This window comes from Ictidomys tridecemlineatus, chromosome 12 (assembly GCF_052094955.1).
Source record: "Ictidomys tridecemlineatus isolate mIctTri1 chromosome 12, mIctTri1.hap1, whole genome shotgun sequence".
Classification (NCBI taxonomy): Eukaryota; Metazoa; Chordata; class Mammalia; order Rodentia; family Sciuridae; genus Ictidomys; species Ictidomys tridecemlineatus.
Genome location: NC_135488.1, coordinates 91,143,963 through 91,216,051, shown reverse-complemented (window position 1 = coordinate 91,216,051; position 72,089 = coordinate 91,143,963). Strand labels below are relative to the sequence as shown.

Below are 72,089 nucleotides of genomic sequence, written 5' to 3'. Positions count from 1 at the left end.
TGTGCTGCCTCTGGAGATGGAGGAAGCTTTTTGATAGTTTGTAAGGATTTTCTTTTTTTCTTTTATAGTGTTAGGAAGACACTCAACATTGATGGGCAAAGACCAGGAAGAAAAATTTTCCCTTGTTTTTCATGACTTTTGAGTATCCCATCAGATATTTATATAAGTAAAGAACCTAATGATCTGATCCTAGAACCTATTTTGTATATACAAACAAAATATTTCTGGATTTTTTTGTTGCTTGAAAGATTGAACCCAAGACCTCATGCATGCTAGACGTGCTGTGCCACAGCTGTACTCACAGTCCTTTTGTATGATTTTAACATGTAGTACATCGAATTTTCTAGCAATACAACTACTGTTTAAATCAAGGAAAAAGGATTGTTTAGTTTGGAACATGTTTCAAAGTTCACCATTTTGGAAAACTTTCATTGAAGTGGTATTGGAGTTGCTATTACAATAAACAGGGTCAATTTTCACTTGAAAATGAAAATTCTTGCATCTCTTTGTCTTCTATTGTAGCCATGCAAGTTTATTTCTCCCTGATATTATCAACTAAGGTATTTGTTTTTCTTCAAATTTATGTTTGTAGTTAAATTCTGTAGGAATATTATTTGAGCATAAAAATATCAGATTGGGCTGGGAACCATTGCCTTAAACAGGATAATCTGTGTGTTGAACTGGTAACCTAGGTTGATCAAATAGTGATCCTAGGACATTTGTTGAAGAGTGGTTGGGGTGGGTCTAGGGGTGTGTCCATGATGAATGCAGGTTGCCCTGGGTTCCTTCCTCCACACCACACAAACAAAATGATAAGCCTAGGATGAGAAGATGCTCTCCCTAAGGTAGAGATATGTAAGGTGAGGCCTGAGATTGCTATAGCCATTTTGCTCTCTTGAGGAACTGCTCTTACAGTGAAGAATATACAGGGGGTAGAACTAAAGGGACCCTGAATTAGGATTTAGCATGTAGAAACCACCTTAAGCATAAACTAGTTTGATCATCAGTATATTTAAATTCTAGTTGCCTAAGTCTCACTTTGTTTTTGTACTTGTTTAGTACACATTGAGTGTACTAAATGCTGTTGGATTGTATGCTTTAAAATGGTAATTTTATGTGAATTTTTCTACAATAATAATTTTTAAAGTAACAACCTAAACCAAGAATCCATTAATTTAAATGGACCCATGCAGTGCTTCAAAGCTTTAATGTAGTTGATGAGTAACATTGAGGAAGGTGTACAGGGTAAATCTGTATTAGTTCACTTCCGTACCTACAGATGTGATTCTAAGTCTGGTTTATGGTTGTATTGCTGTGGTGACTGACTACTACTACTTTCTGTCACCCCAGACTCTGAAACAAAAGAATTGTAGCCAGGGAAGAGGGCCAACCAGGGTCTTATGCACAATGAACAGTTAGGAAAGAAATTAGAGGGTGAGGGAATGATTTGTGAGTAGAAAATAGAGTTTCTCTGTATTCCTAAACCACAACAAATCTCTGACTGCTCAGTTTAGGTTCTGCTGGGACTCCTCTGACTACTTCAGAGCTACTGTCAGGCATTGGGCCTCGGCCTGTAGGAGACCATATTCATGAACAAGATATTTCTTGAAAAATACAGGGACTGTTTTATCCAGACTACCCAGTTCATGTAGACTTTGAGCCATATTCCAATATACATGCATGCATTAAAAATCTTAAGAATTCAATAAGAGACTGGTTTATATGGATAACAGTGCATTTTAAAAAGTGTGTAATGCATTACAAATTCTTCAGAAGCCTTTAGGAGTATTTTTAAAATCTAAAATGAGATGGCTAGTGCATTTTTGTTTTTATGTGCCTGTATAATATATACAATAAAGCCTGAGGTGGTTTCTGCCTACTAGAAGATATTTGAGAGAATTGATAACCAATATCTATGGCCTCAAACTAGCAGAACTTTTCTTGCTAGACTATTATAAGAATATCATTTACAGAACTTTTATCAAAACATCCAAACTTGTGTTTACAAAGGCCTAATGTGATCATTGATTTGGGCCAAAATTTCTACCAATTGACCAAAAAAACTAAAGTAATTCCATACCTGTAGTATCTCCTGTATAATAACTACTTTTGGTCCTCTATAGTTTCTGAGGAAGAATTACTGCTTTGGAGAATTACTACCATTATATGTGAATGAATACCATGTGGTTTATAAATTGTAGAGCCAGACACTGAAAGTGCATAGGGAAAACATCTTGGAGTTCCATCTTCAAACTTGTCACCAGTTTTGACACATTGGATGGAGCTTTAACCCAGAGGTGTGTGATGGGTCACAATGCTTCCCCGTTGAAGATGTGACTATGTAGGGGAAAGGGCAGAGACTGTGAGGGACAATACTTGGATTGTGTCATCTCTGTCATCAATTCCATTTGGTCACGGGCAGCTCAGTTCCTAGGTCTAGTTCCCCATCTGTATGATGTAGAGTTTAGCTTAGATGGAATGATTGGTTCTAGAATTCAATTCTGTTTGATATTATTTATCTGGTTCAGCAGTTATTATATGGAAAGGGGCTATTGAAATTATTTAGATAAAATAGGTAAAAACTCCAGAGTAAACTTTTTATTCTTAATGAATTAGATAGGTTTCTTAAATTGATCAATTTAATAATTATTTAGTCAGTTTCTTTTTGTAGTAACACTAAATAAAGGATCAGGCTGCCTGCCAGTAACTTGCATCATGAAAAGTGCTCATGTGGGGATCCCCAAAGCTAGTATAAATCTAGAGGGGAACTTCGACCAGCATATGGGAAGCATGCTGAGGTTTGTTAAGCAGCAGTGGTTTTCCCCATAGAATTCCTAAATGACACCAACCTTCTTATTCAGGTTGTGGGTAAGGTGGATGGGGACAGGATTATAGGTTGGGTTGCTACAAAGGGGGAAACATCCATAGTGCTGGAACACTGGGGTGTTGAGTTTGGATTTTCTAAACTGTGCTCTTTAAGGACTAGCCATTCAGAGCTTGAAGAAATGTCAGAGGTATTCCATATTCTAACTCAAGACTTGGAAAAAAGAACCACAATAGTTAGAACTTTGATTCTCTCTTCAACCCCCAGTCATGTGACTTTGAGATAAAGCTCAATTGAGTCATTAGTGGTCACAAGAAAATTTCATCGACATTGGCCATTAGGTGATGATAAGTGACATAGGCATTTAAAAAATGACTCCATTAAATAGTAGATAGCTTACTATCTATAATGAAATAATACTATAGCAACCCAAATTCCTATTTTGGTCATATGCATATCTTGCCAGCTTCCAAAGATTCTCACCTCTGTGCTGGTTAGGTGACTATATCACAGAATGGTCTTTTTCAGTTGACACACTCTTGTCCCAATGTCCTAGTATAATGATATTAATTGATATACTAATATAAACTATATTATAATTTCTAGCCTATTTTAATGCACCTGTGCCATTTCATTCAAATACAGAATTGAAAACTTGGGACTTAATGGGTTAGAGCACAGTTACCTGTATCCCAAGATAATGTGCAGAAAGGACAGAATTATATTCAGTTTGTTTGGAATGAGTAAAAATTAATTCCCAGTAACTTGGATAGTAGAACATTGTGTAATTAGGACTTGTAAGACCTGGCTTGCTGTACTATGAATGAACTGTGCTAGCCCAGTATGCCAGCACTATGATTGCCTTCCCCTTTGCAAGCAACCCAATCTACATCCTACCCCCATCTACCTTAACTTAAAAGTTAAGGTAAGTTTGAAGCCTTAGATTCCTTTTGATGAAATAAGAACTATAATAATACTTAAATGTATCTCATAGTGAAACTATATAGAAAAGTACTTTTGGTGATGCTCAATACAAATTTCCAGAAGGGTTAAGGGAGCTTCCATTCCAGAGACCCTCCATATTACCTTGGGGTTGACATTTTGAAAGAAATGTCAGGTGCCAGAACCCATTCATTGCCATTGAAAACCCATGGTCAAATGAGATTTTCTTTTCAGCAATACACATGGATTTTATAGATTAAAAACTAATATAGCTTAGGGACTAAAAAACAAATTGAAGATTCAAATTATTAACAACCTACCTGGACTATTTTTTGTTTCTTTTAAGCCTTTAAACCTCATTCATATAATCACTAAAAGTCCTCCTAAATTCTTTTTCTTTTTTCTCTTAAATTTTAAAGGCAGGTAAAGTTAATACTCATTTTAACTAGTAGGTTTAAGGGAAATTTATTATAGAACTTTTATTAAAATTGTATACATAGTTTGTAACATGTCAGGAGCTGTGACTGACATGGTTCTTGAACTGTCCTGTAACAAGTGATGCCTCTCCTGGAAACTCTTGGTGCAAAGGCACAGGTGGAAACCGCCCAGTTGCTATGGTGACACCCAACAGGAGGTTCTGTGCTAGGCACAGAGTTATTTAGTTCTTGACCTTGAGGTTTGGACACCAACTGCTGGGGATGACTGTAGAAAGTTATGGGCACAAGCTGATCATCATAATCGCGTTGCTCACCTATGACCTTGATTCCGCTTGGCTTTGAAGAAACTTTCTCATGATAACATTTTTAATGATAAAACTTATAATAAATGTCCTGAGCTGGCTTATGTTCATTACACTCCACCAAAGTGCAAAAGCCCAAGCTTTTTCTCTCCTTGTGTATCTGTCTTTTCTAATGCCCCATCACCCTTCTTCCAGTTTCCTGAGTTAACTGCCATGAAGATCATGGCAGTAGTAAATGGAGATCCCTTATAAAACCAGGATATATTATATAGATATTTTTTAATGAATATAGAGTTTTTCAGTCACAATGTTGGATTTTAATATTATGTAGGCCACATCTATGGCTTATTTGACATGATAACCCCTTGGTCATAACCCTTTCGAAGACTACATATGGTAAAACAATTTAATTCCTAATGAATCAATTTATTATTTTTTTCTCCTAGGAACTCACTGCCTACCTGGATATTTTTGGCCAGCACTACTTTGTGGAAGTAGAATTTGATCAATGTGTTTTCTATTCTATGAAGAAGTCTTTTGATAGAAGTTTAAAAAGTTATAATCCCTGTTAATCTTAGTTCTGTCTGTCAGTCTGGGTTTATTAGATTTTTTTTTCCTCAACTATAATATTTCTGGGCTGAAGAGTCCCAATTTCCTTTTCTCTCCTCCCCTCCATCTCTTCCTCCTCCTTCCCACTATACACTTCATTCTCACCTCTACCCCCTTCTCCTCCTCTTTCTCTTACTCCTCCTCCTCCTCTTCCTTGTTTATTATAATTAAATTGATCCTCTTTCATCAAAGCCCCAGAATGTCTTCCACCATTTAATCACCTACCCTCTGGTGCTTTTTAGGGTCTGAGATGTGGTGAGCAGAACTGTTTGTCAGTGCAGACCCCACTCCAGTTTTAGAATATGCATAGGAAGCTGTTTTCCATATTGGTTTTCATATCCTTAAAAGAAAGAGTACTGAGGAGGAAGAAGCATATGACTTAGACTCAGAAATCCTAGATTTGTGTCCTTACTCTGTTCTTGTTAGAAATATGAACCTGAGCAAGTCCTTTAAAATGGTCTGAACATCAGTTGTTTGTTCATTCATAAAATAGGGATGTTAATATCTCCCTTATTAATCTAATTTATCCATTTGAACCCAAAATGAGTGGGGATTTGATCCCCAGAGTAGGGGATCATCACAGTGACCCTATTTTTTTTTCTCATGTGTGAAATAGGTATTAGCCTAAAAGCTCAATGGGAACAGGAAATTTCATATTTTTTTTTCTTTTTATTCTCAGCACCTCATCCATATAAGTCAGAATCTCTTCCATGAAGTTGGCTTCACAGATGGAAGCTGTTTCCAGTGATATTGAAATCACAGCTTAACTTTGCCTAACTTTATCACTGAGATGAAAGAGCAAGCATGTTTATCAGGAGAAAGATACCACAAATCTAAAGGAAGTTATAATACTGAAGATCACAGAATCAAGATTAAACACTATCTTAACAGACTGCAGCCCTGGATTGCAAATAGCAATATGAAATCTGAGATAAGAAAAGTTTCGGGGGGGGGGGTGCTGGGGTTATGGCTCAGCGGTACAGCGCTTGCCTCGCACATGCAAGGTCCTGGGTTTGATCTTCAGCACCATAAATAAATAAATAAATAAATAAATAAAAGTTATTGTGTAAAACTACAAAAAAGTAAATATTAAAAAAAGGTTTCCTCATTTAAGTTTAATTACATGTTAGGTATCCTGCTAAATGTGCTTGTTATATAATTATGATAGTTGGATGATGCTATAGTTTGCATTGTGTGTGTTGGGGTCAGGGTGCTGGGGATTGAAACCAGGGCCTTACACATGCTAGGCAAGCACTGTACCACTGAGTTACATCCCCAGCCCTAGTTTGGATCTTGAATGTCCTTCAAAGGATTGAAGGACATTGAAGGCTTAGTCCCTAGTCTGTGGTGCTATTAGGAGGTCTGGGAGGTCATGGAATCTTTAGGAGGTAGGGCCCCATGGAAAGAAGCTTAGTCATTGAGGGTGTGCCTTTGAAGGGATATTGGGACCTTGGGTCCTTCCTGTATTTTTCTCTTTGCTTCCTGGCTGCTGTGAGGGGAGTGGCTTCGTTTCACCACAGGCCCAAAGGTGGTAGAGGCAACTGACCGTGGACTGAAACCTCTAAAATCATGAGTCAAAATAAACCTTTCCTCCTTGTGAGTTGATTATCTCAGGTATTTTGTCATAGCAATGGGAAGCTAACACAGATGAGGTCGAGGTCATTATTATAAATATTAGGAAATTAAACCTGTTTAATAAGTGATAGAACCAGAATTCTGAACCCTGAGGTTTGGTTTCAAAGCACTTATTCTACTACTAACCCCTAGAATAATGTGCCCTCCAATCAAATATATTCACATTCTAATACTTGGAACCTATAATTATTTTATTTTCCATAGCAAAAAGGATTTTGTAGATGTGTGTAAGGTTTCAGACCATTAGATGGAAAGAGTGTCCTGGGTTATCCAGGTGGACCCAATCTAATCATATGAGTCCTTAAAAGTGAGAACCTTTATAATCTTTGGTGAGAGAAGAGAGCAAACAAAAGAAGGAGAGATTCGAAGTGTGAGGAGAATTTGTCCTGGAGTTCTTGGCTTTGAAGATGGAGGAAGGGGGCCATAAACCAGAAAATAGAGCGACTTCTAGAAACTGGTATCAGCCCTCAGCTGACAGACAACAAGGAAATGGGAATCTCAGTTCCAAACTGCAAGGAACTGAATTCTGCCAATAATCAGAATGAGCAAAGAAATAGACTCTTCCTTAGAGCTTTCGGGAAGGACCAGACACCTTGATTTTAGCCAAGATACAAATTCAGACTTCTGATAACTATAAGGCAATGATTTGTGTTAAGCCATTGTGTTTAAATAATACCGTTGCTTCATTTTCTAGCAGAAGCCTCACTGGACAACTGAAGGCTTTTATTGACCACAGTTTAAATATGAAAGCACATTGTCATGGCACTAAAACAAAAGTAAAATATAAAGATAGGGAAACTCTAGATTTTGTATCATATCTTACTGCTCTGTAGATTGGTCCAATATTTTCTGGAATGTTGGGCCAATTCTGAATGACTTATTTTGAGAATCACCCACAATCTAAAGTGCATCAATAATTATATCCATGTAGTGACAACTTTAAGACTGACAAATTTTGATACTCCAGAAATTTTGATGCATTTTATATACCTTGCTGTGCCTATGCTAGTATCTGCTGAGAGTGTTTTCATATACTGCATCAGGGTAAATGATATATTTTTTGTTTGCCTTTTTTATTAGTCAGCTTTCCATTACCATAAGAAATACATGAAATAATCAACTTGTATAGAGAAAAGTTTTGTTTTGGCCTGCTATTTTGGAGGTTCAGTCTACAGCCTATTGCTTTTGGATCTATGGCAAGGTGGCATATACTTACTGGTGGAGAGAGTATCTGGCAAAACAAAGTTGCTCATCTCATGGGCCCAAAGTGAAAGAGAGGAAGAAGGGGCTAGGATCCCTTCCAGAGCATGCCCCACAATGACCTGAAGACTTCTCACTACACCCTACCACTTAAAGTTTTCTCCACCTCCCAACTGTACCACTCTGGGGACCAGGCTTTTAACACACAGGACTTAGGTGGTCATTACAGACACAAATTACAGCACTTGTTTTTGTTAGCCTGTTTTTTATTTCAAAAGTAATCAAACAAAATTTTAAAACCTCCAAAATCCAAACAGATGATGAAAGTCTACTATAATCCCAACTCCCATATGCGCCTATCTAGATATATGTGTATATGAGTATTTTAAAAACAGATCATAAGAATTATAGATTATAACTCTTGATTGGAAAGGCAAAACTTATTCCAAGGTTCTATGAATATTTCCCTATATTTAATAGTTTCTTTTTTTAAATATCAGATTTTTTGATCATTTTGGGAATTTATTTTTATGTACTGTGTAACATTGAAATCTAAGTTAAAATTTTTATGTATGCACACTAATTGTCTTAACCAGTGTCCTGAATAACCCTGCTCTGTTTGGGTCTGGGTTTATATTCTCTAGCCTATTTTATTGATTATCTTTACAGTTATTTTGATATCTGACAGAGTAAGCTACTCTCATCTTATTTTTCACATTTGTCTTGTCTATTCTTGAGTACTTATTCTTTTAAATAATTTAAGGATCAACTTGACAAACGTATATAACAAGAAGCCCTATTAGAACTTTCATTACAATTGTATTAGGTTTAATATTAGATAAATTTATCTTTTATAGTTTTAATTATTCTATGTGGGAGAGTCAAGTCTTTCAGCATAGTTTTCAGCATAGTTTTTCAGCATAGTTTTGTAGTTTTCTTTTTTTTTTTTTTGTAGTTTTCTTTTTGTAGAGTTTATGTTTCTTGTGAAATTTATTATTCTTGGAATACATGTATAAGATGTATATTTGGAACTTTGTTTTTTATTATATTTTCTTAACTAGTTATTGCTAGTATTATATAAGACTATTGAATTCAGAATTTTTTTATTCCTTTATTCTACTGAATTTTCTTATTAGTCTCTGTGTGTGTGTATAGTGCATATTTCTTATTAGTCCTGGTATATACTAGATATTGAACCTAGGGACATTTTACCACTGAGCTATATTCCCAGTCCTTTTTATTTTTTGAAACAGAGACTTCGAAGTCACTGGAATTATAGGCCTATGCCACCATGCCTAGCCCAAGTCCTGGTAATTTTTCAGAAACTCTTAAAGTTTCTTAGGTAGGCAATTCTATCATCTGCAAATAGTTCTATGGTATCTCTTCCTTTCCAATTTTAAACCTGCCTTTTTTTAGTCTTTTTCCTTTGACTATTGACATTTAAATCAGTTGTTTTGACATCAGAGACATTTTGACACAGTCTAAACAGAAATCACTAAATAATTTTTGTGTTTCCAAAATGAAATAATAATAGCTAATACGTATCAATTAGCTGTTGTGTGCCAGGTAGACTCTAAGCATTATTTATGAAGGCACTAGGAATTGAACCTAAGGGTACTGAGCTACAATCCCAGCTCTTTTTGCTTTTTATTTTGAGACACGGTCTCTCTAAGTTGCTGAGAGCCTTGCTAAATTGCTGGTCTTGAACTTTTGATCCTCCTGCATCAGTTTTCCTTAAGCATGTGCCATCATGCTCAGCTAAGCATTTTATTTATATAGATTTATTTAATCGTTCCAGCAGCCTTATGAGATAGGTATTGTTATTAAATTCTTTTTAATGATGAGGAACCTGAGGAACAGAGGCTTCAAGCTACTTTCTGAAGATTGAACAAGGTATGGTACTGGGATTTGAACCCAGCCAATTGGGTTCCCAAAGTCATATTGTTTACTACTATTCTAAATTTCATCTAAATGAGTAAAATGAAAATGGCTTCCTTGATTTTTCTGATTATAAAAGACATGCTTATTACAAAAGACACAGTCAAAAAGGAAAATTACCTCCTTTTTTACTACTGTTTTTCATTACAGTACAGCATCATTATGAGAAGGAGTGGTAGTTTATTTAATTCATCCCATGCTGATGGGTTTTTGTATATAGTTTCTCAATATCCATTATATGCTCGTGATACTCCCTGAACTGGAAATTGTCAGTTACAACATATTCACATTTTAAATTATGACAGAATTGCCAGGTAAAGTTTATTTCTTATCTAATGTGAGTCTTAGAAGATAAGATTTGCTTGGCATAGCATAATTATTACTACCCAATCAGGAAAGATAACTTCCTTCTAAAGATTCCTGCTGTTTTCTTAGCAGATAGACTCTTCTGTGCTCTGAAACTGCTGGGTGCTGTTATCATCCTTCCTGAGTTTGTTCTTTCCATTCTGAGATAGAAAGCAAAACATCCAGAGGGACAGAGGGAACAGCTCCATTGTTATTTATACTTATATTTGGGGCTTGATTTTATTTATTTTGCTTTGCTTGTTTTTTTTTCCTTTTTTATGCATTTCCAGTCTTTTAACATAATTATCTAATTTTTTGAACAGACAAAATGCATCAAGGTTAGGTTTGTGGCTCAGTGGTAGAGCGCTGACATAGCATGTGGGAGGCACTGGGTTTGATCCTCAGTACCACATAAAAATAAATAAATAAAATAGAGGTATTGTGTCCATCTACACAGCTATAATTTATTATATATATATGTGTGTGTGTGTGCATATGTGTGTGTATTTATATATACACACACATATGTATAATATTTTTAAAAATATGTATCATTTAATACATGATAAAATATCCAAATAGAGACTGTCCTGAATTTCTGGGACTTCTAATTGCTGTAGACCTCATGGAGGGGTCTTAGCAGCTCTGTCCATCTACATGAAAGGGATGAGAAAGAGTGCGCCAAGTGTGTTCTACTGTAGTCTATATAAGGCCCAGGGGCAATTTGACTCTAAAACTAAAGAAAATTCAGCTTCAGACCTCCTCAGCTTTCAGGGCCTGGCCCTTCTTAAGACACAGAGAGGGGGACAATGCAACATGTTTGTATATTTCTGTATAAATGGAAAAAAAAGATATTATTTCCCATTAAAGATGGTCTCAAAAAAATTTATAGGTTTTAGGCCCTACAAATCTGGGCCAACTTCTGACAAAAGGTTTCCTCTCTGGCTGAGCCTGATGGATATATAACCTTCATATAACCAGCAGCCTCAACTTCAAGCCAGGGTACACTGGAATACCAAGAATGGAGTGGGAGTACAAGGAAAGAGGAGAATTCATGTCTCAATTAGCTGCTGGATGCACAGTAAATGGCATTCTGGGGCAAGAGCACACCTTGGGCAGAAAGCAGGTTGTAGACTTGGGGTCTGGCAGAGTTTCTTCTTTAGACTGGTGAGTAGCAAGTGACACTAATAAGTTATCCATCAAAAACTGAAAAGAAATTAAACTCTTCTCAAATAAAAATATCATTTCCAAGTTGGGCATGGTGGCACATGCCTGTAATCCCAGTGACTTGGGAGGCTGAGGCAGGAGGATCAAAAGTTCAAAGCCAGCCTCAGCAAAAGCAAGGTGCTAAGCAACTCAGCGAGACCTTGTCTCTCAAAATAAAATAAAAAATAGGGCTGGTGATATTGCTCTGTGGTTGAGTGCCCCTGAGTTCAATCCCTGGTACTAAAAAAAAAAAAAAAACCATTACCATTGCTAATGTGCTGTGCCCCAGTCATTCCCACTCCCTGGAGGAACTGTGCCAAGTAGTAGCTCTCGTCCTACCTCCTGCTCCCCTGTTCAGTAGCCATGTGACTTTGGCCAAGTTATTAATTCCTCCAGACCTCACTTTGTCATCTTTAAACTGACGGTGTGGATTAGGCAGCCTTGCTCTGAAACTAATTCGAAAATTATTTTAAGTTGCAAATAGAATTTAAATGATTGTTGTAGTAATACAATTGTGGTAATACAATAAGGGTATTGTTGTGGGAGAACATGATGCATGGATTGGGAGGGAGATTGAGTACAAGGAGAAAATTGGACTATATGGGATTAGGAAATTTTTAAAAATTATCTCCTTCTGTTCAATAAATGTGACAAAAAGGAGCCTCTCATCCTACGAACTGTCTTCCTTTTAGCAAATCAGAAAACATGATGATTTTTCCAAAATTAAAAGAATTTTTATGTCATATCAAATGCATGACATGAATAGGCAGTGATGTATTAGGTTTTAGGGGGAAATTAGTATTTAAGACATGGTCTTTGTTATTAGGAGATTATACCAAAAACAAGAGTGGCCCAGATTAAACAATTAGCAAAACAAAGCCCATAAGATAAAACCATAACTCATGATTAATGATGGATTGATTTCATAAAATACTTCTATTCTATGGAATATTTTTGCAGCCATAAAATAGAACACATTTATATGCATTAACTTGGAAAGGTATTGAAAATATATTGTCAAATGAAAATAAGCCATAATATCAAGAGTATGGTTATGTTTTTGTCATATACTCTTGTTAAATATATTTTCACAGAACATCAACACCAGACAGAACCACTCCATGACATCCTGAATTAAGACAGAAACAAGGCCACTCTACGATCATGTAGGACCATGATCAAAACAAAGAAGTTATCCTAACCACAAAAATGACCCCCCAAATTTCCTATCCTGGGTAATAGAAGTGACTACTACTTTTCCATATAATTGGAAAAGCAGTGAGCTTCCTTCCTTCCTCCTGCCTTCTAGATAAGAATTAAGGTACTCATCAGAATCATACCTGCTTTTTGACAATATCCAATCCAGAGCAAAGTCCTGTTTCCTTAAACCTTCCCCAGAGTTAGCTAACACAAGCTAACAAGTGTGGAGAACCCTTTTTAACACACTTTTCCTGAATGCCTGCATCTCTGTCATTGCAAAAGGTCATTAATAAACCAAACTTTGTCAGACTACAGGTGTGTTCCTGGTGGGTTCTGGCTGAAGGGTACTGACAAGAGGCAGGAACTGAGGTGGATGGGTGGAGTGGGGTTGAAGGCAAGAGACTTCACCTGCTGTTTACTTCCCACTTGCTGTAAAAAAGTCATTTACATATTTGTACCTTTGAACTTGATGGTAAATATGGATTTCTTCATTGCCCAAGGGAGCAAGGTATACAAGAACCTTACAGGAATGATCTGACTGTGGTAGAGCATTTCTTTGGAAAGTGTTTGAGGGCCAGAGGACGTTGAGGAGGTGATGATAAATAAGGAAATGCTTGAATTCCAGGATGATTTACCAACCTGTATTCCATCCTATTCACACTTGGTGGGAGGAAAAATGTGGACTTCAGGATCTATCTTCACTCTTTTGCTTAGGAGTATGACTTGAAACAAGTTTCTTAACCTCTCTGAACTACAGAATCTGCATTTGAGCAATGGAGATAATATCACTTAGCTCACAGGCTTGACTACAGTGTAAAATCACCCAGCACCCGGGTACATAGGACAGTTGATACTTTCTTTTCCAGTAAGCAATAGACAACTATAGTAGGTTCCTGAGAGAGAAATGGCCCAAGGAGAATGGGCATTTTAGGAAGATAGCCCTATGGCAGGGCAAGAGAACCTAAGAAATTAGGCAGACCTGGGAGGTGCTGGGACTCCACAGCTCCTGTGGTTCTTGCTGACTGTCACAGAAATTGTTCTACTACACCTTCATAAGCAACACAATTGTTCTGGCTGGACACAGGCAATGCTACAGGTTTGCTACTGCAGCATGTCCTATGCAATGAATCTTAACGCAACAAGGAATAAAAAAGAAATACTAAAGTTCTAGACATTTCTAGATATGCAGTTTGGGCTGGTTTGGACAGAAGAGAAACAGACCTTCCTTAGACTGCAGCAGTCAGCAAAGGGATACCCATTTCTAACCCATGAATCCAGGCGTCCTAACATCTCAACTTGTGGATTGTTGCCAGTGCTTTGCAGTCACAAGAGGAGGTTGGCTTCAAATGGGAAGAATGATGCTGAGCTCTCTTCTCCATGTTACTTGTAGGCTACTAGGCTGCACAGGGCATTCCTTGTCAGTTGGTGGGCAAATGACTTCAAGGAGGAGATGATGGTGACATTGCTGTCAAGAGCTGTTTTACAACCACTCTTTTTCACCAGTTCTACCTAAGATAGTTCCTAAATTCTATATTTAATAGTACCCATTGTGTCTTCAGAGTCTCACTTAGAAAAAAGCCTTTGTACCTGGAGCATTTATATGGAAAAAAAACCCCAAAAAAACAGGCAAATGAAACCTCAGGTAGTTTGTAAATAAGGCAAAAAACCCCAAACATGTTGGTTAACTGCAGATGTTGTAGAAGAGAGCAAGACTGTGGCAATAATATCAGAATCTTAACCCAGTCAGGCATGGTGGGGTCACCCTTAATCCTATTTAATTAGGAGGCTGAGGCAGGTTGTTAGGACAGCGTGTTTGAGGCCAGCCTGGGAAATTTAGCGAGACCCTGACTCAAAGTAAAAATTTAAAAAAAAAATGGGCTGGGGCTATAGTTGAGTGGCAGAGCACTTGCCTAGCAAGTGCAAGTCCTGGGTTTGATCAGGAGGTCACTAGTGTCACAAGCATAATTGTGCTTGATAACTCTTAAGCTGCTAAGAGAGAATGGAAGAAATGCAGAATCAAGTAATAGACCTAGACTGTCTCTCTGCTTGATATCACATTGTCAGGTTTTTTCCCTGTTTTGAGAATAAGAGGAAGACAGATGCCTAGTTATAAATATAATAAGAAAACAGCACCAAGGTTCATCTACCAGTAAGAGAATACAGTCTATTAAAAACTACAAATTAGATACTTTGTGTACCACCAGAGATATGAAAAATGTGCCCTATATGTGTAATATAAATTGTAATGCATTCTGCTGTCATATATAACAAATTTTTTAAAAACTAGAGTAAAAAATAGAATAAAATGTATATGCATTTGTGTATTTGTAGACTGCTTTGCATTTTAGTTCTCATGTACTTTGTAAAATGAGTATGCTATCAACTTCACAGTTGTGAGGATTAAATGCTGTACATCTTTTTTTTGTGAAAGTGTGCTATTTACAGCAATATCAATATTATCTGACACTGCTGTTATCTTACTGGGAAAGAAGCTCAAAAATATCCCTAGCTTAGTCCTGCCTCCAGTCACATAGGCCTTGTCCACCAGTCAGTGTGTAAGGACACAGTGGCAGTGTTGGATTTCAAAAACATATAGTTGAATGAGAATCTTATTATTTGTTTTCCATCTTTTTCTTGTTCCAAAGGGCTCTTTAATATAAGGAATATGAGGCAGGTTGTGTGTGTGCAATAATTTAAAATGTTAATGTGGTTCCAAAATTACTTAAGGAAAAACATTTGGTTGAATTTTCAGTGTGAAAGTGACATTGGCACCGTGTAAGGAGCATGTTAGGAAGACAATGGATTATCCCTGAAGTGTTGGATGTATATCCTAAAACTTTCAAGAGTTGGGAGAGTGGTTTCATTCTTAAAACGGATCATTCCTGCTCTGAGCACAGAGATCTGACAAATTAGCAGAAATCTCCTTCCCTGCATGCAATAATTCAGTCTAGCATGTCAACATGGATACAGAACCCCTCTATAATCTCACTGTGGGTGAACTAGAGATGAATTACAAAATTCGCTTCCTTGATCCCACAAGAAATGGAAATACTTTTCCAGCAAAGAAACTACAGTTCTAACTTTTCATAACTGATTCAATGTTCAGTTTCAATTTCTGTGTCAAAAGCTGGTGTGGACAAGGTTTTCAGTGTCATGGGAAATTTATGGGCTGATGAATGAAATAGATTGTACATAGAGGCAATTTGAGGTAAACACTGAGCTTAAAAACTACTGAAAAAATGGTCAAATATTCACAAATGAAATCATTCAAGATCTGGGATTTGCTTTAAATTAATCCAGTGGGCTGGTGGAGGTGGGTTTGAGGTAAAGTCAAGATAGAATTGGCTAGCTGTTGATAATGATTGAATCTGGGTGATGGGCCTAGGGGAGTTCATAATGCTGTTCCCTCAACTTTCATAAACAATTAAAAATTTCCATATAAAATGTTAATCCCCAAATCCCTAACAGTGTGACCTAATTTCTTTTGTGAATGAAATGTTTTTTTAAATTAGCAATTCAGCCAAAAACATTACCATCCCACAGCCATTCTATTTTTTGAGTGCCAGGGAAAGTTATGATTATATATAAAATTATGTACATGCCTAGCACATCAATGTTAGCTATACTTTATATTTATATAATTATATGTACATGTAACTATTATTTATACACGTAATTTATATATACATATCAATACACACACAAACAAGTAGTATATCAAATCATTTAGTTTCTGTCAATCATCCCATGACATAAGTTCTAAATAAATTATCAGCATTTGCAGATGAGGCTGTGGTATTAATTGGAAGTTAAACAATGTGCACAAGGTCATCAAGCAGGATTCCAACTCAGCCCTTTAGACTCCAGAACTCATGCTCCTCCTTAAACAACCCCCTGTGTTACTACCTGTGTCCATGCTGTTCTGTGTTATTGTGGCCAACAACTTTCCCTGGCAATACTACTGAAGGCGCCTGTGCACGTTGGCCGCGGGCCAGGGCATTTTGGGCACCGAGCTGGTGTGCCCCAGCCTCCTGCAGTTCTGGGTCCTGGGTCCTCTGAACCTCAAAACCCTGACCGCCTACAAGCCGCGCGCTGGCGGCCTCTGCCGCCACCTAGTGGTCGGGGGCCGGATCACGCACAGGAGCTCGGAGACCTCCGCGGCGGGGCCGCCGCCCTGGCGGTGAGGCTCGCGGGCGGGCGGCGTGGCTGCCGCGCGGTACCCAGGTGACTCTTGCGCATTCCTGCGGCGCTGAGCCCACTGGCCTGGTCTTCCCCGGGGACGAAGCAGGGCTGTCCCGAGGCCTCGCAGACACAAGCCCGAGGCAGACGCGTCCTTCATCTTCTCCGCGTGTCGCAGGCCTCCGGGGGCGCATTGCCGGGAGCGCGATGGAGACTCCCTCCGCCCGCGCCTGGCGGGTCTCCAGCTCCCGCCCCTGCCTCGTTGGTAGCCGAGCCAGAACTCCATCTGCCATGAGGCGGGGACTCGGTTGACAAGAGGCGTTTTGCCTACGGACTTCAAAAATGGGCGCTTCTACATCTCCAAGTACTTAAAATCAGTGTATTTATGTACATAAGCCGGTGTGTATTTTTTTTGTAGCCTTCCTTTTTGCCGGAAACCATATTAAAGCTGTAATTACTTTATTTAATGTCACGCCTCCCCTTGCAATGAGCCATCCTGGGCCTGTGAAAAACGCAAGTGTGATGCGCCTCAGCGCTAAGAAGTCGTCAGTGAGCAGGGCCAGCCAGAGGGGTGGAGGCTGGGCGGGGTCTGAGGCCTTCTCCGCAAAGCCTGGCACCCCGAGGCTGCAGACAAGCCTTGCTCTGCTGCTGGAGGAGGACTGCACAAACGTAGACGTGGAAGAGAATCTCTGGGCTCTGCCAGGGGGCACAGTGTTCCTGGTGCAGAAGGGGCAGCCCCCATCAGAGCAGGGGGCTAGGTACCAACTTTCCTTCTCCCATGGTGCCAAGAAGATGGGTAAGGCCTGCGGAACTCTCCACCTGTGCAAGGTGAGCCTGCAGGATTTCATTGGCTACCTGAGGTCGAGGCGGCTCTCTATGGCAATGCTCCCTTCCTTTCCTGTGGGTTACATTGCCATCCCACTAAGCACATCCTGAAGGAAGCTCTTCTCTGAGCCCTCCTCAGCATGCAGGCGACAAGTCACGTGCTGTTCCAGCACCCCCAGGCATATGTGGCAGGTCCTGGATGTCATGGAGAGAAGGCACCCCTCCAAGGGAAAGACCCGTCTTATGATACTGCAATAAGGATCCAAGTCCAAGGAGGATTCCAGGACCAAGGACTGCACTGGCCAACTGGTTTACTTTGTAAAAATTGTGTTATTGTGTTTAAGGGCACATCTCTCCACGAGGAAGCCAGGTTCTATCTGAGGGGTAAAGCCATTTGTTTTGTTACTCCACCAAGGAGGAAGAACGTTTCTCAAATTCACATCTTTGATCTGAGCAAGAAAACTTGGACAGTCAGAGAATGAGTGGTCTCATTCGACTGGAAGTTGAGGATGCCAAGATTGCCAATGAGGGAATTGCTGGGGGTTGGGATGGAAGATATTTTGCTCCAGGTAGAAATGAGGAAGCCAAGGAGGGTACTAAAAACTCATGCCACATCTTTTGGGCAAGGGAGTAGCTCTCTCAGGTAGTCAGTGAATTGGTTTAGGATCTGTGAACTCTGGGGGCAAAGTAGTTATTTTGGAGCTAAGCTTCATGCTGGGAGAGCCACTGAGGCTTGGCAGAGCCTAGAGAAACCCAATGAGTGAAAGAAGGAGTAATGTTTACACCCAGACTATCCCATGGTCTGTTTGTGTCCCCTCCCCCAATTCTATGTTGAAATTCTAACCTTAAGGTGATAGCATTACAAGGGGGGGGGGTGTGATAAGATCTGGCAAGTCCATGGTGGTATGGTATCAGACGGAGAGGGGTCCTTTGAGAAGTGATTGGTCATGAGGATAGAGCCCCCATGAATGGGATCAATGCCCTTATAAAAAGACTCCAGAGAGCTAGCTTGTCTCCTTCCAGCAGGTGAGGCTACATGAGAAGATGTCTGCCTATGAGGAAAATTCCCAGTACTTGATCTTGGACTTCTCATCCTCTAGAAATGTGAGAAATTATAAATTTATGCTGTTTATAAGCCATGCTCTCTATGATTTTTTATGGCAACCTGAATGGACTATGAGTACAACTTTAGCAGCATAGTTATCGTAGTGTATTGTGGTTTAGATGTGGTGTCTCCCAAATGCCCACATGTGAGACAATGCAAGGAAAAACAATTGGATTATAGCCTTAGTCGAATTATGAATTGATCCCTGATGGGATTAACTGAGTGGAAGCTGGAGGAAGATGGGGTGTGGCTGAAGGAAGTGGATCATTAGGGCCAGGGCTATAAGAAGTATATTTATTTAAATTTGTTCTTATTAGTTATTTATTTAAATTTGTTCTAATTAGTTATACATGACAGTAGAATACATTTGACACATTGTATACAAATGAAGCACAATTTCTCATTCCTTTGGCTGTAAAGGGTACAGAGTCACTCCGGTAGTGTAATCATTTATGTATGTAGGGTAATAATGTCTGTCTCATTCTACCGCCCTTCCCATCCCCACAGCCCCACCCTCCCCTCATTCCCCTCTGCACAATCCAAATTTCCTTCATTCTTCCCTCCCCCTCTCTTCCACTATGGGTTAACATCTGCTTATCAGAGAAAACATTTGGGTTTTTGGTTTTTAGGGATCTGCTTATTTCACTTAGCACGATATTCTCGAGTTCCATCCATTTACCTACAAATCCCATAATTTTATTCTTCTTTAAGGCTGAATAATATTCTATTGTGTAAATATACCACATTTTCTGTATTCATTCATCTCTTGAAGGGCATCTAGGTTGGTTCCATAGTTTAGTTATTGTGAATTGAACTATTTTAAACATTGATATGACTGCATCATTGTAGTATGCTGATTTTAAGACCTTTGGGTATAAACTGAGGAGTAAGATAGCTGGGTCAAAGGTGGTTCCATTCCAAGTTTTCTGAGGTATCCCCATACTGCTTTGCATAGTAGTTGCACCAGTTTGCATTCCCACCAGCACTGTATGAGTGTACCTCTTCCCCCACATCCTCACCAACACTTAATATTGCTTGTATTCTTGATAATTGCCATTCTGACTGGAGTAGTTTTGATTTTCATTTCTCTAAGTGCTAGAGATGATGAACATCTTTTCATATGTTTGTTGAGTGATTGTATTTCTTCTTCTGTGAAGTGTCTGTTCAGTTCCTTAGCCCATATATTGATTGGGTTATTTGTTGGGTTGTTTGGGGGGGTGCTTTTTTTTGCAGGGGGTTGAGCCCTAGAGATTGAACTCAGGGGTGCTTGCCCACTCAGCCATATCCCCAGCCTTAATTTGTATTTTATTTAGAGACAGGGTCTCACTGATATTTGTTTAGTGCCTTACTTTTACTGAGGGTGGCTTTGCACTCGCGATCTTCCTGCCTCAGCCTCCCCAGCCACTGGGATTACAGGCGTGTGCCATCACACTTGGCTGGTGTTACATTTTTTGAGTTCTTTATATATCTTGGAGATTAGTGCTCTAACTGAGGTATGGGTGGTAAAGATTTTTTTCCCCATCCTGTAGTCTCTCTCTTTCTAATTCCTTATCACTATGTGAGCTGCTTCCCTCCACCACACTCTTCCTCCATGATGTTCAGCCTCACCTTGAGTCCCAAGGAATGGAACTGGTCTTTATGGACTAAGACCTCTGAAACTGTGAGCCCTCAAATGTTTCCTCCTCTACAGTTGCTCTGGTTGGGTCTTTTAGTCTCAGAGCAGAAGAGTTGACTAAAAACACTGGGTATTGGTGTGGTGTGGATTTGCTAACTGAAGTGAGAGAACCTAAAGGCTAGGGATTAAGTCAGGGCTCTTTGAATCATCAGACCTTCCTTTTTTGACATCTCCTGATCCTAAACCTTGCAGGATCTAGGTATCATTTAATTTAGGAAATATTTTTTTTCTTGTAATCCGTAGTTTCACCAGGAGCCAATAGAAACACTGGCTCAAAAGGAAAATGCAATGTTTTGCTTGGTTTAGTAGAAGCACAGCACTCAGGCCAAGAGCTATACTAATCTCATTGTACTATGCTTACTCTTTGTGGGATGTTGCTATTAGTTTGTTGGAAGGAGATGGAGGTGGCTAAATGTTGCCAGCCCTCCTTGCTGGAAGAGCTTCAAGTTTTCTTTTCTCCTTACATAAATGTAAGTCCAGCCAAAGGCAGGCAAAAAGCCATGCTGGCCTCCTTTGACCTCCCCTCCCCACCCATTCCGTGAGAAGGCCTGGGTAAATAGCCTATAGCATTCTCTCTAGGCCAACCACAAAGTATCTGTTTTGCTAGGCCTCACCTTGGTCCTGCTAAAAAGTTCAGGTGCCTTCTCCACTCAGGGGGCAGCTTCTGTTATATTTTGACAAGACCAGAGGTGTATGCTTGCAAGGCATAGATAAGAAGGAGAGTGGAAGAGGCCAGAGAATGTCCAATTCTGTACCCTTGCTGCCTTCTCAGCTAGGGTGGATTAAGGGAGCCTGTAGGTTCCCTTAGTGGCTACATTGTGCCATATGGTTAAATAGAATATGGTTAAAGGGCATCCTGGATCACTGGCCTAGAAACAAAGAAGCAATGGAAGGAACCATTTGGTTTAGAATAATGAAGATTTTCAAGGACCAATCTCCCTTTAAATATTTACAATGTTTGTGGAAGAGACACTATTAACCCTATATGGGAGTAAAGAGTGAAATTGAGATGGACAAATAAGTTGCTAGGAAGCAGGTGTTTGCCTCAATATTAAAAGTAGCTCCCCAGTGGGTGGTCTGCCTCATGTCGACCAGTACCCAGAGCCCTTGGTCCTGGGAAACGGGGTGTGGCCAGAAAAGGGCTGTCCTCTCACCCACAATGAAATGCACCTCTGTAGGGAACTTGGCCCTAACCCTGCTTCTGGGTCGGGGGTTTTGTTCAGAGCAGAGCTGGTTCCTTGCTGGGATCTATTGAAAGTCAGCCCTCAACACAAGGGTTTGTAAAGAAATAAAATATGTTCATTTTAAAACTAGCTCACTGGAGATACTTAAAAAGGTGTTGCTGAACATGTGGCAGTGCACTGGGAAGGCTCATTTTAGGTAGAAGGCTGCCCATTTCTACAATCCCTTGCCCCAGGCTATCTGGGATAGTTCTGTTCTCAATATTTTGTCAGTAACTGAGTCTGTGAACAATTATATGTCCCAGAAACTCCAGGAGGCTTATGTTCATTCCACACCTCTTAGAAGGCCTCTTGTTTTGTACAAATAGCATTAAAAATGTTTGTCTAATAGTGTCCTGATTTGTGGCTCATGCAGCCAGCTCCAAAGACTGCACATTTATCAGACAAGATTAAGTAATTATTTTAGATTATCCATTGAAGTGGTAGCAGAATGAGCAGTCCAACCAAAATCTGACCTCTCTGGACATTATCTGAGACTTTTGAGAATCCTGGGTCAAATGGGGCTGACTTTCTGTGATGAGTTAGATCTGTTTAGCTCTGTCTGCCTCCCTTAGTCCTTCCCCTGAACACATCTCCTTAGTGCTCACTTTTCTCTGCTAGTTTGGTTTGACCATGGTACAGTATGAAATGAGACTGAATTTGCTATGGAATTGAGCTGTTATTATTCTGGAGACAAGCTATCACCTTTGCAAGGACAAACTCTGGTGTGATTGAATGTCCTATGCTAGTCCCATGTGTAAAGAGTTGGCTGTTGCCTTAGAGGCTGTAAGTCCTTGAGGGCAAGGAGCAGAGACTCATTACTCAGGATCTCCAGACAGCTAATAAGACCTTCACCCTGTGGGCATTTGATAGTTATTTGGTGCTTTCTTTTCTTCTCCCATGTAATTCTCAATATTCCATCATCCAAGGAGCCTGTTCCACCTTGTTGAGCTCAAGCTCAGCTCCCGGATAAGGCTTTAGGAGAGGAACAATATGGCTTCCACATGTCTCTGTTTTAAGCATAATGAGTTGATCTGAGAACCTAGATACCATGGTGATAGATACCATAGAAATGAAGAGCAGAGAAGTGGAACAGAAAGGATAGACCCAAAATATATGGGGTCTGGAAACCGTGTTTTTGTGACACTGATATTTATTTTAAACCAATGCTGTTATTTATCACATCATTCATAGCCTCTGTCCTCCTGGGAACATAAATGCTTTTTGCTTCCTCTTGAGAGGAGTAGAAATGCTGCCTTCAGCAAAGAAAGGTGCATATCTGTTAGGGTCTATAAACAAGTCGGGATGGCGCCTGGCATTTTGCCAGGGGGAGTGGTTTGTGAGGTGGTGCCAGGGATCCATTAAGTGTGGAGATTCCTTATTGGTTGACTGCTGTATCTAGTTTATGTTAATTAAGATAAGCTGTATGGAATGTATATATACCCCTCCTGTCCTACAATAAAGGGCTCCCACTCCTGCTGTATCAATGTACACAAGTTGTTGGTCACCCCCCGGTTATTTTGCTGCAGCGGGACTGCGGCACATATCATTGTCACTATTCCTTTTGTGTGTGTGCCACCTGATGTTTCATTGCATGTTCATGCACATTACTTTTCTGATTTGAATCTATATCAGGGGCAGATAGTATTCACCCATTTTTTTTCTGATGAATTTGAGGTTCAGGGACTAAGTTACTTGTCCAGTGTCACATGGAAAGTGAATGACCAGAGCTAAACTACTGCTTCCTATTTCTTGAAGTAGACCTGCCTTTGCTGTGACTGTACTGTGCAGTCATGGGAATTCCAGGGAGGCTGGACTGATCCTCTGGACTGCTCAGAATGCCTGGAGAAGCAGCTGGCATATCTGCACAAAGCCCACGGGATAATGTGGTCAGCTGCAGAAGAATTTTACTAATTTTATTACACAAATGCACTCTACTTTCTAGACGGACAGCCATTCCAAACAGCACCTTGCCAGCTGCAGTGAACTTTAGGGCTCTCAGCTTAATCTGCCTGTGCTAACCCAAACACCAGGCTTGAGAATGGCTACACAGCTGCCTTCATCTCCTCAAAGTATCATGGGACAGACTGAGCTCAGACTGAGCCAAATGCAATGTGAAACAGAACCCTGGGCATATTTGAGCACGTTCCCACCTCATCCCTAGGATTCTCCTTCAGGCACTTCTGATGCAGCTCAATAGCATTACCTACAGGTCCTGCCACTTCTTGACTCTGGATCTTGGCCTCTACTTCCCCCTCCCCCTCCCATGACCATTAATCTTTACTTGGCCAAATCTGACCTACTCTTTGAGGGTCAGTTCAAATATCCCTGCTGCCCCTCCACCAAATTTTCCAATTCCCTATTATTGAAAATGGAAAGTGATCTCTTCTCTGACACCTGCTAGTCACAATAGGACTAGTTTCAGTGAGGATTTAAAGGTGAGGACCCATGGTCTGTCAATTCAGAGAGCCATCAGTGAATCCCCAGATGGTAGAGTCAGCCAGAAGCCTCTCCCCTTTTAGAGGGAGTCAGAACTAACCCCAGGATACCAATCCAAGCCTCTCCTTCCAGTCAGGAGCTGGTATAGAGGATTGACAAGGAAAGGTGGACTGGTTTCCACAGAGGGGAAATTTAGATTCTTGAATCCGAAGAATGGGGTGAGGGATCTCAGGGAATTTAAGACAAAAGAGAAGTGTTTGCAAGAAGGGAGCTGTGTTCAAAAGGGTTGTTTGCTTAGCCCTCTGACCTGTTGCCCTGCCCTTGGGGTGAGGGGCAGGGAGAAGAGGATGGGAGGGAGATAGTGGGGGAAGGGATATACTACCAGGAGAGAAGGTCCAGTATGGGGCTCCTGAGGGGTGTGGAAGATGGATCCATGAAACAACTTCTCATTTCTCCTTCCTCTCACCTCCCAGCAAACACCATTTTGCTTTCAGTTTTAGGTAGTATTTGCCCTTTAGTGATTGGCTTATTTCACTTGGCATAATGTTAATGTCCTCAAAGTTCATCCTTGAGGTAGAATGTGTCAGAATTTCCTTCTTAAGCCATAAGCAGAACAATAGTCCACTGTGTAGATATATTGCATTTGGCTTATCCATTCACCTGTTGATGGACAACAGGGTTGCTTCCATCTCTAATTATGACTAGTGCTGCTATGAGGAGGAGGAATGTGCAAATATCTGTTCAGAATCCTCCTTTCAATTCTTTTGGATATGTGCGCCTAAGTGGAACTGCGGGCCTTTCATCGGGAGCACTAGTTCAGTTATCAACACTGCTGGGTGCCAGGCACTGTGATTGGGGGTTAGCTCCACTCCCAACAAGCGCCTTCCTGCAGGGGAGGTAAAAATGATGGCAACTTCAATTTGATGAGTGTGCCCTTGGCAAATGGTTACCTCCCGTAAGTAAAAAGGCAAAGAAGGGTGCCTAGCCTGGCCCAAGGGAGGAGGTGTCTTGAGGCCATTTGGCACCTGGCCTGGTCTCCCCTTAGGACAGCCTGCCCTCTTCACCTTTTCAGATCCCAGTGGTCACCATCTAGAGTCTCCCAGAAGAGGGCGCATCATTGCAGAAAGAACACTGGAAACCAGGATCTTTTGCTTTGTTATTCCTCATTAACATGTTAATGGCTTGAAGGTGCAAAAATAATTCTAAATGACTCCCAATAAACTTTATTTCTCTTGGAAAACTAAAAAAAGCAATATACATGGCTCACAAATTTATTCTAAAATTAGATGCTAAAACCCAAGAGTTATTGTATTTAATAACTTTGTGATTCATATGTGTTTCATATGTTCTAAGCACTTTGCATGTTTTTAACTTAGACTCATAACAGTCCTATGTGGTAGGTGTTCGTATCCTTTTTTGCAAAGAGGGAAAATGAGGCATAGGGAGGTTAATAACTGGCCAGGGCCTTAGGATAAGAAGTGTTAAAGCTGGAATTAAATCTCTAGAATCCACGCTGTTGGCCTCCAGTGGTTTTTTACATGCCAAGAAAGTTGTTCCATTTCAACCCACTTGATCAAGCAGAATATTTGTTACAAAGGTCATTATCTCTAAGGCTTCAATTCTTCACTTGCACTTTCTGGGAAACTCATACTTAGGTGTGCCATATAAGGCTTAGGGTCCTGGCCCTAGAAATATCTGTAGGGGCTCTTAAAGTCACAACTTATCTTCTGTTGCTAGATGCCAGGAAGCCATGCTTAATGACTTACTTAAAAATTAAAAATAAATTTTAAAATCAATCAGTAGATACATAATAAACATAGAGGGAGAAACCTGACTCTAAGTGAGAAAAGGTTAAAACAAAACAAAACGTAACTGTAATAACCAATAAAATAAATCATCATAATAAATCATAACCACAATATAAAATAAACTTTAAATAGTATAACTCAATCAAATCATACTCAAAATTAATAATTTCTTGATAATCTGCTAATACCGAAATTCAATTTTCTTTATTATTTCAAAACTCTTTTTACAGTTGCCTTTGGTTTAGGTCTTTTCTAAGCCATAAAAGAATCACTTCATTTTAATTTTTGTACATTTTATTTGTTGAAGAAACTGGGTCAGTTGTCCCATTGAATAACTAGGAAGACTAATAAACATGGCTTTAGAGTTCTTTGTGCTTCTTTTTGTCCCTAGGCTCTATCCCACTAGGGGTGTTCAGTTGAAATACTATATTTTAAAATCACTTGATATTATTCTTCTCACTGTGATTATGAAATCAATTTGATATAGTGTTAGCTTCGTTTGTTTCCATTTGATTTTTATTGAAAGGGGCTGCCTTTTGTAAATACGATTTTGATTTTCCAGTACTCTAAAATATTCACATGGCCGAAAGTAAAAGCTATAAAAAAGATATAGAGAAATTTAACTTCCATCTCTCTCTCCTTCTCCATTCAGTTGTCAACCTCTTCCTCATCATAGATCTAATTAAAAAAAAAAAAAAGTTCAATTTTACCCTCTGGTTGTTTATATGTATACATTCTCATATTCCTCCTTCCTTTCTAATAAAGATAGGTGAGAAATATGCCAGAAGAGTACAGCATGCTATCGGTCTACTCTGGGGACCATTCTTATTTTATAGCTGCACAGCAATTCATTGTGTGTATTCTCTATTATTTATTCAGTCAGTCCCCTACTGGTGAAAATTTGTTTCCAGTCTTTGCTATTACAGATAGTGCGGCAGAGAACGACCTTGAGCACATGTCATTTCACAATTCTGGTAGCTAAATTTGGGTTAAACTCCTAGAACTGTGGGTGTTGGATCAAAGGGAAAAGGCACATGTAGTTTTGCTAGACATTACAAAATCCTCCTCCACAGAAATTGTACCGTGTTTTGAAATCTCATTGGCAATTTAGGAGAATGACTGTTTCCCAAAGTCTTGCCAACAGAGTATATTGTCAAGCTTTTGCATTTTTGCTTACGAAAAAGATAAGAAATGGTTTCTCAGCATACTTTAAATTTGAGACCCTTTAATGTGAGCAGTGGTGAAATTATTATCATTTGCTTTTCTTTTTCTGTGAAATGCTTCTTCATATATTTTTCTATTGGGTTATTGCAGCTTTTCTTCTGAGAAATTCTTTTTAGCCTTTGTCTGTGATACAATTTATAATTATCTCTCCCATATTTTGTCTGACTTTTGATTTTACTTGGGTGTTTTTATATTACCATGGAGTCAAATTTATTAGTATTTTATTACTTTATTAGTTATAGTTAGGAATGATTTTGCTTCTCTTAGGTTATAAAATATTTCACTTTTTCTTATTATTTGTATGGTGTTATTTTTACTTTTATATCTTTGATTCATTCGAAATTAGCATGTTTAGTGTGAGGAATGGATCTAATTTTCTTTTCCATATGGCCGTCCAATTGTAAAGCATATGAATTATCTCTCAATGGAGCTCCTATAAAAATATGTCTATCCATCTATAATCTCTCCATTTAAAAGTTTGGAAAGATCTATCCTAAATTTTAAACACTGGTTGACTCTAGATGGTGAAATTATGAAATTTTTCTATGTTCAGTTTTGTTGTTTTCCCCATATAAGCAGATGTGCCCTGTGAAGGCTGGAATATTTGTTTCTGAGAACATGTAATGCAGTCCCACTGAAGGTTTTTTTTGTTTTGTTTTTTGTTTTAAAGAAGACTGTCCATCATTCATACTTAGGAACTCAAACAGTAAGTGTTTGAGAATCTGCGGTGCTCTCTGAATCATGCTATGTGTTGGAGTAAAAAAAAAAAAAAAGCAAGGTCATCTGGACAGACATCTAAAAGGTCAAGTCAAGTAAACTTGAGGGGCATGGATGTTATGGAGAAAGTTAAGAGTGGTGGCAGATTAGGAAGGGGAAAATTAACAGAAAAGAGATCTTGGTGAGCTGGTAATCTGAGAGGCTTCAGGGGGAATGTGTCTTTCAGTTAGTCCTTCAAATATGAATAGGATTCATTTATTTATTAAATTTTTTAAATCAATTTTTATTGGTACATTATGATTATACACAATAATGGGATCCATTATTCCATACTTGTACATGCACATAACATAATTTGATCAATTTCATTCCCTGGTACCCGTCCTTTCCCTCCGCCTGATTCCTTTCCTCTACTGGTCTCCCCTCTAATTTCATGACATCACCTCCTTCACAGTTTTTTTTGGGGGGAGTACCAGGGATGGAACCCTGGGACACTCAGCTACTGAGCCACATCCCTAGCCTTTTTTTTATATTTTATTTAGAGACAGGGTCTCACTGAGTTCCTTAGCGCCTCACCCGTTGCTAAGGCTGGCTTTGAACTCTTGATACAATTACTAGTTTTTAATGGATTAAAAATACAGACCACCTAGTCTCAGTTAAAAAGCTTGTTGGCAACAGAGGGAAGATAACCCACCTTGGTTATGCTAACTGGCTCTATTAGCACTTTTTCTTTTTTTCCAATGTTGGGGATTGAACCTAAGGCTTTGAATATGCTAATCTCACACTCTCATTCTGAGCCACACTCCCACCCTCTGCTCTTTTCACTAGACATACTAACATGAAGAGAGAGTCATTTGTTAAAGCCAAAAGATAGTAAAACCTACTTTTCAACTCTTTCCCAAAACTAGCCCTAAAAACCCTCACTCTACTATAGCAACTAGAGGAAATAATGGACACTATTGCTACACACCTTCAAGTTACCTTCAGGGGGTACACATTCTTAAGTATCCCAGTCCCCCAAAAGAGAACATAACCTTCAGGGGGTACACATTCTTAAATATCCCAGTTCCCCAAAAGAGAACATAACTTGCCATGTTTGCTATTTTCGAAACTTCTATGGCAGTTAAGCCAACTAAATGATCTTATCCTGTCTTCCATTCCATATTCTCCAATGAGTGAGCCATCATAATAGTCCCATCATTTCTGTAATATACATTATGCAAGTGTTGTAGTATATCATGAATTCAAACTGGATTCTTTATGTAATGTATAATCCTTTATTTAGAAATCTTAGGAGCTATAATTTTATCTTAGCATTTTACTCGCAAGCCTATTTATTAAAAGTTGAGAAACTTAAATTTTTACCTCATCAGCAAACAAATCAATCTCTGCTGGTTAATTAGCAGAACGGAATGACTGAAAAACAGTCTCCAAAATAAATTAACACCATCCCAATTTATTCAACTGGCTTTTCCACGGGAAGCCCTAACATTTGGAGGTCAAGCATTAAGCAAACATTATTAATGCTTTAATTTTATAAAATTAAGAGGATACCAAAAGAGTATTCAATGATATGATCTTGAAGTTCATGTCTGCTAAATTTAAGAACACTATTTACTCCATGTTGAGAGCCACAGCCGAGTCGGAATGGCCCCTGGCATTTTGCCAGAAGTAATGGTTGAGAGGGAGCCATTAAGATGATGCTGGATTGAAACATGTTTTGTATTCAATTGTATAGAGACCCCTGCTGGCCGCCTCAGGACACTGATACTTTGGGCTGGGATTCCTGGGGAGTTCAAGTTGGTTGGTGAAATTCCAGTGGAGGGAGTTCCGGGTTGGTATGTTGGTGTGCCTAGGAGGGCCAAGTAGGTGGTGTTCGCGGAGTTGGGAAAATAAAGTTTGTTCCTGCTTGAGTGGCTCGCATGATTTGTGCTCAACCAGACTGTGGCAACTCCACAAGAATAAAATAACTGCAATAAATGGCATGAACCTCCACAATCAAGCTTGTGAATTTAAAACCTTGGGAGTTTTTGCTGTATAAAAAATAAGTACCAAAGATTCAAATTTGAAAGGTGTTTTATTTCTTGTACTTAAAATACTTACTTTTATACACCTTCATATATCAATTTATAAAGACTAATTCATCTTCAAGTCTTTCTTAAATATTTACTTTCCTCTTTAAATTTTATTAACATACTATTTAAACACTCACAGAAACTGAATTATGAACAGCCAAACAATGTAAATCTTTCAAGTCTTTGTATTTTACAAACTTCCAACTAGAGTTGAAAAGATTGTCCATCAACATATCTAATATGCATTTATTTTAACAGTTTGACCACTGTTCTATAAGCTGAAGGGACCACCAAGGTTGGGCCAAACTCTCTTCAATTAGATGAATTACCATATTTTTGCAAAATGAAGCACTAGCTAGTGAACTTCTATCCAAGGAATGCCTACTTTATAAGTTTCCATAGCTAGAATGGTGTTTAAAAAAAAAAAAAAAAACCTCACAGGGGAAAACAATGTTTAAAAACAGGAGAAATAAGCCTCATTATATTCCACAGTACAGAATTAGTTCTAAAGTAAAAAGAAAGTAACTCAACCTTTCCTAAGAAATTTAACAGCAGTGCGATTAACAAAAACTAGAATTTATAACTCAGTCTACATATGTTAGTTTCTGCCTGGGTAATTTAAAATCTGCATTAAGTTCATTACTTATCTAAGGCTTCAGGTGACGAAGGTATGTAGTTCAACTTTCATTAGTTTCAGACTAAGAAAACCCAGAGCAGTAATTAACTTCTTCAAGGTCACATAAATTGTATGCTAAGACTCCTGACCTTCCTCAAGTCCTAGCTCAGTGCTATTTCCACTACTCCACCCAATTTAATATTATTCGCTTAACGCTTTATGTTTCAAAAACAAATTTTTATAAACTGACTTAAGTGTATTCCAATACACTTAAGACATTTTATGGCGCTGCACAAAAACCCAACCAAGACTTTTGGCAAAAGAGATATAGTGATTAAATATACCTAAATATCCGTTACAACATTCCTATTTCCAACTTTCACACTAGTTAATTTTGAATGAAAACTTCCTGAGAAGAGTTTCCTTTTTTCACACTACAAAGTTGTACTCTGAATATTTCAAATAGCTAGGTGCAAAATCAAAAAAAAAAAAAGAAAAAGAAAAAAGCTAAGGAAATGTTCTCAGAGGAAGAAAACGTTCTTTTTTAAAATGTGGTGCAGAGTTAACTCCGCAAGGATCCACCCTTTGCAATGCATCCCTTGATGCATACTCTGCTTCTGATCTTCCTGGGCTTGCTTCTTGTGGGCCCTGCTGCCTGGGCAAGCACAGTCCTAAACCGCTCCCCCCACCCCCCCAGGTTGGTAGCTTTTCCTGGGATAATTGTGATGAAGGGAAGGACCCTGCTGTGATCAAAAGCCTGATGTTGGAACCTGACCCCACTGTCGTTCCTGGGAATGTGACAGTCAGTGTGGAGGGCAAGACCAGTGTCCCCCTCACTTTGCCTCAGAAGGTAGAATTAACGGTGGAGAAGGAAGTTGCCGACTTCTGGGTCAAGATTCCATGTGTGGAGCAGCTTGGCAGCTGTACCTATGGAGACTTCTGTGATGTGCTGAACACTGTAATTCCCCCTGGGGAGCCCTGCCCAGAGCCCCTGCACACCTATGGACTTCCCTGTCACTGTCCCTTCAAGGAAGGCATCTACTTGCTGCCCAAGAGTGATTTCACAGTGCCTGACCTGGAGCTTCCCAGCTGGCTCAGCATGGAGAGCATCCTGAGCAGTGGTGGGAAGTGTCTGGGCTGTGTCAAGATCTCTGCAACTCTGAAGGGCAAATAAAGTGGCAGCAGCCACAGCAGAATGAAGGGATAGAAGGAAGGCCTTTGTCTTCCTTGTCTTGTTTGCCAAGGGCCAGTTCTGACTCTCTGCTGTCTTAAAGCCCTTTTTTTGTGATGATTCCGCTGCCCTCACTGAATATCCTTATGTGCCACTTACATTTCAAGCTGGGACAAGCAACTCTGAACTAAGGGAGGGTGAGTGTGGCAGTTCCCAAGAGCCCAGGATGTCTATGGGCTAGCCACATCATTCTCCTCCCCATCCAGATAACTTTCTAAGAGCTTCTTTTATTTCCAACAAAAGGAAATCAACATGTTTGGGGACTTTAAGTTCAGACTGACCCAATCTTGGCCTCCAGAAGTAACTTTTTAACTTTCTCTCTCTTTTTGTCACTAACTGAAAAGCAGAGTTCAGGGTATTAACATTTTTCATCCTACTCCAAGCACCTCCTATAGTAAAGGGGCTGAAGTAGTTGATCTCCATCTGTTCCTCCATTAACTTCTGTAATTAATTTTGCATTCTTTTATAAGTTTGCCTGACACTGGGGCAGTGTATCCTGAAGAGGCAGGGTATATGTGGTTGAGGTTTCCTTGCAGGAGTTATTTTAGGAACGCTGTAGTTGTTTACAATCAGTCACCAATTCTGGTGGCTTCAGGGCCAAGCAAGAAACATCCGTGAGCAAGAAGGAGCACTAGAAACATGCTGCTTCCAGGTGTGACCTTTGGATAAAGATAATACATGCCATGGATACAATAAGCACTCCTCATACTATTCTAAATAAATAAATAAATAAATAACTGCACTGATACAAGGCAGCTGAGCTCCAGTCTGCAGTTGGAGATATGATATAATGGAGGATGTACTTCAGTCCATAAGGAGCAACTGCATTCTAGCCAATGAGTGCCATATAAAAATGTTCTGGGTCTAGAAATGCCAGATAGTCACATTTTTTCTCCCTAGAGAGGCCAAAAATGCAGATTTTTAAATATAAAATTTTACAATTTTTATGTATTGGCAACTACTTATTCTTTTTTATACACTGTTGGGGCCAAAGGGGCCAAATGTACTTGTCTGGGGAAATCTGGCCCATGGATGGCCAGTTTGCAACCTCCAAGATAAGACTGTCAAGACAACTCTACTAGCATCATTTCTCCCTCTATAGGGCCAAATCCATAGTGGCTGGCCCCAAGGAGATCTGCCAGTGCTGGAAGAGGTCTAGGTGGCCTCTCAGCAGTGACCTGCATGGGTCTTGAGGCTACCTGCTCCAGCATTGGAGCTCCTTCAGATGAGGGACTGATGCTGAAGAACTGGCCACTCCAGCAGCTGCCTTGTGCAGCAGAGATCTGATGAAGAGAAGGTGGATTTTAGGTCAGGCTGCCTGGATTTATCCACTACCCTGTTGTGCTGTGATAGCTTTCTGAACCATGGACAGCCCCACATGCCAGGCGTATTTGAAGCCTGAATTGGCAATAAATCTTTTTTAACTTGCAAAAAAAAAAATGAATAAAATGTGGTACAATCATATCTGTCACATTTTCGTGTTTGAGAACACTGGAGACTGCTGACCAGAATTTTTTTTACACAAGCTCCAAGGAAAAAAGCTTTAAAAGACTTCCAATTTGCCTCTTACAGAGGATAAGGATAAAATCACTTTAATGTACTAAAATGACTATAATGGACAACTTTGTAAGTTCCATTAAAGTTTAGAATTAGTCACAATTGAAACATAGTAAATGTTCGAAGAACATCTAAGTCATTAACACACTATATGTGCACCAAAAAAAGGGCAGAAACGTTTGCTTCGCTTTTGTTTCCTTAATAAAGTCTCCATTCAACTGAAGCTGAGTACTTGCTACAGATAATAAAATGGTTTGCGCATTTCCTTCTGCTTCTAGCCAACATTTCCCCCATCAAAGACAAATTTGGAGTAAATTACTAATGAAAAACTTAAAATTACTTAACAAGATTGTAAGATTACTTAACACCTGCCAACATATTTTTGTAACCGAGCTATACTGAGCCATCATCACAAAACTGGGTAGTCAATTATGCACACCAGGCCTGCAAAGGTAAAAAAAAAAAAAAAAAATGTTTTAATGAAACCTTCAGGGGAAGTAAGCTTTAAGCATGAAGGCGTAATTTGTCAGTTAGTAGCTCTCTCCTCAGGACCGATGTGATGAGAGCCCTACAGTGAAGGTGCCCGGCGCAGAGATGCTGCGGCCAGAGGCGCCCCAGGGAGCAGAGGTCCCAGAGGCGGCCCACGCCAGAGTTTTAACCAACAAAGAGCAAGTCATGCTCCAAAGCCCCCCGCAGCGGAAGCGACGCCTCCCACCCCGCGACTCTCCAGGAGGTCAGAGCCGGGCAGGTGACTCCCAGCCGGGCCCGAGCTCGGGATGCGGGAAACAAGAAAAGGCAATAACACGAGTCCCAAGAGGCCCCGGCGCCGGTCCGCCGCGTCCGCGCAGCAGAAAAGGAAAACGCCGCGCGAGCGAGGCCCGGCCGGTGCCCAGCCGCTCAGCCCTGATTCCTCGGGAGCCGCCGGGCAAGCAGTACGCGGCGCCGCGCTTTGTTACCCGCTGCGAGAAGCTCCGGGCGCCATCACCCCCGCCCCGGGGCGTCGTTTCGTGGCGGTTCTCTTCTTCTTCGGCCGAGTAGTCTATCTCCCCCTCCTCGGTCTGGCCTGGCTCTCATACTGGTACGTCTCCCTGGGGGAGGAGAAGGAGGAGGAGAACACGGCGGCGGCCAGAGGGACCAGCGGGAAAGAGGTGGGGGTGGCGCTAGGGTGCGGGCCTCAGATACCGCCGGCCAGTCCCCGCCGCGGGCACCGCCTCTTCAGCTCCCCTTTATTACCGAGCCAACATTCGGCCTCTCCCTTCTACTCGGTCTCCGTTCCCAGCCCCGGGGAGCGAATCTAAGGCTGGGGACGCGACCGTGGCTTCCGGTCTTCCCTCCTCCCCTAATCCGCTCCCCGCCGTCCAAGCCAAGCCTCCGCCACGCCCTCACTGCCGTCGCGTTAGATCGAATTCAGCCGCAAGTCGCGGAAAGCGCCCCCCAACCGGGTCCCGCTCCTTATTGGCAGGAGAGATAGTCGACCTGGCTTCCAATTGGCTGGAAGACCTGTTCGTCAAAAGCCGTCCGCGGCCGGGCAGTGCCTAGCTCCCAGCTCCTCCAGAATTCTCCGCCAGCCTGGGTCCTGGCAGCGCAACGCCCACCGTGCGCCTCCCTGCAACCGTTGCGGACCCCTGGCAAAACTATAATCTAGTGGTGACTAGATTATAGTTTTTACCATTTTTATTTGTATAAGGAAATTCAATTCACTTCTATAGGATATTAAAACTATAATATACTGGTTTAGTATTTTAAAATTTAATTTCTGTAGAAAAGACCCAGAAATTAAGTGAAAGTGTCACCATTTTCTGATGGATATATTATTTGAGATGCAAATTGGAGGTTTTCATACCAAAACTCAATTTCTAATATTGCTACTATGGGGGGGGGGGAGGATGCTGGGGATTGAACTCAGGGCTTTGTGCATACAAGGCAAGCACTCTACTAACTGAGCTATATTCCCAGCCCCAATACGCTACTATTTTACTAAATGTACAACACTTTTCCTGGCTTAATTTCTGTAAAAGTCAAATAAAACCTTTACACCTTACTGTGAGCCACATTTCTAAAGGATCGGAGCCACAGAGGTGTGTTATGATTAAGACTACATGTTTAACATGAAATTCAGCTATTCAGAAACCAATTATTTCTATGAATTTTTGTGAAATCCAGAGTACATTATTTCTGATGATACCACTTTCATTGTTCAACAAAAATCACCAAGAAAAAGCACAGTGGTCCATTTCTCAAAGAGTACTGTGGCTCTGTTGCCCCTTCTATTCAACCCACCTTTGGTTAGTTTTGGTGAAAAACCACAGTTCCGGGAGGATGCACCCGGCAGGAAGTGCCTTGAGCACTATTAACTCAGCAGTGTAGTCAAGTGTAACCACAACTGCATAACCTTTGAGAGCTGCATATACATCTTGTTTTGGGGCCCCAACCTTCACAACATTTGGCCTATTTTTAAAAAAGTTATAAAATAACTAAAAAAATAAAATGGATTGTTCTTAGCAGTGCTCATACACCAGATAGTAACAGATATATTTCTTAACAGGTAAGATAAATTCTTATGTTACCCTTAGTCTTAGTCTTAGAAGTGATATTTAAATTGTTTTCACTTCTCTCCCTGACTCATGTGAATTGATAGTACTTTTGATTTTTAAAAATAAATTGATTTAAAACTTATTCCTCTTTCCTAGTCTTTGATCCTAAGACTACAAAATAAAAGACAAAAGATGCTAAATATAGCACATAACCTAGGTTATTTAGATCTCAGCTTTGGACCCTTTCCTATCTGGGCAATGTTTTTGCATTCTGAATGTCAGAGGACATTTGAATGACACAGATCATATTTTACAAAATTGTATAATTGTTTCCCTTGTTCCTGTTTACTTTCCCAAACCAGTGCAAAACTTTCTTCATCCTCACCCCTAAAACCAGAAAATCAATAGGCCATTTTTACTTAAACACTGGACAAAAGCACATTACTTGTGCAGTTTCTCTTTACTAGCCACAAGTCAGCTATTGGTTTGACCTTGACCTATGCTGTACAATATAGTGGTCATCAATCATGTGGTTATTTAAAGCAATGAAATTTAAATAAAATTTCCAGTTCGGTGTCTGGATCACACTAATGATCAAGAGCCACATATATAAGTGGTGTCCACAATGGACAGAGTTAAACTGGACTATAGCACAGGGAATGGTGTAGCTCCTTCTTCTTTATATTTTCAGCACCTAGAACATTGCTTGGTACACACTAGGTACTGACTAGATGTTTATTGATCTAAATTAACTTTCTTTTTATCTGGCTCCAAAAGAAATAAAGGATGTAAACTTAGCAAATTATGTCTCTGCAGGTGTCTTAGTTGCAAAGAACCACCCCAGTTGGTTTAAGCAAGAATTAAAGCATTTAAAGAAGAATTGAAAATGTTGATGGAGTAACTCTCAAAACCATGCCTCAGAACTAGAACCAGAAGAGCTGAACTCTTCCTCATTGAGAAGCCAATTTGATTTACTCCTCACCTTAATTTAAATGATATTATTTTAAAAATATAATTCCATTTTCAAATAACTAAACAGATATGTCTCTTTTTGTGTACTTTATATGTATATGATTTAAATTTTTAATTCAACCCATTGTAATAAATATGATAGAAATATTTTAACAAAAGATTTCCTACTGTGGATATTATCAAAATTCCTTTCCAAAGCAAGTAGGTTACTCTTTGACTTAACTTTAATCACACCATTAAAAGAAACTCAGTATTTACACTGAACTGAGGAATTAGGCAAACAAAAATTGTTTTCTTGAAAGATGCTACCATAAAATAAACACATAAATTTAAAAATAAAGATGCTATAATAACCACTTGGTGTCAAAAACTTTGTGGGATAGAGTTACTATTATTACTAATTATATATTTTTTTAAAGAGAGTGAGAGAGGAGAGAGAGAGAAATTTTTAAATATTTATTTATTTTTTTTAGTTCTCGGCGGACACAACATCTTTGTTGGTATGTGGTGCTGAGGATCAAACCCGTGCCGCATGCATGCCAGACGAGCGCGCTACCGCTTGAGCCACATCCCCAGCCCATATTACTAATTATAAATAATCAGAATTGTGTAGTCTTTTCTATGTACAAAACAGTGTCACATGTATTATCTTGCTTGATTCTCACAGATACCTTATAGGGTAGATAGTAGACAGGGCAGGTTCTTACTATCTCCATTTGGCAGATAAAGCTTAAAGGGACTAATTTTTTTGTTTCATAAATTCTCTTCTACTTTTCACTATAACTAGTAAAATCATATAAATAACCGGGAGGGGGGGGCGGGGGGGTGGGAATGATGAACAACTTGTTTACATTGATACAGCAGGAGTGGGAGCCATTTATTGTAGGACCGGAGGGGTATTTATACATTCCACACAGCTTATCTTAATTAACATAAACTAGGTATAGCAGTCAACCAATAAGGAATCTCCACACTTAATGGCATTAACATAAACTAGATACAGCAGTCAACCAATAAGGAATCTCCACACTTAATGGTATTAACATAAACTAGATACAGCAGTCAACCAATAAGGAATCTCCACACTTAATGGTATTAACATAAACTAGATACAGCAGTCAACCAAAAAGGAATCTCCACACCTAATGGCTCGCTGGCGTTACCTCACAAACCACTCCCTCTGGCAAAATGCCAGGTGCCATCCTGTCTTGTTTACAGACTCTAACATTTCCCCCTTTTGTTTAATTTAAATAACAACCATAGTGGTTTTTACACAAACACCATAAATAATCTGCTACACGCAGAAGGGGAGGATACAAAATGCCACAATAGGAAGCCAATTGATGGCTCCATGCAAGAAGCCCTTGGAAAAATTATACCAGCAATGACACCCTTAGCAAAGATACCGAGTTACAATTTGTAGTAGATTACAGTTTGTTGTCTCAGTCCAGGTAAAGCAGTGTCTCAATAGATTAACTCACAGTCCAGGTAAATCACAGTCCAGGTAAGTTCTGCAGGCAGCTAGCTTAAATCACAGTCCAGGTAAGTTCTGCAGGCAGCAGAACCAAAGTCTCAACCGGTTCTCAGCAACACTGGAAATTCTTCCATCCTCGTCCTCACCAGCACTGGGACAAAGGCAGGAACTCCAGCAATGATGCTAAAGAAAATCCTGTAGTATTCCAGCAGGCACTAAGAAAACAACCTTCTGAACAATTTAGTACATTATCTCAAGTTTTTTACATTTGAAATAGGCCTTAATAGTGCTCATTACTCATTAGCTTCCAGGTGTGGGAGAACCATTGTAGCTTAGTTATTGGCATTGAAAATGACCAAACATCAGGGACGCAGGTAGTGTCTTCTGCCAGCTGTAGTGTCCCAAGCAGCCCCAGATGGCCCTGGAGAGAGTCCGGGGAGTGTGCCAGACTCAAACTGCCACTGGGCACAGGGAGCAAAAGCCTGCGAGACTGTGCCTCTGGGTCAGGTTTGGATTTGGGCTCTCGAAGTGGCCTGGCGTCCCGCTCCCCGGGTGGGGGGCAGGGAAGAGCCGGCTGCTGCCGCTTGGAGAGTCCTTGCTGTGCCATGACCTGCTCCCCCACGTGGCAGCCGCCGGGCCAATTCACGCACCCTCCAATAATGAAAAGTATTTAGTAATAGTCTTTTGCTGCAACTTTTTTCCTGATAATCTTTCTTCTTCTGAACTTTCTTTTTCTTTCTGACTAGAGTTCCTGGGCTTCCATCAACACATGCCCTAACAATTCTTGGTTCCATTGGGGTGCCTCTTTCCCCTATCAATTTACTTCTCACCCCTTCCATATTTTCTTCACAAAGACAATACAACATTTCAAGACAAAACAAGACACAAACACACTGTATCAATCTTCTCCATTTTCTCAAAATGGCCATTTTTCCTCTCGCCCTATCTATCTAGGGACGAGCAGATTTGCTCCCGTCCTATTTAGGGACGGGCAGCTTTTTTTTTGTCACTTACTCCCGAGTGTCCCAGGGCTCCCCAGACAGGCCACCATTTGCCGCAGTCCGGCTGCAGCAAAATAACCGGGGGGGGGGGGGGGTGGGGGGGGGGTGACAAGGAACTTGTGAAGGTTGCTGCAGCAGGAGTGGGAGCCTTTATTGTAGGACAGAAGGGGTATATATACATTCAACGCAGCTTATCTTAATTAACATAAACTAGATACAGCAGTCAACCAATAAGAAATCTCTACACTTAATGGCTCACTGGGCCACCTCACAAACCACTCCCCCTGGCAAAATGCCAGGCGCCATCCTGACTTGTTTACAGACTCTAGCATCTGATGATGATATTAGAATTGGAACTCAGTTTTTCTGCCCTATTTGCATATATCTATTTTTAATTAACTTATAATTCATGTGAACTACAATTACTGTTTTATGCCTCTGGGAAAAAATGTACCTCATCACCTCTTAATAGAAGGCCTTCAATCAATAAATATTTGCTAAAATATCAATGAATATATGAGTAGTTCTGAAAACAGAATAGACAATATCAGTAGAAGTTTAGTTGCAAAGAACCACCCCAGTTGGTTTAAGCAAGAATTAAGGCACTTAAAGAAGAATTGAAAATGTTGATGGAGTAACTCTCAAAACCATGCCTCAGAACTAGAACCAGAAGAGCTGCACTCTTCCTCATTGAGAAGCCAACAGCTGCAGCACTATAAGGCCATAGCCGTAGCCTGGAAGCCACCATGGTCCAGAAGCTGCCACTTCCAAGGCCAGCTCCAGAATCACATTGTACCAACTGCACAGGCAACATGGATGTACCATCCTTGCTTCCTTGTATTCACAAAGCTGGTAAGAACACTGGGATCTCTGATACCAGTGTTACAGAACAAAAACACCCTTTCACATGCCTATCAGAAGAAATAGCCTTCCAGACTATACATAGACTCTTATAGTTGGAACCTAAGTATTTACATAATGGAGAGCTGCAAGAGTCTGGAGGGGGTACAATTTTGGCTTATGAATCTCTATCGCGCAGGAAAGTAGTTGAAGAAGAATGAAATGGCTGTTGAGTGAATCCTCCTTATCCTCTGTGTTCACCTAAAGAAACTTGAGTGTTTGGTTTAAGTAGATCACATATTCTATTGTAACTTGTTTTTCGAGGAGTTTAAGACCAAGCTAGTCCAATTGACCTTGTTCCTATCTACTGTTAAGAGTGAGTTTAATCTCAGCTTGAAAGCAGAGTCTCTAAGATGGCTTCAGCTGTTCTGCCAATGACACTAGAATGAACAAAGGGAGGACAAAGTTAAACTACGTGACTGTTTCCATAGTTGCAACTTTTCTGCAGGAAAGAAGGAAATCTTACAAAATGTTTGCAAATGTTTCTAAATGAATACCTTATACATTTGCAGTTTAGACATAGAACTTTTGTTGTTGCTCCTGCAGATACAAAATCTGGACTTTTTAAACTAGATAGGGCAACAGTTCTACCTATTCAGATTTGAGTTACACACATTTCAACTACTCCTCAAATCCCTTCTCTGCCTCATGCTTCCCAGCCCCATTGACCAGCTTAGGGGACACTAAGTGAGAGAGTTCTATAGCCACATGGAAGGAACTCCTACATATTCTTTAGAGTGGGGCTCTGAAAGGTAAAGGCACTCACTGCAAGGCTACTTTCAGAGAAGGAAAAGAAGGAAGCCCTCAGAAGAGGGAAGAAGGAGAAAGAAAGCAGAGATTGCCAAAGACAAATTTCACCTACTTCTCAACTCTGTACCTGGTGTTGTAGCGAAGAGGGAAGCTTGCCTACTGGCTCCAGATTATCCAGCCTCCATCTTAAAGATTCAAATATAAATCAGAACAGAATGAGTTAAAGAAGACAAAAGCTCTAGAAATGAAATGAAGCACCAGGTTTCCATAAATAGTTATTGACTTTATTTACTTTCTGACATTTTAGAGGGATCTAGTTGTGATATGCCAGGCATCATAGTTCAGTTTGGAGACAGATTCAATGATTGATAATCCAGTTAACATCATTTATACCTTATGAAATAATTGATTCTCATTCTTAGCCTTCTACACCTATAAAATCTGACCCCCCCTTCTGCTAAATCATGGAATCTCGGCTAGTCATAAAGCCACCCATCTAGAGACTACATTTCCCTACCTCCCTTGCAGCTATGTGTGGCCAATAGAGTATGAGTAGAAAAGATGGTGCATTTGCTTAAGTTGTTTGAAAAACAATTCACTTGCTCTTCACATTCTCTTTCTCCTTTCTACAAGCTGGAGTACTGATGTGTGTTGAAATAGCTTCTACCATGAACAACACTGTAAGGCATGGCCAGGTACCTGGATGCTTTCTATGGAATGTGACCACACCCCACCTAGACCACACACTCCCAGATGTTACATAATAGAGGCAAACTTCTGGTTTGCTTGCACACCTTATTTTGAGATCTCTTGGTTATGACAGTTTCTAGTGTGCAGGTAACATGTCTATGGTAAGCCTCCAGGGAGTGGATCTGGATTGCTGGGAAACCACAGCTTGGCTTCTATATAGTCTCATATTTTCCATTTTTGTACCATACACACATATTCCCTAATTATTAAAAATTCATTATCTAATTCATTGGTTTATTAATATCTTTGAATCCCTGTTAAATAAAACAACCAGTGCTTCTAGCTAAAGAAGCTAGAACAAATTTGTTCTTTTTCATTAGAACAAATCCCACCCACTCCTCTCATCGTTCATGTGTATCTGAATATGACATTTTTACACATAACATGCAGAGAATTTAAGCATTAACTAAATAGTCTTAGGGGTAAAAAAAAAAAAAAAAAAAGAGTAGCTTTTTCATCCTGAATGAAAGAGCCAGACCCTGTGCCCCCAGACTCTTGTTATTTTACCACCCCTAGCAGATATTTCTAGCAGAGTCTGATAGCAAAAGTAAAAGTCTTTAGATCATTAGGTATAATAAAAATTATAAGAATCAATTTCAGTGTAGTGATTTGGGGGGAACACAAAGTTTCTTACGTTGTCATCTGCCCCAGTGAAGTCAATACATTCTGTTAGTCACTGTGTGTTTTTCTACTCCTACTCCTCTCTTTCCTTTCAACAAACATAATACGCATTTTCAACCTGACCCTGAGGTGGGGACTGACACAAGGTGCTCTTATATTAAAGAAGGCTAAGGCAATTGTTACATCTTCTCCCCCTCAGGGTTACATGACATTTCAAACAGCATGGGCAACATAAATGAGGGGTAAAAATAGTGTCATTTCAGGCACAGGAAGGACATATCTATTCAAAAAGCTAAAACTAGCCAGGTGTGTAATCCTAGCTACTCAGGAGGCTAAGGCGGGAGTGAAAGGCCAAGGTTTGTCCTCAGATAGCAGTGACAAAGATAAAGCACTTTGCTGCAAGCTGGTTCTAGCTTATATAGAAAGTGAGAGTCGGTTATCTTAAACCAGGAAGCCCCTGGGGCCAATCATAGTAAGGGTCAGGTCATCACCTATGGTGCAAGCACGTCCACCCTGCATAAGATTCCCCGAACTGTTCAGGAGTGCGGAAGATGGAAGGACCAATTGGAAGATTTTCAAAACAACTTGTTATCCACCCACTGGCAATTTGCCTGCCGCCATGTTGCATTAGGGGCTCCTTATCTGAAAGGCGGGGAGTTCTAGCCGCCCACTGGCAATTTGCCTGCTGCCAGGTCTGAAAGGCCCTGGGGAGTTCTTGGGGAGACTCCCAACAGGGAGGATCCCAAATTTGAGGCCAACCTGGGCAACTTAGACCCTGTCTCAAAATAAAAAAGATATAGATCAGTGGTACAGTGGATATAAATCAGTGGTACAATGCCCGGGGTTCAATGTCCAGTATAATATCATCATAATCAATAAAAATCAATAGCTATAATCCTCCCCCAGCATCATATTTTTCACTTAGAAAATTATAGCGTTAGAAACTATAATGACAGGCAGACTTTAATTCAGATAAACTGTTTATAATTGATGTGTTTTGCCAAAGTTAGTGTTTATAAGGCCTGTGCTACACCAACTATAAGAACCATACAAATAATAAAAAACTTTGTCAAAGTAATTTTACTTAGAAGAATTTGTTTAATCCAGACTGTTGTCGAAACCATAAGCATAACATCATCTATGATATGAAGGGTAGAGGAATCATTAAATTATCAACTAGATTAGATGTACTAAGGAATAATTATAAGAATCTTGTAATAAATAATTTTTAATAACAACACAAAAGCATTTGTGTGTGTCTGTGAGTGTGCGTGTGTGTATTTATATAAGGGTTATGGCACCACTGACATTTTGTACCAGATAATCTCTTGCTAAGAGCTGTTCAATGTAGAATGTTTAACAGCCTTTGAACTCTACCCCCTAGTTTCCAGTAGCACCACGTACACCCAGTAGTATGAGTCACAAATGTTTCCACACTTCCACTTCATTTATGTAAAATGCATGTGTGTATGGACAGGGCTGGAAGGAAATTTGGAAAAATTTAAAAGAACATTTTAGCTAAGATGATAAAATTATTGAAACTTTTAAGAAGTCTCCTTCTATTTTTTGCAATAGTAATATTAGGTGAGTTAAAATAAAACCTGAGTACTGTTATGATTCATGAACTCTTCTGAGGAGTTTTAATCTTTAAAGATTGCTACATGTTTTCATTATTAAAAATGATTTTTATCTTCCCACTATAATATCATCAAATTTTATTTAGATGATTCTGAAATCATTTTTTAAAAACCATAAAACCAAAAACTGGTATGTGATCCAGAGAGAGAAGAACAGAGTGACTCATTAATATTGGACATGATTCCCATTCTGCTGAATGCTTCTTGGAACCTGCCCAAATTCAGAATTATCACCAATTCTGAAGGAAATTTTATGCAAGAAAATGAATTCATAATTTATTTCATCACTGATAACCAACACTAGATTTGAGTAAGCTAAATGTATGTTTGGCATCAATGAGAAAGTTACTTAAAACATTTGACAAGTCCCAATTCTATTTTTAAAAAAAAGTATTAAGGATTATGGCATGTAATATTTCCAGAACACAGTGTTCATTCTCTTCTCTAATGGATGTGAGTACAAGAATAAGAACCTCAATTATGAACATGTGCTGAGTAATAGAAGTATGTAACACAGGAAAAAAAAGAGAATGTAGGCTACTCTAACATTGTTGGAATGGGAAAGTGTAGAACCATTGTTGACATATAACCTTTATGTTCCTTGCTCCATTCAAAAAGGTGAACTTGTTTTGCAAGTCTAAATAATGTTATTCTGAGAAGCAAGTGACCCAGTGGGGCTGAACTTTGGCAGAGGGGCACGTGTGAATGGTTGACACACACCGTCTTCTGTTCTGGGGCACATATTTGAATCAATAAACAAGGACAGAGCTGTTTGATGCTTGACTTGAAGAGTTATGCCTAGAGGCATTAGGAATTTGAGGACTAAGGAGGAAAGGAAAAGGGAGAAGATTATGAGCAGGAATCTGGAGACAGTGGAGAGGAAGTGTGGGGAGAAGGCTGTGCCCTGCCCAGAGTTACTCCATGATGTAAAGAACAGTAGTTTTCAGACTGCACCTAGCCCTGAGTGGTTTCATTTTATAAAGCAGGAGTTTTCCATAAGATATTCCATTTGAGTGCAAGTGCTAGGGTAGATTGACTGTTCACCTTGTCCAAGTAAAGAACCACCACCTGCCTGGCAAAACCACAAGGCACAAACTGATAAAATAATTGTGCTAATAAAAATGACCACCTGTGAACTTATGGAATTAATCAGAAGCACATGAATGTGTGGCATATCCATCTCATAACAGAAAACCCAGGCCCATGAACTTATCAAACACACCAGACCACCAAATGAAGCCACTCCCTCATCTGAGACCCATAAAAGGAGGAGCAACCTGAGACTAGACACAGAGGTGCACTGATTCTGTTACCTGGTCACTTGTCACAAGCCTGCCTGGGAAAATCACTGCAACAATGAGCCTCTGATTTTCTGTCCTGTGGCTTCATGTTTCTCCACCCATGTCGACCACACACAAGCCCACTCCAATCTGACATCTCAAAGTGACATTCTGAAACTCCTGAGAGTCCAGACCCTGGCCTAGAATTAGTTCTGTGCTTTGACAGCTCTGTACTCTGAACAAGTTCTTCATCTTATCTGACCACCTGCAGTGACCCTGCATTTGGTGTCTATTCTCTGTTTTTGCTCTCAGTTCAGGCTCCTGAGCCCCTGCAGCTACCCTAATCCTTTCTTAGCCTTTCTGTTCTCTCTCTCTCCCTTTCTTCCCCACCCACTCCACATATTTGTATAAAATGTGATGTGTGATGTAGTTAAGATTAAACTGGGCTTTTGGTCATCAAGTGACCCAGCTGATCAGGTTCAGTGAAATGCAACCAATAAAAGAGGTATAGACTGTGAATTTATTGTTATTCAATAAATTATGACATGTGGAAAGACACAAACATGTTTGCTCCATGTTAATGGCATAGCTAGCTCATGGCTGGAAGACCTGGCCTATTACCCTTCCATCTCTATGCTAACCCCAACTAGTTTTGTTCTATGGACCCATTAAGTCTTGGAGAAAAGCAATTAATGCTTTTAAGTTCATGCTTATGTTGTCAGACTTCTTGCAGACAGTGCTCTTTTGAGGCCCAGGTAGTTAAGAATGGAGAGGGCTGGGGGCATTAACTTCCTTTCTGTATGGGCAGAGCAAAGCAAGTACAGCAAGAGCTGTGCAAGATGGAGAAGCAAAGCAGAAATTACGCGGTCAGAAATTACAGGGTCAATGCCTGCATCAAACATGGTTGGTACAGGGGACTCCCACCTGGTCACCTGACCACCACAGAACAGTAGCAGACTTATTCTAAGACCATGCAAAAAAATCCAATCACAATTCCCAGGTGACCAGGTGAAGATTTGGTGAAGGGACATTATTGAAGACTCTGAGGTAAACATTCATTGTTAATGTGACCTTTTGGTTCTGATGGGTTGACTAGGAGGGGAACATTCAGATCACATCTGATTTATAAAAAACACTCCACCAATTCCCAGATTTATCTATCATAGATGTCACTACTTGATCAAATAAATATTTCAGAGAACTGGAGGGAGATCAGTAAAGTGAGGTAAAGAGACCAGGAAGAGGAAGGAGGAAAAGGAAAAGAGAAATACTGGGGAATGACATTGACCTAAGTGTATGATTATGATGCATACCTGTATGAATATGAAACAACTAACCCCACCACTATGCCCAACCCTAGTGCACTAATAAAACTATGGAAAAAATATTTCAGAAAAGTTGACTGAAATGTTACGTAAAGTATAAAACAAATCCCTATTTTCTCATATATTAATTAGGTATAATTACATAATCAGTCACCAGCCAATTCTTTTCCAGTGGATGGAAAGTTCCAATAAGGTGTACTAAAATGTTCTGATATTGAAGGGCATTAAGACGAAAGCTAGCACAGTGTAGGCTGGGCACTGCAGCCAACAGGGACATCCTTTACCATTATCCAAGGCCTTCACATCTCCCAGATTTGTTTTTCTTTTGTGGTTCTGAGGGTCAAACCTAGGGCCTTGCACATGCTAAGCAAGCACTTTGCCGCTGAGCTACACCCCAGCCCCAAGCCATCAGATTTTCAAGCTGGTATTCATGAAGCCTAAAGAGTAAGCCTGTGATAACACCACTTCTGCAGGTACCATGATCATTACTCCAAGAAATTTACTTACAACTGCATAGAACAAATGGTTCTGTGTTGATTCTGAAAGTTAAAATTGTTTTGTATCGAATGATGTGTTATTCTGTCAGGAACCATGCTGGCCAGCACACAAAGGCAAGATTCTAGTCCATCCGCGGTAAATGAGCCTACAACAGATAACTCTCATTTTTTTAACAGTCTGATCCCTACATTGCTTAAGATAGAACTCTTCTCTCCCATGAGGAACCCAATCCCCATGTATCAAATGAGGCTGAAATCTCCACAAGGGACACAAGTCAATCATCACAAGAGTGGGCACGTGACCCAAGCGAACCGACCAGAGTTCCCCATTTCCTGGCTTCATTGATTACTTCAGAGATATGTATGTGATCAAGCAGAACATTATCAGAATTACCCCTAGAAGTTTCTTGTTTGTTAGAGATATTGGGAAAGACTGTAGTCTTTATGGGTGTGCCAAGCTAGGAATATGGGACAGAAGGAAGCTGCAAGTGATCAGAGCCAGGGAAAAGGCAAACATACTTAATGCTATTACTTGAGAACTTTGGTCCAGCTATGTCTGAAGTCAGCTCCACACTGATGTCACCTTTTATTTTTATGTTTTGCCATTTATGTTTTCCTTCTACCATCCACTCAGAAGCAGTAGGCTTAATTGTTTAAATATATATCAATTTACCCAGCTCATCTAGAATAAAATCCCTCACCATTTTCTGTTCTCATTGAGGTTTCTTCCAGGAAGCATTGAAACAACTGATAAGACAGTAAGAATATGCAAGCACTTGACTTATTACCTTTGTTAACTTTGACCCAAAATTAGGGAAACAGACAACAGGTAGGAGGTACCTACAATCATTCTCAAGCCAGCTGGGTCTAAATTATCTTTTTCACAGAAGAATTTCACAGAAATTCTTTTCCCCATGATATTACTATTTTTCTGCTGTCAAAATCACTTCCAGAACTCCTTTCTGGATAGTCCCCCAAGGTTCAGTTACCTTGACTACAATCATTTTGCCCCTAATTGTTGCTTGCTTCATTTGCATGTGGTCTTGTCATTATCCTCAAGAGGGTGTTCCATTGCCAGAACCACTAGAAGGGGGCAAACCAACTCAACGTGACTTGAATGAAATTTAAACCACACCAAGTTGATTTCCCACTGTATTCTTGCTCCCTTTGCTCTGTGTTCATATGTCTATGGACGTTTTGCAGTTCCTACCCATTTCTTTCCTTGTGTGTCTCTCTTACCAAAATTTCTGGAAGACATGTTCATTTGGCCCTAAATTTTCTAATATAACTCAGTTTCCTTCTACAAACTAACCTAGATTGCTTTTCTTCCCTCTGAGTAATAGATTCCCTCTCTGAACTTATACAGGAAGCAAGAACTGCAAAAGGTAGACATGAAGTGTGACTCCAAAATTAATGGGATTGGAGGACTCAGAGTGGAAAATGGTTGGACCTCCAGTCCCAAGCGCTCTCTCCAACTCTTAAGCAGCCGGATAAGTATTCCCTTCTTGGCTCACTGCTCCACAGAAGGGGGATTCATACATATTCTGACTAAATTAGACTCTGACTAGACTCTGGACTTGAATACTGAGCCACAGAGAAACCAAACACAAGTCACAGAGATGACATGCTGACTACATGCTGAACCATAGAGGGTTTTGTTGTTGTTCTTTTTAGATATACTGAACCATGGAGGTTTGAGGCCTGTTGTTTTCCTGCTCCCAGAATCCCAGTAACCAAGCATACACCTATGCCCTTCCCACCCAATCAATGAGAGATTCCTCTCTGGAGAAACCAAACATTTCCCAGGAAAAAAGACCTTTAGACTATGATATTTTAGGATCCCCAATAATAAGGCTGGTTAACCTCCCAGTTATTCTACAGAAAAAGAAAAGTCCCTTCAGCAACACTCCTTGCCAAAGCAGCTGGAGTTTCCAAGAAACTTCAGTATGAGTCAGTCTTAAAAATTAATGCCGTAGTCTGGCTGGGCAAAATAACTGGGGGGTGACAAGCAACTTGTGAAGATTGAAACAGCAGGAGCCGCTTTATTGTAAGACAGCAGAGGTATCTATATCTAACTGAATACACAGCTTGACCTCAATTTAGCATCATCCAGTTACAGCAATCAGTCATTAAGGAATCCTCATCATCTTAATAATTATACACAGCTTAACTTAATTATCATCTAGATAAAGCAGTCAGTCAATAAGGAATCTCCATCATCTTAATGGCTCGCTGGCATTACTTCTCAAACCACCCCTCCTAGCAAAGTGCCAGGCACCATCTTGACTTGTCTGTGGCCCTCATCATCTCCCCCTTTTGTTTACAACAAGTATGTGGCTTAGGGACCGTGCCTGTTTTAGGTTGTCCAGTACTACATATGGTCCTTACCCGTCATTGGATGGTCTGACCTCAAATAGCCTCCTGTCTTAGGTTGGTACCATTGTAATTGGATCTTACCCGTCTTTGACTACCGGCCCAACACACTTAGCCATACTTGTGGATAACGACCATAGTGGTTTTTACACAAAAACCATAAGTAATATGCTACAAGCAGAAGGGGAGGATACAAAATGCCATGATACCAAGCCAATTGATGGCTCCAAGTAAGAAGCCCTTGGAAAAATTGTACCACAGATGACACCATCAGCAAAGATACCCTGGCACCATTACAATTTGTTGTCTCAATAGATTACATCACAGTCCAGGTAAATCAAAGTCCAGGTAAGTTCAAAGCTCAATAGATTAATTAAATCACAGTCTAGGTAAGTTCACAGTCCAGGTAATTAAATCACAGTCCAGGTAAGTTCACAGTCCAGTTAAGTTCACAGTCCAGGTAAGTTCTGCAGGCAGCTAGCTTAAGCTGTAATAGCAGAAACAGCAACAGCTATGATGATCTGAAGTCTCATCTAGTTCTCAGCAACACTGGAAATCCCTCCACCCTCATCCTCACCAGCACTGGGACAAGGCAGGGACTCCAACAATGATGCTAAAGAAAATCCTGTAGCATTCCATCAGGCATTAAGAAAACAACCTTCTGAACAATTTAGTACAAGGTTTTTTACATTTGAAATAGGCCTTAATGGTGCTCTTTATTCATTAGCCTCCAGGTGTGGGAGAACCATTGTAGTTATGGACATTGGAAATGACCAGACTTGGGGGTGGGGGGAAGTTAGTGTTACCTGTGGAAAACTGCTGTTTTGCATGCACACCAAGCTCCTAGCTGATCATACAACAGGACAAGGTGAACTAATCTAATGTTATCACTGCCTCTATAATATAGCTAATAGAACTTCCCTCTCTGCAGTAACTGCTATTGAGCAACCCACTGCAGAAAGGATAAGTGCTCATCCTGCCAGTTGCCACAGCATCATGAGGGACAGAAGTGCTACTTTCTGGCAAAGCACTAGAAGTAATGTGAGAAACAGAGGTGCTACTTGTCCATCCTGTCACCACTAGACCTTCTTGGAAGCATTTTTCAATAAAGCTTGTGTCTCGCATTTCATCTCCTCATTTCTTCTTTGGTCTCAGCAACCTGTCCCACTGCCATAGCTCAACGGGGCTGTGGATACTATAGTCCTGTACTTAGCTTAGTGGCAGCCTGACTGGAAAAAATTAGTAATAATAACAGTAACATTTAAGTTTGAGAACATACTGCATGCCAAGCAATCTATTAAACTGTTTACGTTTGTTAACTCATATAGTTCTTACAGTTACCTTAGCAAGTAGGTTTTCTTGCTGTCCTGTTGTACCAATGAGGGCAGTGAGGCTAGGAGATTAAATAACTTGCCTAAAGTTACATTCTAATAAATTGATTGTTAGAATCAGATTTTCTTACAATGAAAACAACAGAAAACCACTTGAGCTAAATTAAACTCCAACTCTAATGGGAAAAGGGAATTTTAGAACATTACAAGAAACCCATGGGTCAGAAAGGAACACCAAGCATCAAGAAGGATGAGAATCAGGAAATGGAAATCCATGGGTGTCACTGTGAGTGCCCGAAATTCAAATATGTGAGGGTGCTTTTGTGGTTAAAAGTTAATTAATCTCTCTCTCTCTCTCTCTCTCTTTCTCTCTCTCTCTCTCCCTCTCTCTCTCTGTCTCTCTCTCTCATTCTCTTGCCTCTTTCTCTGTACAATTTCTATTTCATTTTTTTCCTGTGTTCCAAGCACACACTCTGCTTCTCCATAGGTGCATGGCCAAACATAGTTGCGTCATAGCCTTTACTTGTTCTAAACCCAAGTAGTCACATTTCCAAATATTAGGAAACAGAATCTGATTAATGTTGTTTCCTCTTCTAATCTAACCAAACATGTCCAGTCAGGCACACTATACCAGAAGCACGACTGTAGGCACAGTCCTGGAGGAAGTTCTCAGTGAAGGAGGCCTGCTGTCTGGGCAGATTCCTATAGGTTGTGTACTCCAGAGCTTAAGATTGAGTTAGAATCTGGGTTTTTCTGCAAAGCCAGGGTTTTTAACCACCATATTATTCTTAAAAAAAAAAAAAAGAAGAAGAAGAAGAAGAAGGAAAACAAAAAGAAATTGAACACCTATAGGATTTCCACATTGTTAAGATCACGGAAAACAGTGTAGTTGTGATGTTTTATTTATTTATTAAGCTGGGTGGAGATTCACTGTGCTATATTCTATACACTATTTATATATCTTACATATTAACTAATTTAAACACAATTTAAGACATTGAGATTTTAGGTGAAAATTCAAACACTGACCAAGGACTTTCACTGTTAGTTATACAATGGCCTAACTGTTTAGGGTACCTCTCTGGTAAAGACCCACTTCAAAATGCTGGATAATTTATTTTTTAAAAACAAGCAAACAAAATGTTCTTTAAACGCAAGGTTGGTCTGGCTAGAATATAAAGCAAGTCCCCTGGGGAAAGGGAGAGAAGCACCTACAGAGGTAACAGGTAACTGAGTGTTTGCTCTAAGGGCATCTGCTGATCCCTGCTGATCCAGTGCTTAAGCTTCAATAAATCTAAATCATGAGAGCAATAGGAGAAAAGCCTGAGTCTTTCCAAAGGTGAAGGATCAAAGCAGAGACCTCTAGGACTTGGGGTATGGCAACTTGCTTGAGACCCTCCACTCAATATCCAATGCAAAAAAGAAAAAAAAAACATGGCAGAGATCCCCACATGAAGTTAGAATGTTCTAAATATGACCCACTAATGGATGATATAAGGGAAAAAAATCACCCAGCAGAGTCATGTGGAAAGATCTCTATCTATTTCGGCTCTGAGAAACCTTGAACACCAATGATGTACTGGCACAAGGATCCTGGACATTCACACTGCTTATGTGGCCTGAAACCTCTCAATCTGAAAATTTAGCTTAAGTAATCCAAATTGTCAATGCCCCCAAGCACAGGATAGGTACAAAGAAATTCCTGTGATAGGGCACACTTTAAAACAAGGATTAGGGGGCAGGGTTGTGGCTCAGTGGTAGAGCGCTTACCTAGCATGCACTGGGTTTGATCCCTGGCACCTCATTAAAGAAATAAAACAAATAAAATAAAGGTATTGTGTCCATCTACAACTAAAAAAATAATTTAAAAAAACCAGCTTAAAGAATTCCCACAGTGTTCCAAGGAACCCAACCTCACAACCAAAAATCATAAAACACATGAATGAAGAAATGAACTATGTTATGCAAAAGACATCAGAAACAAGAATCAGCAAAATCAGACTGCAAAAACTTTTGATATTGAAATCATAAATTATAGATTTATAAGTATATAAAAGATATTTACCACTGAAAATATGAACAGAGAATATATAAAGTGACAAAGCAGGTTTAACAACTAAAATTTAAGTATTAATGAGTTTATTAAATATTTTAATGATTGAAATTAAAAACTGTGTAGACTATTTAACACATTAAAAATAGATCAAAAGAGAAACAGTAAACTAGAAAACCACGGTTCAGATATTGTTCAGAATGCAGCACAAAGAGAAAAAAAGTTATCTTCAAAGAAAATGCTCCCGGGCAGGAGTTTTGGCTCTGTGTACGTGCCTGGCATGCACAAGACCCTGGGTTCAATCCCCAGCACTGCCAAACACACACACACACACACACACACACACACACACACACACACACACCATAAACAAAAACCCTCTAGGTGATATATTAAAATTATCTCTACTAAAATCAGAAATGAAAAATGATACCCTCACTGGTATCATATCTATCAAATATTGTTCTAGGGGTATATTCAACCCAAGAAGACAAGAGAGAAGAATTGTAAAAATAGAAATTAAACTGTGTTGTTCCTCAGACATGATAGATGATAGACTATAGATCATTTACTAGAATAAATAAAAATTTGGCAAGGTTTTGGAAACAAAAATCAATTCATAGATACCAACAGCATTTCCATAAAGTGTGATAAATAATATATTTTATTTTTAAAATACCATTTAAAATAGCAATTAAAACTATAGGTATCTAGACATAATCTAGTAAAGCATTTTGTAATAACTATATGTAAAACAATATGGTACTGTTCCCTATTTCTGCTATAACAAATTACCACAAACTTAATAACTGGTTTATTTGTTGCAGTTCTGGGGATGGGAACCCAGGGCCTTGCACATGCTAGACAAACACTCTCTGCCACAGGGCATATCCCCAGCCCAAACTCAGTGTTTTCAAACAATACAAGTTTATTATCGTACTGTTGTGGAGGTCAGAGTCTGAAATGGTCCTGTGGGTTAAAATGAAGTTGACATAGCTGCATTCCTTCCACAAGCTCAAGAGGAGAATCTTTTCCACTGATTTTTCCAGATTCATAAGGATGCCTGCATTTCTTGGCTCCTGGTTCCTCCCTCCATCTTTCAAGTGCCTCACTCTAACCCCTACTTCTTTTGTCACAACTCCTCTCTGACTTTGACCGTCTTGTCCTCCCTCTTATAAGAACTTTGTGATTATTCCACCTGGATAGTTTAGTTGGAACACAATGTGCCCACAGATGTGGGCACTAGGACGTGGATGTCTTTAGGGAGTCTTACTGTCTACCACAAATACAAATGGAAAGATATCTTTTCATAAATACAGCATCATAGGGATATCAGTTCTCTCAAGCTTATTTATAGATTCAATGCAATTCTGAATCACTATCCGGTCAGGTTTTTTCATTGAACCTTACAGGTTTCTTCTAGTGTTTATATGGAAGAGCAAAGTGTCAAGTATAGCTAAGAAATATCTGCAGTAACAGTACAGAGATTTACTCTACTAAATACTAAGACTTATTATAAAACTATAATATTTAAGACAATGTACTATCAATGAAACACAAGTTGCAACCCGTCATAGAAGCTTACACAGTATGGTTACATTTACACAAAAGTTGAAGATGGGAAATATCAAGCAATATATCGTTTAGGGATATATATGTATATGGTCAAGCTATAAAGAAAAGCAAAAAAATGAAATTCAAGACTTTGGTAATCTCATTGTTGGAAAGGACAAGATTGGAGATATGCACACAGGCATCTTCAAAAGTATCATGATGTTCTATGTCTTAAGCTAAGTGGGGAATATAGAGCTGTTAAGTTTATTATTGGTCATTAAGCTGTATAATATTATATATACACAATTTTGTTTGAATAATGTCTTCATACTTTTTCAGAACATGATTGACAAGTCTTATCAAGAAACTTTAGTCAATTTTTAAAATAATATTTTGGTTTTAAAATACTGAAAGATGACAATTCACAAGGAGATAATATACAAAGAAAATTAAACTACTAAATACTCTCTAAATTAAAAGACTGTAATTCAAATTACTAATTCTAATCTTTGTATCTTGGCAGAAGCAGCTGGAGTTCCTCTTCATAGAATTCACCCACCTTCTCATGATGATTACAAAGCCCCCCCCACCAATTCAATTATTTAATTTATAGTAATCAATGTTCAGGTTTTTTATGCTTAAACTTACATGGAAAGGACAAAATTCTACTTACAGGATTTTTTTTAGATTTCTTCAAAATGTATCACAAGTATCGTTTACAGTGCAAGCTACAAATAAGATGTATTCTTGAAGGAAAACTTAAATGAAGCATGAAGTCAGTGATGCCAAGAGTGGTTATACATCTAACCCAGGAGAACCAGCAGTACACTGATAACTGTTTTAATGAACCAACCTTCTCCTTGGTAGCTGAGTTCTTAGATCTTACTATACCACCAGCCAAATATGTACTTCATTACTTTGGATATGACTTTCATCTTTTTGGATGTTCATCAGAAATTACTAAATGCTGTAACAAGAGGTTTCATGGTAGAAATCCTGGGGCTACTTCTGGTTGTAGTGGTGTGCCTAAGGTTTTGATGGGTGATACAAAGGCTAGAGACGGAGATGACAAAGCACATCTATCCCTGTTTTCTGTAACACTTTTATTTATTCATCATTTTGCATCAATCATGACAGATTTTCCAAAGTTTCTCCCATCTTTGCCTAAGGCTTTCTGGACCTGCAGTTTAGATTGGTAACAAATATGCATCCAATTTCCTATTCTAGACATTACATGTTTTAAGATAGTCCCATATTATACAAATTGTAATAATATATAGAAAGCAGATACTTGAGGAAACCAAAACACAGTCACCTGAATGTCATCCAGGCTGTCTTCTGAAGTCAGGGAATCTTCTGGAGTATAAATAGAGTCCAACTTGGCAGGAGTTAATGTCATCTTTTGTGAATGATCAATATTCGATGGATTAAATATATTTTTCCCTGTTCCAGAAGTAGTTTTTGTAACTCCAACCAGATTAATCTGCATTACTGAAATGTCTGGCTGTCTTCTTGAATTTCAAGATGTTGGTATGAGCCCTGGGAAGGAAATGTCATCATAGGTACTTCTAACTAGTAGAATTCCACTCTTTATGAGCTGGTACAACTGGTCATGGTGATGACCCACATGCAAGTAAAGGCAATCTCATTTCCATTACTCCTGCTGAAGAGCTACTAATTGATGGAGGTTGTGGAGTCACTGGACATGGCAAATCCCCTATGACAATTCTAGATAAGAACTGGGAGTCAACTCCTGACTTTGGAGACATTGGTAAACCCAGTACCATTGGTTTAGCTCCATGGAACGTGGGATTCCATGATAAATGCTACCATCACGGCCACTACTAAACATCCTGGGATTTGGAGAGCAGGCTGTGCCCTGCTCAGTTACTTCATGATGTATAGAGCAGCAGTTTTCAGGCTGCGCCTAAACCTGTGTTACTCCAGTGTATAAAGCAGTAGTTTGCCATAACCCACTCTATTTTGAGTCTAGGTGCTGAGGTGGAGTGACTCTACAATTTGGTTGTATAAGTAAAAAAACACCATCTGCCTGGTACAAACATAAGGCACAAACTGATAAATTAATCATGCTAATAAAAATGACTATCTGTGAATTTATCAAATTAATCAGAAACACATGAATACATGGGCATATCCAACTCAGACTGGAAAAACCAGACCTATGCACTTATCCTAGACCATTGAATCAAGCAACCCCCTCACTCCAGGTCTATAAAAGGAGAAGCATCCCAACATGGTACATGGTGGTACCCTAACCTTATCACCTGGTCACTTCCTATGAGCTTTGCCCAGGAAAATCACCACAATTAACTTTCAAATCTCTGTCCTTGAGCTTCAGCAGAGTGCAATTTCTGCAGCATAAGCCACAAAAAACTGCCTACCCAAGCAGATATACTTGAGACTGCAATAAGTCCAGATCTTGGCCTAGAGTAAGTTCCTTGATTTTGACAGCTCTGTGCCCTGGACAAGTTTTTCAAATGGTTCTTAATCTTATCTGACCACCTACAGTTACTCTTTGCATTCATAATTGCTCTGCCTTTGCTCTCAGATCAGACTCCTGAATTCCTGTGGTTGCCTCAACTCTTCCTAAGCCTTCCTGCAACTTATATATATCGTGTAAAGTATGATTTGTGATGTGTTATAGATATTAGAAATTAAGATTGTAATAAAAGAACTTGTAGTTGCCTGGCTTATGATGACCAGGTGACTCACAAATATTTAGGGAACTGCCACTGATGAAAGTGGTGTAGCCCATGAATTTATTGTTATTCAATAAGTTGACATTATGGAAAGACACAAACCTGTTTGGTTTATGTTAGTGACATAGATTGCACTCATGACAGGGACTTTCCCAATTTTCAAAAATGATGGAAACTCCTATATTTGTAATTAAAAGGTACTCTGAGTTTATTTCTAAACATATGTTCAAAAACAAGTTGGAAATGCATAAATAGTATAGAGTTAAGTTTCAATATTATATTTAATTCACAAAAGTTGATTCAGTAAATAATAATGTTTTCAAAAAATGGTTAAAAAAGTCATGAATAGACAAGTGCAAACAAGAGGAAGTTTAACTAGGAATTAAACATATGTATTTTTTTTAAAGTTTACATCAACTTAGTAGTTAAAAAATTAATTAAAAACTATTTATCCTGGCAGGATGACAGTTCAAGTCTCCCAACTCCTGCTGTGGGTTTGCTTGTTTGGTCTCCATTTCCCATACCTCACTGCTTTATCTGGCAAAAATCCAGCTTTTAGTTTCTTGCTAAAGTCTGGGATTGCTCTTGGACACCCAAAAAAATGCAGGATCAAGAGCAAAAAGTTTTATTTAAAGAATAGAAGAGAGAGAGAGAGAGGGAGAGAGAGTCTGAGACTCCTCTGGAAAAGGGAGTTGTCCAGAGCTGATGCCACGAGAAAGTGAGGGTATCTTGCCCCTTTTATAGATTTCAGTTTTCTTTTCTTCTCCGTCCCCTCTCCTCTTATTTTGCCTACATGACCAAAAGGGCAGGAAGAGAGCCATACAGGGAAGGAATATCTCTGTATTTTCCATATCTGACTAGAAAGGCAGAAAGTGGGTACTCATTAAAAGCTTCTTGATCAGAAGAACAATTCCCTGGAGGCAGGTGACCTTGGCAACAGGTGAGGAGGAGGAGGAAGTGTTCTGCAGGTATTAGGTATTCTGTTTCCTTTTGAATCAACCCCCATCTTCCTGATCCAATACTTCACTATCTATACTTTTTTTGGAGGGGTATATGGGAATTGAACTCAAGGGCACTCCAAAAGCCACATCCCCAGCAAATAATACAAAATAATATTTTGTATTATTTAGAGACAGGGGCTCATCAAGTTGCTTAGCACCTTGATTTTGCTGAGACTGGCTTTGAACTTGGGATCTTTCTGCTTCAGCCCTCGAGCCACTGGGATTACAGGCATGTGCCACTGTGCCCAGCCTCATTATCTACACTGACTGTCATTTGCCCTGGTCACAATCCCCTCTCTGATTAAGGGAACTCTTACTGTTCTAAGAGGAAATGGGTAATAACCACTTTGGCTGCTTCAGGATGAGAGGGGGTCATGTGGGGCAAGCAGTTTGGGTTTCCCTTTTAGAAATGCTGTGGGTGGATCAGTTGAAGGGTCTGTGGTGAAAGTCTGGTTTGGAAAGAACAAGTTGTAAAGTCATCTAAGAGGTGGGTGCTTCTATGAGAGAAACAAAAAGACATGAGTATTGGAATTCATTTAATACAAAATAAATGACAAAGAGTCTGGGACATGTCAATGAATATCATGATGAGGATAGAAACCAGGAATTTTTATCAGGAGGTGCAAGAGCTAAAAAAAAAAAATTGTTCCCATGACAAGGCTAGTGAGGAAATGACCTATTTGGGGATATTAAGGATATTAGTTACATTCTCAGAGTTGTCAGGAATGAAAACACAATACAGTCTTAATAATGTCACAGATGCTCCATAAGATGTAGGTAAGATATCTAATGTCATCTGATTTTTCTAAAATACATTTTTATTGGCATATCATCTGTGTTTAGTAAAGATCCCTTTATTTACTGTCACTTAAGGCTAGCAAACAGATCAAGTCTGTCTATATAGGAGGTTAGGAAGATTTGTAGGCCCTAAATTGATTTAAAAAAGCTGTTGACTCTGATAGTTTCTTGATAGTTATTAGGCACTCCTGACTAGGAATCCCTCTTTTGTAGCCTTTAATCTACTTACTCTTGGTGGAGCTGACACAAGTAAATATCTTAAGTTACATTAAAAGAAGTATTATCTTTCCTTTTTTTTTAAGAGAGAGAGAGAGAGAGCGAGAGAGAGAATTCTTAATATTTATTTTTTAGTTTTCAGCAGACACAACATCTTTGTTTGCATGTGGTGCTGGGGGTCGAACCTGGGCCGCACGGATGCCAGGTGAGCGCGCTACCGCTTGAGCCACATCCCCAGCCCTTGTCTTTCCTTTTAAATGCCCATATATGGCTGTTCTTTGGCTATAACTTATTTTGTTAGGTGTTTAAGACCAAGCTGGTCAAATTGACCTTGTTCCTATCTATTGTTAAGAGTCAGCTGAGTTTCCTCAGAGGGCACTTTTGGGAACTTGTGAGCAGTAGCCTCTTGGTTCCTCTAGTGCCATCTTCCAGGATAGGTCAGGGTCTTATTGACCACATGGCTTCCCTTGGAAGCATCAGGAACACTTCCTTCTCCAAGGACCCTCCTCTTTGAAGCATGTGCACTGGTCAGCTTTCTGTTCTCCAGGGTCTCTTTGATTCCCCTGATCCAGGAGATCATGTGACCCAGAGTTACAAAGTACTTAGAGAAGTCCCCTGTTCCCTGAGTCCAAGCTGACTCAGAGGGCAAGAACCAAATATTGGCTATTTTCTTCTTGGCTCTTTTACTTCCTTTAGTCTCTAAATCTTGGTTTTAAACATCCAGCAAACCAGTTTTAAACCAAGAGTACTGGGATTACCTTTAATGTCTATAACTTTGTAGTTATTTCCCCTTTCATTTAATTGGGAATCAATATTAGTACTGGAAGTTAACCTTACATCCTGTCTTTCCTATAGGTGATGTCCTATTGTTTCAAAGTAACTCAAGTTGTTATATTAGAAGTTACACTTTTTTGAGCTGGGGCTATAGCTCAATAGCAGAGCACTTGCCTAGCATGTGTGAGGCACTGGGGTTCAATCCTTAGCACTACTTAAAAATAAATAAAATAAAGGCATTTTGTCCATCTAAAACTACAATTTTTAAAAAAGTTATACTTTTGCAATATAATAACAGACAATGGTTCTAACATTTATAAGGAAAATACAAAATAAAATTAATGAGAACAAAAACATTGAGTTTGTATAATAGCTATGAACTAAGAAACATAATTTTTATAACCCCAAATCTTTACTTCAAACTTCAGTTTGAGGAACACCAGCTTGGTAATATATTCTTCTAAATCTTATGTTTTGAAGATTTGCATACTTGGAAGACATGAATACATTTAGTAGTCAAAGATACATTTAGTATACAAACAAGCAATTATACTGATGTTCTTATATTAACCAAGTTTAGCTTTTAAAGAAAAATTTAGAATCTATAGAATAGTTTTATACTCTAAAATAACAGTTGTTATTTAACCAGTCATAAAAATCCTAATTACTTTAAGACTAGTTTCTCTAAATGATAAATTTAACAGATACAAGAAATTATCTTGATAGATAAAAGCAGATTAAGCTACTTCAAAACATAGAGGATTAAACTTTGGTTTATATCAGTACTTTAGGAAATATTTGACCTTAGGAAAAAGCTTTAAAGCTTTAAATAACTTTCATTGGTTATATTAATTATGTATATCCAACTTAGTTACACACAAACTTTTTGAGATTTACCCTCCACAAACCCTTTGCAACTTAGACATTCTACAACTTTTTGCTTTACCAAAGACATTCTTAACCAGAAACATTTCTTTTCCTTCTATTTTCCATACTAAAATATATTTACATATCTAGAAACTTCTTATATCTCTTTCTTAGCCTTGACCCCTTTTAAAATTTATTTTCAGAAACACTCCTTATATAAAATTTCTAAATTTAGACAAATTGCTCCACCTTAATAAGATGAAATACCTTGTTTATGGTACTTTAATTAAAACCCAGTGTTCTTAGTATATAAAATTACATCTGATAGAATCTTAACTCTTAACCACCTTGTTTTTTTGTGAAAACACAGAAAATGATATTAAACCTTTTACATTTATCCATTTATGAAAACACACATAATGTTTAAATATATTACCTTATGGAATTTAAGAAGTCAAAGTACTTGATTTTATATTTAGCAGTTGTTGTCTTAGCATTTTACTTTGCAAATTAATCAGATGTCTCCTTTAATAAACACATTTATGAAGAATAATCGCATTTATGTTAAATCTAATTTACTCATTATTAACTGCAAAAACCAAGATACCAGACAAATACAGTTAATAATATTAGCCATCTCTTCCCTGTTGAAGAAAAATCCTAGAAGCAATGGATATTACAGTCTGGATATTTTATAGAAACCAACACTGTTAATTGTCTGACCACTTAGAAGAACTTGAGTTAGTAATTTTAAAGACATCTTTACTCTCATCTATTTACCTAATTTAAATTGAATCTTTTTTTAAGGCATGTGGACTAAAAGTTATTTGGATTTGATTTATGAGTGCTCATTTATGTCAATTTTGATACCGTGTTCAATATATATTGACACAAGCACATATATAGACACAAAAATACACATGTGTGCACACACAAAAAAAAATGGACAGGAAACAAACATCTTGTAACTTTTTGTAAATAGATCTCCACAGATAGGAGAAAATTCTACAGATGTTTATTAAAGCCTCTATTAGATTTAACCTGTTAGAAATTGAAGTAGAGCTTATTAGACTTTTACATTATGACTTAAATATAGGGCAGGCCTGTACAATTGGAAATGCTAGGAGTAAAGTCTGCCATTGTGGTCAGTAAAATCAAAGGCTATGAGATTTATTCCCAACATCACCAAGTTTATGTCCTTAGGACATTTTTGTTGTTGTTGGGGAGGTTTACTGAGGATTAAACTCAGGGGCACTCAGCCATATCCTCAGCCCCTATTTTGTATTTTATTTATAGAGACAGGGTCTCATTGAGTTGCTTAGGGCCTCATCGTTGCTGAGACTGGCTTTGACCGCTCAGTCCTCCTGCCTCAGCCTCCCAAGCTTCTGGGATTACAGGTGTGCACCACCGACAGCTCTTAGGACTTTTTTTTAAAGGAGATTTTCCAATGTATTTGAGAGCTAACCCTTGAAAAGTGGACCTCTGAACAAAGACAGTGTAAAAATCCTCTATAGTTACATAAAATAAGCTGATCAGAAAATATGTTAATGAATTTACCATAAAATTGTGAGCTCAAAAATATAGAATTTTTAAAAACAGGAGTCCTAAAAAATGGCATAAATGTAATTACTCTAGAAAAGGAGCATACAGAACATCTCTATTAGATCAGAGTTCACTCAGATTTGAATCAGTTCAGGCATTCAAAGAATGTAAGAGTCCTGAAATCCTCAAGCAAAGATTTTCAAGGTAAAGAAGACTTGTATTATGAGATCATTCCATTTTCCCTCCCTGTGCTGTATTAAGAAAGTAGGTGGTAGAATGGAGAGCAGGTAAGATAGCCAAGGTGACTTTTAAAAGTGACTCCTTTCTTTCCTTTGGCTCAAACTGGTCCTCTGCAAGACTTGGAAATCTTGCAAGCTTTGTAAGCTTCTGCAATTTACCTTTCAAAGGCAGGCCTTGGAGAGAGAGAAATCTGGCAGAAGCTAAAAAGGGAAGCTGCTTGTTTTCAGCAGAACCTCATGTGTAGGGCATTTTAACCATTATTTTTCCATTTCCCCAGTCGGTAATTAGACCAGGTTTGGATGCAGAAAATTATGAGACATAATCTCCCATCAATACTTTTGAGGATGAGGTTCCCCTCTGAACAACAACATGAACTGCACAAAAAAGAACAGAACCCATAAGTGCCTGCACCAAGGAACTGTCTCTTTGGCTAGAAGATGTCTCCCCAGTGCTGGACCCTCTAGTGGCTACCGGTTTCCATCCCTCCTTCCATGGATGAACTCTGGATTTAACTGCTATATCACCAGTGTGTGGTCATAACCCGTGGGCTTTTTCATGGGTGGCCATGAAAATGATGCAAACCTCAGATTATCCATCCTTACCGTGTGATTTGTAATCCCTGGGAGAACATGGGACCCCTTTTTGTAATGAATCTTGATCTGTCTGTGTTAATGAACTTTTTTGGGGGGTGTAGAATTTGGCCTCACTTAGAATGGAGGCTCATAGGTGAATGTAATTTACATGTTTGGCACAACTTGAGTTTTTTAAACAAGGAAGACCTTAGGCCTACATATAGAAGCCTCAGATTATTTCCTTCCTTTTTACAGAACAGGCTGAGCATATTAAAATTCTTATTTCCTCTGATGGCCATGATTCTTTATCAGAGAGTTTGTATGAAGACCATGTTTGGCAGCAACAAAACACTAGGGGGAAAAGGCTGGAAAAAGAGAAAAAGAGTTTATGCTCTCTGTGGGCCAAAGGAATGTTCAGAAGGCTGAGGGCTTAAATCTCCCTTTTTGCATTCAAAGAAGCTTGGGGAGCACACAGGAGCACAGAAACAGCTATGGGAATCCCTTCTGTCTTGTAAAGGCTTAATATGCAAACAAAGGGAACCTAGGCATTTCCTTATGTCTCTATGGCTGGAGTCTTATCAGTGAGTGGAGGGGAGAAATGAACGTGGGAAAGTGTAGTTTGGCTTCTGCAGAGGTATATGTCACGGGGGCTTTTGCTCAGGGCCACTTGATCGACCACCCTTAAGGGCAGTCGGAGAAGAGGTCCAGGGAGAAATCTTTAGGATTCATTGGAGAGTGGCCCCAGCCAGAATCCCGCAGTTGTTCCAACCCTTTGTCCATCTCCTTGCATCCAAATGCAGACCAGCATTAGAGACACTGTGTCAGGACAGATATGCTCCAAGCCTGGATTGGATAGTGAGAAATGGCTTTGGCAAAACTCAACATGCCTGACGCGCAGGACAGGGATTGGTAGCCACCTAGAACATGAACTCTGTCACCCTATTTTTGTAGAATGGCAGCTTGCATGAACTGCACTTAATTAGCCAACAGATGCCCATTATTGTCCTCCAGAAAGAAAAGAAAGTGGCAGAGAGGTGCACCTCAGAAAGATGCGCGGTATAGGGGAGCTTACCTCCAGGCCTCCAGGACACTCCCAGAGAGCCCCCCCAAGAAATGCAGGGGCAAGAGCAAAAAGTTTTATTTAAAGCATAGAATAGAGAGAACGGGAACTCCTCTGGAGAGGAGGGGGTCCAGAGCTGGTGCCCCCAGAGTGTGGGGAGTGTCCTGCCCCTTTTATAGATGTCAGGTTTCCTTTCTTCTCCTGTCCCCTCCTCCCCTGCCTACATGACCAAAAGTTCAGGGGGTACCACTCCCTATTTTCCATATCCACCCACAAAGGCAGGAAGAGGGTACTCTTTAGCAACCCCGTCTTGGGAGGAACAATTCCCTGGAGACAGAGGACCTTGACAACAGGTGAAGAGGAGGGGGATGTGCTCTAGAAGTATTAGCATTCTATTTCCTTGACCCATCTTCTTGACCCAATCATTCATTGTCTACACTGACTGTCTTTTTGCCCGGTCTCAGTACCACTGAGTTCAATCCCCAGTAAGGCAAAAAAAAATTTTTTTTTTTTTAAATTTAGCATCAACTGATCAATAACAAAGTAATAGAAATAATTGGCCCAAAGGATTAGGTATTTTAAGATGAAATTGTGAAATCTCAAGATAAAACAATTTCCCCTTTGACCTCATTACATCCTTTATCAGGTGAAAAGCTTGTAAAAGATCAATAAAGAAGCCAGCTGTAGCTTTGCCCTGAGTTTGATCTTTCTCAAAGCAGAATGTGGGTTTCCTAAAATAAGAAAAGGATCTCTCAAGGTCATTCTGTATTTGATTGTTATCTTACAAAATTTGGCAGGAGTTTGCCCTGAACCTTCAAGCAACGCAGGACAATCCATGGAGAGTTTGTTTAAGCGGGTGCCACTGCTAGTGAGACATAATATCATTTTAGGAAACTTCATTGTTTAGTGAAACCACAGTTTAGTAATGTTTAGTTAGATTTTTTTAAAAATAGGGTAATTCAACTAGTTTCCAAAGGGCATTTTTTTTCCTAACATAAAGACTCACTAAAGGAAAATTTTACTGAAAAAATTCTGTTAGGGGAAATTTCCTACATGGTGTAAGTGACTTTCCCCTCATTTGTCAATTCTTTATTATTTTTTTTACAGACCAAAACCTTTTGAGCTTTATACATTAGGAAGAAGGAAAGAAGGAAGAATAGAAAGGAAGGTTTAAAAAATTCTGGGATTGGGAGAGGGAGGGTACATAAAGACTGCCCTTAATTATGGTAGGGGCTCATCTAGGCAAAAGTGCAGGGAAGTTCCTTTCCTTCTGCCATCAGATCTCCCAGTATCCTTTCTAACTTATCTGTGTCATAATTTTTAAAACTCTTGTTGCCTGCCAGATGTCAAACATGGAAAATTATCTAATAAGTCATCATTTTGATGATTTACCTTTCCAAGGAATATTCTGATTTCTGAAAACCAACGTGAACATAACTCCTGATATTTTAGAGACTATGAGAAGCTGGTGGGAGCCCCTTATTAGGACCTCTAGCCCACAAAACCCAGGCCAGTCACATGTGCCACATACTCAAGGTCAGTCCCAGAACCTCAAAAGAATTTTGAGGAAAAGAATTTTGAATATTTCTATCTTTGATGATTTCCTTGGGATGGTCTAAAACTAATAATGGAGGAAGAAAGAAATGGAGGGATAAAGAGAGGGCAGGTGGAAGACAAAATTAAGGAGGGAAGAGGAGAGAGGGAAAAAAACAGGAAAGAGAGACCAATGGGTGTCCAGGTAATGGACTGTTGTGCATCCTAGAAAAGAAGGGTGTTCAGAAAAAAAAAAAAACATATAATATCACCTTAGAAAATAACCAGATTTTTGAGGGACAAAAGCAAAGATTATCCTAAAAGAATAGGGCAAATATCTGGCCATGTGATTAAAATATCCCTGAACATTTTTGTATCCACTTAAGTTCTTGGTGTTAGTTTTGTGTTTGAGTCCTTTTTTTGGGAGGATACTTCACTATCTTGGGATCCCTGAGTCAATAATAGTATAAGCCCCAGGACACAGGGCAATCAATGCTGCCACCACAGCTAAAGCACTCACCTATGCTGTAAAACTGTACCTACATTTTTTCTTTTAGAATTTAAGTCAGCAAACTATAGTAATATGCATATATCTAAATTTATAGCTGCACAATTCACAATACCAAATCACAGAACCAGCCTAGGTGTCCTTCAATGGATTAATGGATTAAAAGAAAAGATGGCATTATACACAATGACATTTAAAAAAATTTTAATAGTTGCAGATGGACAGACAGCATGCCTTTATTTAATTTATTTATTATTATTATTTTTTTTTTAAAGAGAGAGTGAGAGGAGAGAGGAGAGAGAGAGAGAGAGAGAGAGAGAGAGAGAATTTCCAACATTTATTTTTTAGTTCTCGGCGGACACAACATCTTTGTTGGTATGTGGTGCTGAGGATCGAACCCGGGCCGCACGCACACCAGGCGAGCGCGCTACCGCTTGAGCCACATCCCCAGCCCCTATTATTTTTTTTTTATGTGGTGCTGAGGATCAAACCTAGTGCCTCACACATGCTAGGCAAGTGCTCTGAGCTATACCCCAGCCCCACACAATGACATTTTATTCAGCCATAAAGATAAATAAGATTAGGTCATCTGAAGGAAAATGGGTAGAACTTGAGAACATTACATTAAGTGAAATAAGCCAAATTCAGAAAGTCAAGCATCATATGTTTTCTCTCATATGTGGAAGTTATTGAGGAAAAAGGAAAATAAAAATTGGGGGCAGGTGAGATCTCATGAAAATCAAAGGGAAATCATTAGAGTAGAGGAAAGGCACAAGGGGGAGGGAGAAGAAGAGAGGAAGGGGAAATACTGGGGAAGGATATTGACTAAATTATATTAGTATATCGTATGCATGTATGAATAGGTAAAAACAAATCCCACCATTATTAATAATTATAATGTACCAATATAAAATACAGAAAAAATAAATTTGTCTAATTTTAGAGTTTGAGTGATGGATGGTTGCATTATGATGTCATTGAACACATCTATATTATAAGCATTCACAAATACCTCCTCCATGGTAAGCAGTTCAATTGCCCTTTTTTCCTGAGCTCTTGAAGACTGAGGTCTGTTGCCTGGTTTAAAAGATCCTAAAATGTGAATGAAGTGTCAGATGTCTTATGTCTTACAGGCCAAAAACAATAGAAAACACATCCAGGATTTTCTTTGGAGGAGAATGAATATAATTCCACTATTATCCTTAATGAGGTATGGTTTTTTTTTTTTTTTTTGTCCCCAAGACAAGATAAAAAAAGGAATTCTGAGAAAGATAAAATGTTTAAATGAGAGGGGAAAGTGAAAGCATTTCAAATCACTCTGAAACTAAATAATGGTAAATTATAACAGTTTCAAACAATTACTTAGTTCTTAGGAAAAACATTTACCATGGCAACCACTGCATCAAATTGCTCTTAAACAGGTCCCAAGCCATATACATACACACACAAAAAAAAAAAGATGAAAAAATTTATCTCCTAGATTCACCACTATCTGTTCAGTCTGTAGGCAAGGAGGTAGTCAACAGCAGCATGGTTACACAAACATTATTACATGCACCCCACATTTTCCTCCTGACACCACACTTCATTCATACCATTTTATAGATGTGCTCATGATGATGGGACCAGTTTGATTGTCTTCATTTCCTTTTTGACATTACAATCAGGCTTGGGGACTATCTGACCATGAAATAGGTCTTTAGCAAATAGCATGCAGGGATTCTTCCTTCCAGAGGATCACTCAAATAGTGTTACTTTCCTTTTAATCAACCTGTATTGATTGTACATATTAATGGCGTTTAAAGAGATATTTCCATATGTGCATATAGCACACACTGATCAAATCCAACCACCCAGAGTTGGGAATGTAGCTTGGTCAGTGGTAGAGCACTTGCCTAATATGAGCAAGGCCCAGGGCTCCATCCCAAATAACACACACACACACACACACACACACACACACACACACACAAAATAAATAAATAAATAAACTGTCCTCCTACCCTTTTCCACCCCTTTCTCCTCTTCCCAATCATTATTGTACTTTCAGTTCAACTTATTTTAGCTTCCACATCTGAGAGAACATGCAGTACTTGTTCTCCCATGTCTGCCTTATTTCAGTAACATGCTGTCTTAAATCCATCTATTTTCACAAAGCACATCATTTCACTTTAGACTGAATAGTATCCATTGTGTGTATATACCATGTTTTCTTTATTCATTCATCTATTGACAGATCAATAGTGTCGACATTCTTATTTTCCATACTTTGATTTGATATTATAAATGAAAATATGCAAGGATCTTAAGAAAATAATCTTACATGTAGACAAAGATACAAGAAAGAAGATTAACAGCACAGCATATAATAGCCAAAGAACTAGAACATGCTCTGACTCTTTTATTTTTATTAGAACAGCATAAAAATAATCAGAATAATGGGGTAAGACCCTGAACTGGGGAGCCAGGCTAACTGGCTTTAAGTTCTGGCACTGCCACCTTCTAGTTGAGTGACCTCTTTTTCTGTTTCTCAACTGTAAAATGGGGATCATAATACCCATACGTAGGCATTATATAAGATGTTTCAGGAATCAAATAATCATTTATTTATCTCCTTCTTGGACAAGATAAGTATACAGTGGTAGTGGCATATTCACAGTTTTCCTTCGTAGAATATTTACACAGCAGATGGAGAAAGAAGTCAGATGTGTGGGAGACAGGACAAAACTGGAGTTATAGATTTGGGAATCATCAGTTGAAAGGCAAACTTTTGAGTTCATAAAAATTGATAAGCTCTTGCAGGCAAAGCATAATAAGAAAAAATAGCATTGTTTGAACCAGCATGTCACTTCCACTCTAAGTAGAAATGTTAGAGAAGCACTCACAACAAGAAATACAAATGTATATAGCAACATTATAACTGTAAAATGTTTTTTAATTGATTTTTTAAAAGTAAATGACAGCAGAATGCATTACAATTCTTATTACATATATACAGCACAATTTTTCATATCTCTGGTTGTATATGAAATATGTTGACATCAACTCGTGTCTTCATACATGAACTTTGGATAATGATGTCTATCACATTCCACCATCCTTGCTAATCCCCTGCCCCTTCCCTTTCCCTCCCACCCCTCTGTCCTATCAGGAATTCATTTATTCCTCCCATGCTCCTCCTCCCTACCCCACTATGAGTCAGCCTCCTTATATGGAGAAAACATTTGGCATTTGGTTTTTGGGGATTGGCTAACTTCACTTAGCATTATACTGTAAAATTTTTAAAATCAACCATATTTCCATCAACAGGAAAAGAGATCAATGGATTGTATATAGGATCCATGCTGAACTACACACCACTAAAGAAACTAAACTTAACAACATGAGCCAATTTCACAAATAAAAATTCAAGCAAAGAATTGGGTTGAAGATGACTATTTCAATTATGTAGCACTAATAGAACTGTACCAAATATATATTTTGGCAAAAGATTCAATAAGTTAAAGTCAATATTCAGCTGAGGGAAAGAATGGCTTCTGAGATACAAGAACAAACCTGAAATTATATTTAAAATATTATTGATTGCTAGTTCGTTATTAATTTTAGTAGTATTTATGGCATAATGCATAAAAGATTATTTCTTTTTTTATGATTTGCTGATTTGGTTTTAAGAGTGAACCAATTTTTTATTTTTTGGTTGTCAACATTAAGCTATCATATTATCATTCCTTGATTTCAGGAAATACAAGTGTTGAGGAGTACAATGTCATCCTGTCTACTACTCACAAGAGATTCAGATAGAAAGCATTTAGTTATTTATTTATCTACATTGATATTACTCTGAGAAATGGGGAAGGCAGACAGGATGAAGAAAATATAGTAAAATATTCACAACTACAGACAGGTATCCAAGAAATTATGTATGCGATTCCTACAGATTTTCTTCACCCTGAAGTTATTAAAATAAAAGCTTCCAAAGAGAAATATAATTTTCCAGAAATAATAATACAAAATTATCATCCACTAAGTGAAATCAACCACGGATCCATACTAATACGATGAATAAAGAAATGGAAATTTCGATGAGGAAAGTAGATAGCTATATAGTCTCCAATTGTCTCTCCACAAAACACCCAAGAATTAGAAAGCGAAGGATCAACATTTCAAAAGAGAATCCCAGCAGATACCACCTCCACTGATCAATGTTAACACCATCAAAAAGGGGGAAATCAAAATTATAGGTCACATGAGAGGATGCAATGAAAAAAAAGTGCTGAATCTCTTCTGGGAGGCTTTTCTCCCCAAACATAATGTCTGATCATGGTGAAACATACCAGAAAATTACAACTGAGGGACATTTTACATAAATTCTATCTTAGAAGATTGGAGGTAGTGAAAACTGAAGGTTGTTCCACACTGAGACAGACGAACAAAAGATCAAACTGTTGTCTAAACGTTTAGGTCCAGCTGGATGTGCTGGCTCAGGACTGTATTCCCAGCTCTTCAGAAGCTGCGGCAGGAAGATCACAAGTGCAAAGTAATCATGGGTCACACAGTAAGATCCTGTTTCAAATTAATTAAATCAAGTAATCAATTCACTAACTTGTAATTCAACAGTGGAGCCATTTGTAACAATGAAAGTTAGAAATACATATAAGACATCACCAAAGTTGTATTTAACTCCACCAAAGAATGAATGGTGACTAGGGCGGAAGTAGGGTCCCTGCCAGCTAGGTCCTAGCCCTACACTGGAGTGAGCAGCTATAGCACAGGTGGTACTGGGCCACCAGGGGCCAGGCAGTGCTGAAAATGAGGGACACAACCATGAGGACAAAAATCTCTTGGGTTCTTAAGACTTTTAGAGACCACTCTGCAGACAAGATCCTGCTAAAGAGGCCCTTGGCTTCAGAGTGGAATGTGGGGCCCTGTGCAGGAGAGCCTGCCCAGGTGTCATTTTGCATGTCCCTCTTTAGGTCCAGATCACTGATGGAAAAGGCACAGGGCTCCCTGAAGGCAAAGGCCCCCTGTGCGCATGCCTTTGGGGTATGTTGTAGCTAATGAGAAGTGGCACAGATCTCAGCTGGTACAGGGGATGCAAGGGAAAATTAATCTCCTTTTTGAGGATGGTCTGACACCTGTAGATTTTTACCTGTCCAGAAAATCCTGCATTCTTTGTCACTGAAGCTGATTTGGTGGCAGAAAATGGCTACAGAAAAAGACTTGTTCAAGTTAGAAATTCTGGTAAGTTTCAAGGGATTGTAGTAGTTGTAAAACACAGATAAATGAACAGTACTTCCCAGCTATACAAAAGTTTACTGTGCTGGACCTTGGGATGATGTTTCTTCCAGTGGCCAACCAGATGGAAGCATCCTGCCTCATTGTTCAGTGAGTACAAGAGCAATCCAAAGAACCCTTTCCTCAAGAGGAAACTGGCTCTGCTCCCTGACCCAGATCTCCTTCAAACTGTGCAGCAGATCTCAGAAGTTGGAAAAGTTAGAACTTCCCTTCTGCTTCAGAAGTTTCCAAGTATCCAGCAACAAAGCAATGCTTCTATTCAAGAGCTTGAGCCAGCAGTAGGTCAAGTGGTAGCACAGCTAATCCACACCTTCTTCACCCAGTCCAGGTGACAGCTGCCCTTACATCTACTATGGTTTTTCCTTTTGACCACAAACTTCAGGATCTGGTTTTCATATTTTAGAAGAAGGAGAAGAAGAAAGAGAGGTGCAGTGGCACACACCTCTAAACCCAGTGACTGGGGAGGCTGAGGCAGGAGGATCATAAGTTCAAAGCCAGTTTCAGCAATGTAGCAAGACGCTGTCTCAAAATTTAAAAAAGGTCTGGGAATGTAGCTTAGTGGTCAAGGTTCCTTGGGTTCAATCCCTGGAAGAAAACAAAAC

The 72,089-nt window shown here is 39.3% G+C and overlaps 1 protein-coding gene and 3 pseudogenes across 1 annotated transcript; 3 read left to right on the top strand and 1 right to left on the bottom strand.

The window, feature by feature from the left end:
* The first annotated feature begins 17,303 nt into the window (after positions 1-17,303).
* Positions 17,304-33,192, top strand: LOC144368966 (ganglioside GM2 activator pseudogene; annotated as a pseudogene).
* Positions 33,193-33,690: 498 nt separating this feature from the next.
* Positions 33,691-36,879, top strand: LOC144369401 (uncharacterized). Its single transcript, XM_078029336.1, has 2 exons — positions 33,691-34,387; positions 36,660-36,879. Exons 1-2 carry the CDS (start codon positions 34,086-34,088, stop codon positions 36,694-36,696), a joined length of 339 nt encoding a protein of 112 aa, XP_077885462.1. The 5' UTR covers positions 33,691-34,085; the 3' UTR covers positions 36,697-36,879.
* An 18,432-nt stretch (positions 36,880-55,311) lies between these two features.
* LOC101968326 (nucleoporin NUP35 pseudogene) lies at positions 55,312-56,194 on the bottom strand (annotated as a pseudogene).
* A 12,436-nt stretch (positions 56,195-68,630) lies between these two features.
* Positions 68,631-71,819, top strand: LOC101968035 (Fanconi anemia core complex-associated protein 24 pseudogene; annotated as a pseudogene).
* The last annotated feature ends 270 nt before the right edge of the window (positions 71,820-72,089 follow it).

Coding starts and splice junctions, on each gene's coding strand:
- LOC144369401 (XM_078029336.1), top strand. CDS start 34,086: ATGCGGGAAACAAGAAAAGGCAATAACACGAGTCCCAAGAGGCCCCGG. Junction 34,388..36,659: donor CTGGCCTGGCTCTCATACTG/GTACGTCTCCCT, acceptor ATGTCTCTGCAG/GTGTCTTAGTTGCAAAGAAC.